Source organism: Emys orbicularis, chromosome 2 (genome assembly GCF_028017835.1).
Source record: "Emys orbicularis isolate rEmyOrb1 chromosome 2, rEmyOrb1.hap1, whole genome shotgun sequence".
Lineage (NCBI taxonomy): Eukaryota > Metazoa > Chordata > Testudines > Emydidae > Emys > Emys orbicularis.
This window is the reverse complement of record NC_088684.1, coordinates 255,821,431-255,892,694: the sequence shown is the minus strand read 5'-3', so window position 1 is coordinate 255,892,694 and position 71,264 is coordinate 255,821,431. Positions and strand designations below refer to the sequence as shown.

Sequence of the window (71,264 nt, the reverse complement as noted above, 5' to 3'; positions counted from 1 at the left end):
GCAGTTTGATTTACTGAATGTAACTCGTACATACTGTATGCATCACAAGAGGATCTGTGTCGAACTAGTTACAGAAAACTAACTGTATATGCAGCACATATTGGTTCTATAACTAAGCTTATCTATGCACTCTATTAAAGACTTTTTTCCTACGTTATTTTTTATTTGAAAATAAGAATCCAGAGCAGTAGTCATGTTCTTGAAAATCTGCTTATATGATCTAATATTGTCTTCTTGTGCAGGGTATGTTTCTGAACATGCCACAATGTAGTGATCACTCTGGTTGCAAATTTCATTTTAGAAAAAGGAGTGACTTTTATAAGTGAAGCTGTTTCTCTTATAAAAATGATAAAATCAATATTTTACATGATTTCAGGAAAACTGGCTATAAGTGTTACCATAGGTGTTATTTGATGCTGAGCTCTTTGGAAAATAAGGTGGTTATTTAGATGCATAACTAGGAGTTAAGACCTTTTGAAAGTCTGGCCCCAACAGTGGGTGTTGAGCAATTGAAAATCTGGCCCTCTGGGCATGAACTGAAGTAGCTGATCATATCATACATAACTGTGCATCTTAAAGGAAGCCAAGCTTTGTTAATTGCATGTCTTTGTTATTCTCTTGTCCCAAGCCAAAAGAAATTGTCATATTGGAGCATTAGTGTAATCTTCAGATTACATGAAATACCTGTGCTATATAATAACAGGAGTACTTGTGGCACCTTAGAGACTAACAAATTTATTAGAGCATAAGCTTTCGTGGGCTACAACCCACTTCTTCGGATGCATATAGAGTGAAACATATATTGAGGAGATATATATATACACACATACAGAGAGCATGAACAGGTGGGAGTTGTCTTACCAAGTCTGAGAGGCCAATTAAGTAAGAGAGGAGGGGAAAAAAAAAAAAAAAAAAAAAAAAAAAAAAAAAAACTTTTGAAGTGATAATCAAGATAGCCCAGTACAGACAGTTTGATAAGAAGCAAGTGTGAGAATACTTACAAGGGGAGATAGATTCAATGTTTGTAATGGCTCAGCCATTCCCAATCCCTATTTAGCCCTGAGTTGATTGTGTCTAGTTTGCATATCAATTCCAGCTCAGCAGTCTCTCGTTGGAGTCTGTTTTTGAAGTTTTTCTGTTTTAAGATAGCCACCCGCAGGTCTGTCAAAGAATGGCCAGACAGGTTAAAGTGTTCTCCCACTGGTTTTTGAGTATTATGGTTCCTGATGTCAGATTTGTGTCCATTAATTCTTTTGCGTAGAGACTGTCCGGTTTGGCCAATGTACATGGCAGAGGGGCATTGCTGGCACATGATGGCATATATCACATTGGTAGATGTGCAGGTGAACGAGCCCCTGATGGTATAGCTGATGTGATTAGGCCCTATGATGGTGTCACTTGAATAGATATGTGGACAGAGTTGGCATCGGGCTTTGTTACAAGGATAGGTTCCTGGGTCAGTGTTTTTGTTCAGTGATGTGTGGTTGCTGGTGAGTATTTGCTTTAGGTTGGGGGGTTGTCTGTAAGCGAGGACAGGTCTGTCTCCCAAGATCTGTGAGAGTAAAGGATCATCTTTCAGGATAGGTTGTAGATCTCTGATGATGCGCTGGAGAGGTTTTAGTTGGGGGCTGAAGGTGACAGCTAGTGGTGTTCTGTTATTTTCTTTGTTGGCCCTGTCTTGTAGGAGGTGACTTCTGGGTACTCGTCTGGCTCTGTCAATCTGTTTTTTCACTTCAGCAGGTGGGTATTGTAGTTTTAAGAATGCTTGATAGAGATCTTGTAGGTGCTTGTCTCTATCTGAGGGATTGGAGCAAATGCGGTTATATCTTAGAGCTTGGCTGTAGACAATGGATCGTGTGGTGTGTCCTGGATGGAAGCTGGAGGCATGTAGGTAAGTGTAGCGGTCAGTAGGTTTCCGGTACAGGGTGGTATTTATGTGACCATCGCTTATTAGCACAGTAGTGTCCAGGAAATGGACCGCTTGTGTGGATTGATCTAGGCTGAGGTTGATGGTGGGATGGAAATTATTGAAATCATGGTGGAATTCCTCAAGGGCTTCTTTTCCATGGGTCCAGATGATGAAGATGTCATCAATGTAGCGCAAGTAGAGTAGGGGCGTTAGGGGACGAGAGCTAAGGAAGCGTTGTTCTAAGTCAGCCATAAAAATGTTGGCATACTGTGGGGCCATGCGGGTACCCATAGCAGTGCCGCTGACTTGAAGCAGATGGACATCATACCAAAAGGACTAAAGGTAAAAAATCCATTACAATCTACATATCACACAGACTATGCTGAGAGACTGTGTCACACACTCTCAAAGAAACTGCGAAACCACCTGATCAGCATCCTATACAACAAACAGGGAAAGATTAAGAATGAGCTCTCAAAACTGGATACTCTCATAAGAAACCAACCTTCCACACAAACTTCCTCATGGATAGACTTTACAAAAACTAGACAAGCCATTTACAAGACAAACTTTGCCTCTCTACAAAGGAAAAAGGACACTAAACTATCTAAACTGCTACATGCCACAGGGAGCCACAACAGTAGTTCCCTTAACCCACCCAGCAATATTGTTAACCTTTCCAGCTATACTCTTAGCCCAGCAGAAGAGTCTGTCCTATCTCGGGGCCTCTCCTTTTGTCCCTCCAGACCCACGAACATGATACAGTTCTGCGGTGACCTAGAATCCTACTTTCGACGTCTCCGACTCAAAGAATATTTCCAACATACCTCTGAACAGCATACTAACCCACAGAATCCCCCCTACCAGCACTACAAACAAAAGGATTCTGCGTGGACTCCTCCGGACGGTGGAAACAACAGACTGGATTTCTACATAGATTGCTTCCGTCAACGTGCAAAGGCTGAAATTGTGGATAAGCAACATCACTTGCCCCATAACCTCAGCCATGCTGAACACAACGCCATCTACAGCCTCAGAAACAACCCTGACATCATTATCAAAAAGGCTGACAAAGGAGGTGCTGTCGTCATCATGAATAAATTGGAATATGACCAAGAGGCTGCTAGACAGCTCTCTAACACCACATTCTACAGGCCATTATCCTCTGATCCCACTGAGGATTACCTAAAGAAACTACACCATCTGCTAAAAAAACTCCCTGACAAAGCACAGGAACAAATCTGTACAGACACATGCCTAGAACCCCGACCAGGGACATTCTATTTGCTACCCAAGATCCATAAACCTGGAAATCCTGGACGCCCCATCATCTCAGGCATTGGCACCCTAACATCAGGCTTGTCTGGTTATGTGGACTCTCTCCTCAGACCCTACGCTACCAGCACTCCTAGCTATCTTCGAGATACTACTGACTTCCTGAGGAAACTAGAATCCATCGGTGATCTCCCAGAAAACACCATCCTGGCCACTATGGACGTAGAAGCCCTCTACACCAATATTCCACACACAGATGGACTACAAGCTATCAGGAACAGTATCCCTGATAATGTCACAGCTAACCTGGTGGCTGAACTCTGTGACTTTGTCCTCACCCACAACTATTTCACATTTGGGGACAATATATACCTTCAAGTCAGCGGCACTGCTATGGGTACCCGCATGGCCCCACAGTATGCCAACATTTTTATGGTTGACTTAGAACAACGCTTCCTTAGCTCTCGTCCCCTAACGCCCCTACTCTACTTGCGCTACATTGATGACATCTTCATCATCTGGACCCATGGAAAAGAAGCCCTTGAGGAATTCCACCATGATTTCAATAATTTCCATCCCACCATCAACCTCAGCCTAGATCAATCCACACAAGCGGTCCATTTCCTGGACACTACTGTGCTAATAAGCGATGGTCACATAAATACCACCCTGTACCGGAAACCTACTGACCGCTACACTTACCTACATGCCTCCAGCTTCCATCCAGGACACACCACACGATCCATTGTCTACAGCCAAGCTCTAAGATATAACCGCATTTGCTCCAATCCCTCAGATAGAGACAAGCACCTACAAGATCTCTATCAAGCATTCTTAAAACTACAATACCCACCTGCTGAAGTGAAAAAACAGATTGACAGAGCCAGACGAGTACCCAGAAGTCACCTCCTACAAGACAGGGCCAACAAAGAAAATAACAGAACACCACTAGCTGTCACCTTCAGCCCCCAACTAAAACCTCTCCAGCGCATCATCAGAGATCTACAACCTATCCTGAAAGATGATCCTTTACTCTCACAGATCTTGGGAGACAGACCTGTCCTCGCTTACAGACAACCCCCCAACCTAAAGCAAATACTCACCAGCAACCACACATCACTGAACAAAAACACTGACCCAGGAACCTATCCTTGTAACAAAGCCCGATGCCAACTCTGTCCACATATCTATTCAAGTGACACCATCATAGGGCCTAATCACATCAGCTATACCATCAGGGGCTCGTTCACCTGCACATCTACCAATGTGATATATGCCATCATGTGCCAGCAATGCCCCTCTGCCATGTACATTGGCCAAACCGGACAGTCTCTACGCAAAAGAATTAATGGACACAAATCTGACATCAGGAACCATAATACTCAAAAACCAGTGGGAGAACACTTTAACCTGTCTGGCCATTCTTTGACAGACCTGCGGGTGGCTATCTTAAAACAGAAAAACTTCAAAAACAGACTCCAACGAGAGACTGCTGAGCTGGAATTGATATGCAAACTAGACACAATCAACTCAGGGCTAAATAGGGATTGGGAATGGCTGAGCCATTACAAACATTGAATCTATCTCCCCTTGTAAGTATTCTCACACTTGCTTCTTATCAAACTGTCTGTACTGGGCTATCTTGATTATCACTTCAAAAGTTTTTTTTTTTTTTTTTTTTTTTTTTTTTTTTTTTCCCTCCTCTCTTACTTAATTGGCCTCTCAGACTTGGTAAGACAACTCCCACCTGTTCATGCTCTCTGTATGTGTGTATATATATCTCCTCAATATATGTTTCACTCTATATGCATCCGAAGAAGTGGGTTGTAGCCCACGAAAGCTTATGCTCTAATAAATTTGTTAGTCTCTAAGGTGCCACAAGTACTCCTGTTATTTTTGAGGATACAGACTAACACGGCTGCTACTCTGAAACCTGTGCTATATAACACACAATTGCTGGGTAAAATGTAGCAGCTGGGGAGAAGACGGCACATGAGGCAGATTTCATGCAAATATTTGTCATCAAATCAAGTGCTTTGAGATCAATGGATGAAAAGTGCTTTTTAGGAATGAAGTTGTATTATGAATAATATAGAGTCACAAATGTGCAGAGTGTTATATAACCAAATAAGAAGATAATGTCCCTGCCCTAAATAGATTACAATCTAAGGGTCTGATCCTGCAAACACTTACTACCAATTGTAACGGGACTACTCCTGGTAATGAACAATATACCCAGTAGTAAATGTTCACAGGATTGCACTCTAATTAGACAATGTATAAGCAAAGGAACTGGGAAGAAGATGTAATGAAGTAATGTAATATCATATGGATTATTTGTCGGGCAGGCATCTTTTAGCTCAAGTGCATTTTGTTTTTATTATAATTTTACATTTATACTGCAGGCCCGAGGGGAGGAGGCAGAGGGCACATGGCTCTGTGTGCTGCCCCTCTCTGCAAGGACCACCCCCGCAGCTCCCATTGGCCACAGCTCCCCGCTCCCGGCCAATGGGAGCTGTGGGGGCGGTGCTTGCAGGCAAGAGCAGCGTGCGGTGGGAGACCCCTGCCCCCACGACCCTGAGGCCACAGGGCCATGCTGGCCGCTTTTGGGAGTGGCGTGGGGCCGGGGCAGGCAGGGAGCAAGCCTTAGCGGCAGCCCTGCTATACCACCGAAGATTGCGATCGACTGGTTGGTGACCACTGCTCTAGTGGAAAGATGGGAGACTAGAAAAGGAGAAGGCCAACAGAGTGGCCCATGTTAGAGAGTTTACTCTGCTTTCTCAAGAGAAGGTTGTCATTAAAATAATTTCTTACCCTGGGAAACAAAACATTATTATTTATTATTTTATAGTACATGAATTTTGCTAGGTTCTTCATGATACATAGGAGAGAAGGATATTAAGAGTAAATTCACTACTAACTTAGAGGAGTCCCCTACCTTAAGAGGGGAAAGTGGGATTCTCTTAAGGCAGGAGGTTTTATACTGGGAAGCACTATTAGCATCAGACAAATCTTTTTACAAGAGATATTAATTTTGCTTACCACGATTGCTCACACTTAACCAACATTATTAGAGTTTAAACATGACATGGGCTCACATGCAAACCTTAAAGTTAAACCCCCTGGATTAAAAGCCTTAAACTGCACTATGTTGGTAACTTACTTGACTGTCCTGGGCTGGTGACTGCATGTTGAGGCCTCTAAGTTAGCTGGCAAATTGGGTGAGGAATTTGCTCTTCCCAGACCTACAATACAAGTGGCTGTGGAGCAAGAATGGAAAGGAAATTAGGGATTAAAGGTCAGATCTGCTGACATGCCTACCTGGCATATTTAAGGCATTGGACAGCAAGCCATAAAATTTTTAATTGAAAAAAGTTTGCAGATTACCTTTACAATTGCTTCAACTGCTCTCCAGCAAACAGATGACTGGTGGCCTGTGGGTGTGTGTCTGTAAATATTTATATAGAAAGGGTTGCCTTGGAGAATAATCTCAAGAGGTGATGTAATGATTCATTTGAAAGATAAATTCAGTAAGAAGGCACTAACATTATAAATAACTACCCACAAAGCTATGTTAAAAGAGTATTATTAAGGTTACAAAGCCAAGCACTCAAAAGTTAGGACACTCCAGAATTAAGTTTGCTTGTGCAGTCTTAATTCGCTTCTGTGTGTGCATGCATTACAATTTAGTCTTTAATTACATGATCTCATACTACTTTTAACACAGTTTTCGGTGTGTAATTTCCTACATTAAAAAAAGCAAACTGAAAAAACAGAAATTCCAGCATGTTGACACTCACATGCTTCATCAGCACTGGTTCCTATTTGGAGTCCTCACGTCCATCCAGTCCCAGTCTCCCCACAACTCCGCATCTGATCTCAGTGTTCCCTGACCAGCCAACCGGCTCCCAGTCTCCCCCATCTGTTTATATAATCGTTCTCCCAGTCTCCTCCATGAGCCCCAGTCTTCTTGCCCAACCAGTCTACCTTCCGCTTCCCACCAGCTCTGAGTCCCACTCTCCTTGCCCCAGCCAGTCCTAGTAATAGTTTCTGTTCCTTGTCCCAATCTACTCCTTTTCTCCCCCTCATTCTATATCAGTTGGTTTCCTCCTCCAAGCTGCCTGAATGCCAGCAGGAGGGTCATTGAGAGCACAGGAGAGAAAGGCTCCTGCTCTCAGTTCCAGTGCCTGGCACCAGCGCAGCCATTACAGTGAAAATCTAGCTTTGCCCCTGTAGCCCTGGACCGGGGCATGCTCAATTGCTCTGTGAGGATAGTGATGCACAGTTTGGTCAAAGTACGAGCTGTGAGGGGGTGGAGCGTACTCATTCGCACAGTGGAGGTGGCACATGAGCAATCTGGTCAGCACTAGGAGCTATAAGAGGCTCAGTAGGGTTGCCAATGTTGGTTGGACACATTCCTGGAGATTTCATAACATGACATAATCTTTTTTTAAAGATTAATCTTTAATTCCTGGAGACTCCAGGACAATCCTGGAGAGTTGGCAACCCTTGACTCAAGCATGCTCAGTGAAGCTGGAATCTTTGGAGTGTTCAGCCGCTAAAACTGAAAGTTTCTACTGAGCTTGTGCAATTTTTCAAAGGCCAATAACTTGTCCAAATGTAAGTGAATTTTCATCAAAACAGCAAAAGAAACTTCCCTTACACAAAGGCCAGGCCCTGCCAAATTTCAAGACCGTGCTCCAAAGCCTGGGATACTGAGGTGTTCAAAGGAAAGGTCTACGGAATTTTTTAACATGGGAAAAACAGCGTATTTTCCCCTAGCCTTCTGTCAGAAATGGCTGAGCCATTTTGGCTCAAATTTAAAAATCACCCTGAGGCAGACAGCAAGCATGTACACCTTCACCCTGAATGGTTGATGTTTGGCAAAGTTATAAGCAACTGAAAACGGGGTCTGATAATGGGAATGATGTGAACCTTAATAATATGAGGCATAGCTAGCCCTGCCTATAATGTGGCATTGTTATCCCTTGTTGACTTAGGAGCCAGCAGGTACAATCAGCTGTTCCTGAAATAATAGCAGTTAGCATGTATCTTGTACTTTACATGTTCAAAGCACTGTACACTCTTTAAATAATTTTTCAAACTCCTCTGGGGTCAGTGTCAACCTTATACAAAGATAACTGAATTAAAGCTAAAGTATTGTGTTTCAGTCACAAGGCAGAAAAGTTAGTTTCTGACTCCCAGTAATTTGCAGGTTAATGGTTCCAAGGGATGTTGTACTGCATCATTAAAAAATAAAGAAGGAAAATGGAGGAGTTATATATTTTGGGCCAAGACAATTTTCCTGTCTACTTATTTTGCACATCATCTATGTATTCCTTCCTGGTTTATTTTCCTATGGGGAAGGGAGAAACCTTCAATTCTTACTGGAAGTTTGGAGGATTTTAAACAGGGCCAAAATTGCAATCATTTACCCAAACTCCCTTACACTTTTGATTAAGTAAAATGGGACCAGGATCCTCACCAACTCTCTGCTTGATTCCGTGGAGGACACCGACCAGACGCAGGTACTGCTAGAGGGGGAGGTAGAAAGTAGCCCGGGGGCAGCCGACCCTAGTCTGGCTGCGGCACACCCAGAGCCGATGTCAGTGTGTTGTGGCCAGGATTCCCACTGACACAGCAGCAGGCTGCCTGCCGCTGTTAGGGCCCCGGGCTGGGACAATGATGTAAAAACTTGGAGACTAGAACTTTATGCAGTTTTTGGTATTAGTCTGACCATTGCTGTATACAGAGGTAAAATCATCTTCTCTCTTTATAGATCCAAGAATTGCATTAGCCCGTTTTTCTATAGCATCTCTTGGAAATCTCATGTTCAGCTGTTGTCTACTATGACCCTGTAGTGAGGCGGCCTGGCTCCCAGCCGCCCCAGAGAGGGACAAGCCTCTCTGGATGCCAAAGTGGGCGGAGCCACTGGAGCCTGTGTCCGCCCCCCCAAAGGTCAAAGTGCAGGACCGGAAGTATAAAAGCCGCATCCCAGGGCTCGGAAGCTGCCTGGCCGCCGGAGAAGCCAGACGCTGGGGGCCTAGCCCCCGCTGGGGAGACTCCTGCCGCCTGTGACCGACCCGAAGACTGTCCATACCAGTCAAGGCCTGATGACAACCAGACCCCGGAGAAGCTGTCAACCCTACTGGAGAGAAGCGACCCAGAGGAGCTGCTAAGCCTACCGCTCGCCGAGTACCCGGAGGAGCCCATGGTGCTTGATTAGGGTTACCATATTTTAAAATAACAAAAGGAGGACACTCCAAGGGGCCCTGCTCCTGCCCCAACTCCGCCCCCTCCCCGCCACGGCCCCACCCCAACTCCGCCCCTTTCCCAAAGTCCCCACCCCAACTCCGCCCCCTCCCCTGAACGCTCCTCCCCCCTGCTCCTCCCCCTCCCCTGCTTCCCGTGAATCAAATTTCGCGGGAAGCCTGAAACAGGCAGGCAGCAGGTAAGCTGGGGCCGGGACCGGGGCTGGGGCTGGGGCTGGGGGGACGCGGCGAGGCTCCGGCCCCAGCGGCTCCGGCCCGGCTCGGCTTGGGCCCCGGGGCACCAGCCCTGGTTCCGGCCAAGCGCGCTGGCCCCGGCCGAGCGGCTCCCGCCCGCCCCGGCCCCGGTGGCTCCAGCTCGGCTCGGGCCCCGGGGCACGGGCACCGGCCCCAGCCGAGTGGCTCCGGCCCCGGCGACTCCAGCTCGGATCGGGCCCCGGGACACCGGCCCGGCCGGCCCCGGCACCGGCCCCGGCCCCGGGCGAGCGGCGCTGGCTGGCGGCCGAGCACCGCCAGCCCTAGCAGCTCCGGCGCCAGCCCCAGCGGCTCCAGCCCGGATCCAAGCCCCACGACCCCTCCCTATTTTCCCGGACATGTCCGGCTTTTTGGATTTTCCCCCCGGACGGGGATTTGAGGACATTAATAGAAGTATTGAATAGCATTGGACCTATAACCAATTGCTATAGAAGCTCATTAGAAACACCCCAGTTTGACGATGATCTCCCTTTGACAATTATTTTTGAGATTATTGTATTAACTACAATAGACTCCCTGTTTTACAAACTAATTGGGGATTGAGGAGTTCCTAAAATTGTATATCTCAAAAGTACAGTAAATACAGTGCATTAGTTGCAGTATGCTGCACTGCATTGCTTTCTTCTTGTCCTTCAAACCACAGCAATTTCCAAATGCACTGAAGAAATTGCAATGTGAAGGGATGCCTTGTTCTTCATCAATATGTTTTTATTTAGCTTTACTCTACTTGAAAATAAAGAGAATGTGATTTGAAGTTGCTTTGATCTAGTTCTCTTCAAAAGGGGACTAGCTCAAAGCACATTAAAGAACTGTTAACATGTTTCAGCAGGGTGCACATGACCAGTTAGACCACAGCAGGTGTTGTCCCACAAACTTATACAGGATCGTTTTAGGGGTCAAGACAAAGATGCCACATTTATTATTAATCTGTAACTATTAGCAAATACCTTAATGCTTATACACATACACTCACACACACACACACACACACACACCAAAATGTTCTGCAGCTGCTGGATAGTTACCAGTCCTGATTGTAGTTTGAGTTCGCAGCTTGGGATCGGAGCTCATGGCAGCTAGCTGGCCAAGAAAGCGGAGCACGAGGAGGAGCTGGGTCTCTGTCGGGCACGCACCGATGCTCCTTGATGTTGATAGCAGAACGTTACCCTCCTCCAAAGTTTTCAATCTCACCCATCCTTTTTGTAGGCTTTAGTTTGAATCCAGAGTCTATAGGTCTTGCTGTGTCACGCTGCCTCTGGGTTTGGTGATTGATCACCCGTCAATTGCAGACATGACTTTCAGCCTGGGACCGGGCTTTGATCTTCCTTCTATTGTACCTTTTCTTTTTAGGGTGGATTCTTCTTACTTTGTTAGGGCTCTTGTCTGCATCTTCAGCTGTTGGTGTTTGAACTCTATTTAATCAGGACAGGCTGGGGCTGGAGGTTGATTCCATCATCCATACATACCTCATTCACACATCTAAACTAAACTAATAAGATTACAGCAGGGTTTGCAAAAATGAAGGTTGCAGCAAGCCCTTACAAAATGGAGTAAGCGTTTTAAAATGGGGTTTGAATTACAATATGGCAAACAGTGAACAGAAGTTACAATATAGACAAGTATAATGGATGGCAAACAGTGAACAGAAGTTACACTGTAGGCAAGTGTAATAAATGGTGAACAGAAATTACAATACTGAAACAGTGCAAGTCTCAGTGATTTAAGCAGGAATTGGATTGATAGTGAAACTTACAAAGGCAGCTGACTGAACAGCTATGGCTCTTAACAAGCATCTTAACTGTTAATTAGCCAGTTATTGGGGTAACCGGTTTTATGAATGAATATTGTTTCATTCATAAAACTTTACTTATGAAGTTACATTAATAAAGTAAACAATTAAAAACAATTTCATTCATGAGTCCTACACGTAGAGTCTCACCCCAGTTTGCTGCAGTGTAATTGTGTAGACAAGCTCTCAGAATTCTTTCCCAGGTGTCTGGCTGGTGGATTTTGCTCAGGATCTAACTGATTGCCATATTGGGGTCAGGAAGGAATTTCCCCCCAGGTCAAATCCTGGGGGTTTTTCGCCTTCATCTGCAGCATGGGGCACGGGGCACTTGCAGGATTAAACTAGAGCAAATGGTGGATTCTCTGTAACTTGAAGTCTTTAAATCATGATTTGAGGACTTCAGTAACTCAGCCAGAGGTTAGGGGGTCTATTACAGGAGTGGGTGGGGGAGGGTCTGCAATGTGCAGGAGGTCAGACTAGATGATCATGATGGTCTCTTCTGGCCTTAAAGTCAATGAGTGTGGCATAAGTGTCCACATGGGGAATTGTGCAGAGTAGGTAGCCTGCACTAGCTACCCCCTCATGTAGACAAGCCCTATGATGTTTGGTAGCTGTAGTTTGCAATTTTCTGAATCATCTGAGTTATTTTTGCATTACTCCAGCTGGAATAAGTCTAAGGAATAGAGCCCCAATATCTGATATGTTCAAACCAATAAAGAACAACATCTTGTTTGGTGTTAGGGATGCTGGAAAGTAATGTGGGTGAGGGCAGCACTAAGGTGTGACTGAATTCACCCCTGTATTCATACCCTCCACTGTAATAATCTTTGTATAAAATATGCCTTGTGAGGTATCATTTGAAAAACAATAACTTGCTGGTCAATAATATCAGGGTGCAATGTGTATAGCAACATTATATGTAAATTTATGAACATAAGTTGGAATTATGACTGAAATGTGTTTACCAGACAAGTGTGGGGAGGGGGTAAACCTGTTTCTCAAAGGCAGAGGACAAGGTGACACCTGTAGCCAAGTGTCAAAGTTGATTGACAATCACCGGTCAAGTGGCCATTCTTTGGCAATGAAGTGGGACAGGAACAGATATAGCTGCCTTTTAACAAACAACAACATGGAACCTCTCATCATGAGACACGATGTCTCCATCCTCACAGTGGAAACGAACTGTATCTATTTATCCAGAGGTAGCCTGCAGGAAAATGCATTTCAAAGAGTGACTGGACTATAAAATTGAGGGGTGAAAATATCCAGGTATTCATTCATATTCTCTCTCTCTCTCTCTCACTCACACACCCCTTTGGACTTTAGGAGGGGTTCTGACCTGAGAATTTGGCCAGCCCAGTTGCTGGAACATGTGGTAAAGATTTTACCTTGAACCAAGTCTAGTTCGTTAAGTTTTAGCTACTAGAAAGCATTTTATCTTTATTTCTCTTGTAACTATTTCTGACTTTAATATATTATACTTGTACTCACTTAAAAAAACCCTCTTTTTGTAGTTAAATACATTTGTTTCATTTTTTAATCGAAACTAATCCAGTGCTGTGTTTAAACTGAATTGTTTGGTAACTCCAGGGAAAGTGACAAACTGTTGTCAATTGAGCCCTTACAGGGGCAATGGACTGCTAATATTTGAACTGTAATGGAGAGGAATGGACAGTGCAGAACACATGTTTTGGGGAAATTTCAGGACTGGGAGTGTGTTGGGGTCATTTCGCAGGTAGTAACGCAGGCTGCTGGAAGCCATAGTGTGGCTGGTGTGTTGCTGACAGTCTGCTGGGGTCAGAGCTGCTGGACCAGGGTTATAGCTATACACAGACACTCAGGGTGTGATCTGCATGCTGTTTGTCTGTTTGTGAGAGGCCTACTTGGGAGCTACAACAGCAAAGCATTGTGAGATACCCAAAGTTGCAGGGCAGGTGGTGACACAATCCCCACTGGTCTGGATTGCACCAGGAATGTGACATAAGGGCTAGATCCAAAGGCCTTTGACTGAGAGAGGAGAGTCCAGGGGTACTACCCTGGCACTACAGAGACACATGTTCAGTTCCTAGCTCTGCCACAGGCTTCCTGTGTGACCTTGGGCACATCACTTGGCTTCTCTGTGCCTCACTTCTCGATCTATAAAATGGGGATAATAGTGCCTCCCTACCTCTTTGAGGAGTTGTGAGGATAAATAAATTAAAATATAGTGAGGTACTCAGATACTAGGGTCATTTAAGTACATGAGAGAGACTCCTGTGTATATGTAAGAGCTTTGCCTTCTTATATGTCAGACAGATTCTCCTTAGATGTTTGGCAGAGTTCCTCAATGTTTTTTCCATTTCTACTTGTCCTTCTCAAGACAGATAGCATGAATGTTCTTCAGGACCGGAAACACAGCTTAGAGCACCACACAGATCTGTTTTTCATCAAGTTTGTATCCATAACAAACACAGACAGTCTGGCCTGTAGTTATGGTATGCCATGTGCTCTAAGAACTGGGTGAAAGATTTCACAGTGTTAATATTGTCAGCTAGACCTGTACTAAATATCATAATACAGTAGAACACACAATGTCAAAAAAAGTTCTTGGAATATGTTGGGGACAACTTCTTTTTTGGAAAGGTGGAGTAAATAACCAGGGGGCAGTCGTTTTAGATCTGATTCTGACTAACAGGGAGGAATTGGTTGCCAGTTCTGAAGGTAGAAGGCAACTTAGTGATTTGAAATGGTAGACTTCATTATTTTAAGGAAAGGAAGGAATGAGAGCAGCAGAATAAGGGCAATGGACTTCAAAAAAGCAGACTTTAACAAACTCAGAGAACTGGTAGGCATGGTCCTTTGGGGAAAAAAATTAAGGGAAAAAGGACTTCAGGACAACTGGCAGTTTCTTAAAGAGACAATATTAAAGGCACAACAGCAAACTATCCTGATTAAAAGGAAAAATAGGAAGAATAGTAAGAGGCTCTTATGGCTGCATAAAGATCTCTTTAATGACCTGAAAATTAAAAAGGAATCCTACAAGAAATGGAAACATGGACAAATTGCTAAGGATGAGAATAGTGCAAAAGAATAGTGCAAACGTGTAGGAACAAAATAAAAAAGGCTAAGGCACAAAATGAGTTACACTTAGCAAGAGACATAAAAGGCAATAAGAAGAGGTTCCATATATACATTAGGATCAAGAGATAGATGAAGGAAAGTGAGGGTCCACTACTTAGTGGGAAAAGACACCTAATCATGAACAACACCAAAAAGTCTGAAGAGTTTAATGACTATTTTATTTTGGTCTTTACCAAAAAGATTAATTGTGACCAGATGCTTAACATAATTAATATTAATAACGAGGGGAAAGAAACACAAGCTTGAATAGGGAAAGAACGGATTAAAGAATATTTAGATAAGTTAGATGTATTCAAGTTGGCAAGGCCTGATGAAATTCCTCCTGGGTTACTTAAGGAACTAGCTAAAGCAATGTTGGAACCACTAGTGATTATCTTCAAGAACTCATAGAGGACAGGTGAGGTGCTGGAGGACAGTAGAAAAGCAAACATAGCATCTATCTTTAAAAAGGGAACAATGAAGATCCAGGGAATTATAGTTCAGTCACCTAACTTTGATACTGGAAAGCTACTGAAACAAATGATTAAACAATCCATTTGTAAACACCTATGGATAATTGGGTGATAAATAAAAGGCAGCATGGTTTTACCAAGAACTAATCATGCCAAACCAAACTAATTTTCTTCTTTGACAGGGTTGTTGTCCTAGTAGATGGGGAGAAGCAGTAGACATGTTGTATCTTAATTTTAGTAAGGCTTCAGGACATTCTCATAAGCAAACTATGGAAATGTGGTCTAGATTAAATTACTAGTAGGTGGGTGCATAACTAGTTGAAAGACAATATTCAAAGAGTAGGTATCAATGGTTCATTGTCAAACTGGTAAAGTATATCTATTGGGGTCATGCAGAGGTCTGTCCTTGGTTTGATAATATTCAATATTTTCCTTAGTGACTTGGATAATGGAGTGGAGAGTACACGAATAAAATTTGTGGCTGACACAAAGGTGAAAGGAGTCCCATGCACTATGGAGGGCAAGATTATAATTTAAAAGGAGTTTGATAAATTGGAAAAGTGGTCTGAAATCAACAAGATGAAATTCAATAAAGACAAGTGCAAAGGACTATACTTAGGAAGGAAAAATCAAATGCACAAATACAAATAATAACTGGCTAGGCAGCAGTACTGCAGAAAAGTATGTGGGAATTATACTGGATTACAAATTGAATATGAGGCAACAATGTGATGCAGTTGTGGAAAAGGTTAATATCATTATGTGGTGAATTAACTGAAGAGTTATATGTAAGCCAGGAGGTAACTGTTCTGCTCTTCTCAGCAGTAGTGAGGCCTCAGTTGAAGTATTGTGTCCAGTTTTGGGCACCACACTTTTTAGAAAGATGTAGAAAAATTGGAGAGAGTCCAGAGGAGAGAAACAAAAAAGATAAAAAATGTAGAAAACGATGTATGAGGAAAGGTTAACATATCTAGTCATGTTTAGTCTTGAGAAAAGAAGACTGGGGGGAAGGAAGACCTGATATCAGCTCTGGGAAGGGGTGTTATAAAGCAGGCTGTGATCAGTTGTTCTCCATGTCCACTGAAGGTAGGACAAGAAGTAATGGGCTTAATCTGCAACAAGGGAGAGTTAGGTTAGATATTAGGAAAAACTTTAACTGTAAGAATATTTCAGTACTGGAATAGGTTACTCAGGGAGGTTGTGGAATCCAAGTCTTGAAGAATTTTAAAAACAGGCTAGACAAACACCTGTCAGGGATGGTCTAAGTATACTTGGTCCTATCTCAGTGCAATGGGAAGGATTAGGTGATCTCTAAAGGTCCCTTGCAGACCTACTTTTCTATGATTCTCTGATAATAAAACATGAAAATGGGAGACATTTGCTTTGTTTCATATTTTATTAGAGACTCTAATATCATGACAGGTTCTCAAATCTGGATCTAGTTTAGGGTACTTTTTATTTAAGGTTTGGTCCATCCACTGTTAGCATGGACCTCTTCTCCTCCAGTCATTCTCCCTTTTCTCCTAAAAATTACCCTCACTTTTCTGTATTTTATGAAGGTGGTGGCTATCCCTTCCTGATGTCTTTGGGAGTAGTCATCTGGTCATTTTCCCATTTGATTCTTTGGGGACTTAGTAAATAGACCTTCTGCCTTCCCTAAATCCATGGATTTTCTTTGGGAAAAGGCAGGATGGCAGAGGAACTACTTGGTGAACTCTCTGACGAGCTGGATAGAGAGAGAGGGGCAGTTTGTCACTCATGAAAACTGTAGGAAAATAAGGGCACTGTAAAATGCTAAAGGGCAATGGTTTGTCTTGCACCAGTTTTACATAGATGTGACTATTGATTTCAGTAGAATTATTCCTGATTTAAATCCATGTAAGTGAGAGGAGACTCAGATATTAAGTTTCAACAAGGTGTGCTTAGAGGGATTGTGTCTGAATGAGCCCCAAGCTAAGCAAACCTGGCAGACTGTGAACACACATGAACTAAAAATGCCAGTTTGGGTTTGCATGCTTCTGATAAGTTACTAAGGCCTGGTCTACACTAACCCCCAAATTCGAACTAAGGTACGCAACTTCAGCTACGTGAATAACGTAGCTGAAGTCGACATACCTTAGTTCGAACTTACCGCGGTTCAGATGCGGTCCACACGCGGCAGGCAGGCTCCCTGTCGACTCCGCGGTACTCCTCTCGCCGAGCTGGAGTACCGCAGTCGACGGCGAGCGCTTCCGGGATCGATTTATCGTGTCCAGACCAGACGCGATAAATCGAACCCGGAACTTCGATTGCCAGCCGTCGAACTACCGCAGTAGTGTAGACCTGGCCTAAGTTCACACAACCCTGTGGTCAGCACAAGTGATTAATTGTATTTTTTCAGGGCTTTGTAGTGCGGTGTTTTATAGGAGTAATATTCCTCCTCAGAAATCAATAGTTCAATGGCCCTAGTCTTGTCTGGGGTATCATTTTATGTGAAGATGTCTATACCACATCTTTAGGGCAATTCCGGGCCCCCAAAATCGAGAACATTGTTAGACAAGCCATAACTGTGAGATATGTGCTATTTGTCTAACTGATGTGATACCCAAGTGCCTCTTGGGAGTTGTAGATTTCCTTTTAATGAAAGAACTGCTCAGTTTATCAGACAGGATTAGAAACAAGTGGCGGATCAGGGCAAAAGCAAATAAAATGGAAAAAAAGTTGAACTAAAGAAAAGCTTTAGGAGTGTGTGAAAAAGGAAATGAACAGAGGCTATTGCTTGCATGTTAAAGACTTAATAACATGCTAATTTAACAAATAGCAGCAGAGAGGGGTTAAAAATAAGATGTTTCTGATCAGGGCAGCATGTTAAGAAAAATTGTTCCATCTACCTATTTATACCACTTATCACTCCAGTATCTGGGTTGGTGGGTCTGAAGAGGTCACTGTATTTGGGACAAGGTACACCTTTCTAATTCACCTTGTCTAATAGATAGTGACAATAATGAGGCCCTGAGAAAACCATGACAAGCAGGAGAAGGGGGTTTTTCACAGAAAGACTCCAGAGAAGTCACAATTTGGATTTGGGATGAGAGATTGAGCCTAGAAGCAAGGGTTAGAAAGCTCTGGCCAAGGAATTCAGATGCTAGGAAGAATTTCAGAGATGTCAATTTATAGCCTGCATAAGATCTTGCTTGAGGGTAAAATAGGGTGCAAACTGTGGGACTGGGGGTGTAATTGTAGTGGAACCAAATGTAACTAGTGATCGACCCAGCCAAATTATCTGTAGTCCCAACAGCACTATTATCCATGTGCCAGCTGCAGTACTGGTTTCTGGTGCATACATGAAACCCCAAAATGTCTCAAGCCTCACATACAGTTGATGCAATTAAAATGTTTTCAGGTCTTGTTACTAATAGGAAAAGTATTATTTTATTGGTTCCAACAGATATTCCCTAAACATTCCCTAACATTTACTGGTAAAAAGGCAAAAGCAAACCTAAGTCACACCTATTGTTCTGTATGTAGATTTTTTAAAAGATCTTATGCTGATCCCTGTTCATCAGATTAAAGCATTCCCATGCTATGAAACCCAAACCTGGCTTGTGGTGCTGATCTCCATGTAGTCTGTAAATTTCACCAGTATCCTATTCTTATATTTTAACGATTGCTTAAAGGGCTGCATTTCACATTTTCTAAAGCACCCATTCATTGATTTGGATTTAACAGTGTAGTCAGAAAGCTAATGTGCTGTTACAGTATGGAGTCGTAAGATGGCAGGAGACACTTATGCACACAAAGGCTTTTCTAGGCTTCTGAGAGATGAACAGCACACATCCAATCCAAAATCTATATGCTCTTAATTTAATAACACTTCTAATGTACGTGGCATATTTAAAACGCATCCAGTAATTATATGTACAATGTACAAGTGCTGTTTTACACAGCTGACCATTATTGTTTTAAAGTTGTTATGGACTAGTTAAAATATGTAAAGATTACTATAGAAAAATAAATATACTTGCACATTACAATTTCTGTTAAAATGTTCTGGTAATAAATAGTTAAAATAATTCTGCCCAAGGACAACAGGATATGAAATCATTCCAGCTCAGACAGGAAAAATATGTCCTGTTGGAGAGCAGTTCCACCACCTGGGGCCATTGCAAAGACTTGAAAAAACTTTTACAGGAAACATCCCTGGACCATTCCCTATCAGTCAAAGGGCTTTGGATCAATCCTTTAGTGCTGCCTGCACCCACATTACTTTTCACCATCCCCAACACTAAACAAGATGTCATTCTTTATTGGGTTGACCACATCAGATTCTGGGGCTTTACTCCTTTAGTCTGATTCCAGCTGGAGTAATGCAAAAGAACTCAGACTAAAGAGAAAATTGCAGACTACAGCTACAAAACATCACAGGACTTGTCTACATGCGGAAAAAGGCCACAGTAGGTAATGTGAGGGAGGTACTCTGCACTAACTCCCCATGTGGACACGCTTACTGACCATTGAGAGTGCCTTTGTGTGCAGTGGTTTAGTGCACTTTGGAAGCACATTAAGTTAAACTACTCAAGCGCACTTGTAGCGTGCCGTAAGAACATTCACAGGACGGGGCAGTAAGTTAGGGTGTGAATTTAAAGCATACTAGCAACTCTGGACTAACTTCCTCATATAGACAAACCCTTAGTAAAAATATGTCTCACTTTAAATAAATGGAATCATTTAAGTTCATATACTAGTCACGAAACAAATTTGATATCAATCTTTACAGAAAGGGCCCTCTACCCTCAGTCTCCCCATGAGGCAAAGTGTATATTACATGGTCTTACTTCATTTGGTGGTACTATTTAGCCCGTGTGATGAAGTGGGAATTTTTTGTAATATTTTAATGAAGCCTATATGTGCCTATATGCTGCATTGTGACCTAGTGGGTGAAAAGGGACTGTTTGTTCCTGGGGCAAGCTAAGACACAGGTGCAAAGGGTGACTCATTTTCTGGAGCCTTAGACCCCATATCAATGGAGCTCTTGAGAAGACAATGTCAAATCCAATTGCCTGGACCTGGACACCTAGGAATCAACAATCCAGAGAGAGATATGGACTTCAAGCTGCATCTCTCCAGCTTGGAGACAAAGAACTGGGGTGAGGTGGAATTTAAGGGTCAGCTTTGGGAAGCAGTCGGGGGCACATCTAGGAGTCTGACATAGGAAATCAGACAGAGGGACAGACAGAGCTTGAATAATGTGGGCTCACTGCAGCTTCACTGGGCTCTGGCTACCCAGAATGGACTGTTCTATAACCTTCATTTCTCTATGCTAACCAAAGTCTTCCTATGCTGTGTTCCAGTCAGCTAATAAACCCTACTGTTTCACAATGCTGGTGGAGTGTGACTGCAGGTGCTTGCGGAGGTGCATTGTTCCTTAAGACTGTACAAGTCGCCCTCAGGGGCCTGCCTCAGTGGGACTTGCTGAACGGCGCTCATGATGTGAAACAGGAGTGCTGAAGGCTCAGAGATCCAGTCTAAGGAGGCAATGAAGCTGCGCAGTTTACCCTGAAGAAAGAGTGGGGTCCTCCCAGAGACTGTTCCAAAGCTGGGGTTATAGCACTGATCCTGTGGATCTGTGACAGCCCTTACTGAGTATAAAGATTGTATGAAATCCTGCAGCTGTAGTTTTGTACTAAGAGGGACTACTTTGCAGTGGGAATTTTGCCTGAGTAAAGACTACAGGATTTGGCCTTGTATTCAGTACCCTGACACAAAGAACCCTGTACATAGAACCCTGCATAGGCGCTGACTACGTGGATGCTTCGGGGCTGGAGCACCCAGGGGGAAAAAATGGTGGGTGCTGAGCACCTACTGGCAGTCGCCCTATCAGGGCTTCCCCCTCCCCCCAGCGCCTCCTGCCCGCCGGTGGCCCCGCCAATCAGTGCTTCTCCCTCCCTCCCTGCACCTCCCACCCACCGCAATCAGCTGTTTTGCAGCATGCAGGAGGCTGGGAGGAAGTGGGGAGGAGTGAGGATGCGGTGCGCTTGAAGGAGGGGGGGCGGAACGGGGCAGGAAGAGGGGGGGCAGGGGTGGAGCGGGGTTGGAAAGAGGTGGGGTGGGGCCTTCAGGGAAAGGGTGGAGGGGGTGCAGGGTCTGGGGCAAAGCCAGAGGTTGAGCACCCTCTGGCACAATGAAAAGTTGGCGTCTGTGGAACCCTGTTCCCTAAAACAAGGGGCAATGAAGTACACACTATATTTGTATTTGATAAATCAGAGCTACTGGACTTTTGTTACTTGGCTCTCATTGATGAAGTTTATACTCTAGCCCAGAGATAATTTCCTAGGAGTTTTGCAGTGACAGGTAGAAAGGGGAATTCCTGAAACTGCACCTATATTTGCAGAGCTCTTAACAGTAATTTCCTGAAGTTACAAGCAACACAAGCAGTTGGTCTATCTTGGAAATATTTCTGTTCTCTGTTAGTCTGAAATAACTCTGTTGACACAGGTGTTACTGAAGGCAGAATTTGCCCCTAGACGGCAAGTTTGTAAGATTTCTACTTATCCATTACTTTTTTATTTTCAGCTTTTCTTCTCCCCACAGCCAGCCACTTTACTCTTGGAGTGTGAGAGGGTTGAATTTTAAGGATAATCTTGTCTGTGTTTTTACTTAGCCGAAAGGACATTGAGCTAGGACTGTGACCTTTGCACTTTCTTCAGTCAATAATTTCTTAACATTAATTTGAAACAACTTTAAATAGACCCTCTATGGACCCTCACCTATCAGTTAAAAGGGGAAAGAAAACTTCTTAATTGCACCAATGGTACATATAGCTTAATACACCTTGAGGTATGAAGTTTGCACCAGTGACTAGTGGCTGTAGTTAGCAGGTGGATAACACTGGTGTTAGACTAGAGATAAGGAATCTGGCTGGGCCAGTCACTAGTACATTTGTCTCGTTTATCATTCCACCATCAGGCCTATACTTTTTTAGGAGTCAAGTACATGCTACCTACTTTTTTCTTTATGGTGGTTGTACTGGAGTAAAATTACTTCCATATTGTGAAGGTTTTAGAAAGTGTCAGATAATGATTGTTTGTTTGTTCTGGCCTGGTTGATAGTACCCATTTGAAATTTCAATTAGTCATTTCATGATTACAATTACCCATTTGTATGTGTTTATCTTGTCACTGAAACAGTGGCGAGAAGACGGAAGAGTTGGTGAGCAAGTCTGTTCCTGTTAAAACCTATTATTCATTCTTTTCTTTCCCCTCCCACTGCAAAGAGGTCTGGTGGTTTCTCTAGTCACCCCAATTCTAGCACAAAGTCATCATTCACCATCTGCTCCCTGTTTATCAGCAGCATGGTCACTCACAGGTGACTTGGTGGCTAAGCATAAATCTATAGAACACTTACAGTCCTTCTGCGTTACAGGATCCCCAAAATGACTCTCGGAAATCAATTATTTTAAGGATTTGCTTCATTGTCACTGCAATATGCACAGCATAACTGCTGCTGAGGAACAGTTGGTCATATTGAATCCCAGGATTTTGGAAAGCAAAAGACCTCGTCTTTATTGAACTTATAACACAATAAAACAGCATATTACATCAGTGATTATAACTCATTACAAGCATAGACTAAACAAATTTGGCCACAAATTCATATTAAGCAAAATGACTAATTGATTTAACTTGAGAATGCAGCATAATCACAATCTCCATCACTGGTCACTCTTCATTTGCACTAGATGGAGAAGCACACATTTGTAACTACCATAACCAAGGTCTGTCTTTTCCTGACACCACTTTCCTTACCAAATGATTTTTGGAAAGTCTCTTTCTTCCCCACTTCCCAGCAGCTTGATGCCTGAGTTTGCAGTAGTCCAGTGGGACCACTGGCCCAACCACTTCCAACAATAAAATTTCTGTACACAAACCAAACAAACCTTGGCCCGTTATCTTTAAGGTATACATAGGATGTAGCTATAGACCTCTACTGAAACAGAGGTTAATGGAGAGCAACAAAGCCATCAAAGAGCTGAGCTCCTCTTTGCCTATGGTCCAGGCAGGGCCAGCCTAACAATTGGTGGTGCCCTATCCAGAGTGGGATTCCATACTAATAAAAGGAGAGAAATCAGGCAGAGTTTCTTCCCCCTGTCTTGATGCCAGGAGAGTGAGAAGGGGCAGACTAGCGGTGAGTTTATAGTATGAATGAGAGGGAGATGAAGCCAGCTCATGGGTCACAGAGCATTCCCAGTGGCTTCTGGCTTTATTTGTGTTTAAGATTGGCCCTGGGTCATTTTTTCTATCGATAAATTGCTCAGGCCTGGCAAAGTTTCCTCCTTTTTGCCTTTTCCTGCACATAAAACTGGGAAAGGACATTACTTTAATATAAAAGTTTAAATTTTTGAGACATTGCAATGATATACAGATTGGGTGTTTACTACGTGATTATACTGCTGACTTGCTATCATTGTAGTATGATTGTTTTGAACCTTTGGAGTTCCTCTCCCAGCCCTGTCGAATTTGTGTGAGTGGTCGGTCTATACACGGGAATATCAGAACAAATTTAATGACCAGGACAATGCAAGGAACAATGAGAGAAAGCATATATGCTGCAGGAAGATACAATCTATACATTGAAGGGTTCAAGAATCTCTTCCCACCGTAGACCAGTGTATGTGCAGTGCACAAAATCAGTGTCACGTATCCCAGTTTGGACTATTGGGAGAGAAAAAAAGAGCATCGGTTAAGATTGTAAAATAAACTTTACAATAAATGCTATTTATAAACTATATAAACTATTGGGATATAACCAAAATTGGGAATGAACTCAGACTGTTTAGGTGAAATTGATTTATATTCTTAACCAAAGCTTTTTACTTCTCAAAATGTTTGCTTGGCAATTCTGATCATTTTTGCCAGGTCACACCTACTTCCATCTGGTTGTAATTTTCATGAAAATTGGTGAAAATTAATCCAGAGGCACTAGCTCTTTAGAGGCCATAGTGATAGTCCAACAAGAGTTTTCATATCATTTGGGTTTCTTCAATACACCAAAGCTTTCTTGACAGTAGACTCCCCAGCCCCTGTAGCCCAGAATGGTGCATTGAAGCCAACCAGTGGCTGCAATGCTTCCTATGAACCAAGTGCTAACAGTTATCAGTGTTGCACTGTCACCAGGGTTGTACTATTTATACCCACATGATATCATGTGCCATGGGTTTACCAGTTTTGCTTGCACATGAGCTGGACCTTAGAACAGGTGACTCACTAGAGGAAAGGCAGGCTCCCTATAGGTGTCCAACATGGAGTGGAGAGGCAGGATTTGTAGCAGCAGGGATGGCTGCTAATGCAGCCAAACAACCTGTGACATGCCCCACTGGCTCTCTGATATCTGGTGAGGTAGGACTAGCAGTGTGGATGGCCCACATCTTTGTAGGTGAGATGAGCAGTGTCAGGAGGAGTGAGCAGTAGGGGCAGATAATGCGGTCAAGTGCCAGATGAGTGCCATTGACAGACTTACAAGAGAATTCAAACACAGAGAGCGGGAAAGGGTCAAAGATGGAGTAGAGTCAGAAAGGGGCTGAAGAGGAGGAAGAGGAGGCAGAAAGAACAAGTGCACATGAGCAGGGGCAATTTCAGCCTGGCTAAGGTTGGCACTTGATGGCATTATACAAAATAAAATGTTGATACTTTGTGCTCAAAAAAGTTCTCCATCGCTGACCACCTCAGTGGACTAACCATTTTACAATTTATATATTGAAACCATTTTGTAGCCTTAAATTCTCTTCCATAAATGGAGCATAAACTTCTCATCTGACTAGGATGCTGTAAAGGTGCAGGCAGTCGATGAGCACCCCCTTGCAGCCCAGCGTGACGCTGCTGGAGTGCCCCTCCTTGATTGCCCCCAGCAGAGCAGCAGTAGATTTCAGTTTAACAGCCCAGGCAAGAAGAAGCAAACATTTTTTTAAACAAAATACCATGTCCCCTTTTAAAAAGGCTTCAGCCCAGGAACCATTACAACAAATAGCTCGTCAGGCCCTGGTTCAAGCTGCCCAAATTCCACACCCCAGGTCTCTGAATCAGTTCCAAGTCTCTCTCCTAGTGCCTATGAGAGCAACTGTCATTCACTTCAGCCTACCTGACACCCTGTGCTTCCTGTTCCTTTTATAAAACTCAGCCCTGCCAGGGCCTCTTTGATTATTCCCAGGCTTTCGGATCCAGCCTGTCCCCTTAAAGGAACAGTATCTTTTAATCACACACTGCATTCTTTTACAGATGTACAATAGCACCAGTACTACTACAAATATGTAAGTCTGGATTTTCAAACCCCGGGACCTATGATGTCCAATTGCTGTGTTTGAAAATGAGGTAAATGCGGCAATGAAATATGAGCTAACTCTCTCATCCCCACCCATATGAACATATTTTTGGCTAATACTTCTGATTTTCAGCCAATCTCTTGTTCTGGGGATGGGGCATGTTTTGCACAATTCCTTTTAAGAGATGCTTATGGTCTCACAAAGATGAGGGACGGCTGTGTTGCTTATATGGAGAGTCTAAAGAAAAGCTACCTCCTGCCAGACAGAGTGCATCATTTTATGACAATCACTTAGAAAATCACCACATTTTTCCAGTGTTGAGAGGGGGAAATGGATTGTTAATATTGACTTTTCATTTACGAAACGTCAAAAAGTGGCAGTATAGTTGCTTGTATGTTGTCTGAATATTGTTGGCACTTCACAGTGACAATAACTGTCAATTTATTTAACACAGTGAATTTCCAGACTAATGCTAACTGAAATTTCAACCTGGAGTAAATACTTTATGAGTCAAATTAATTAGTGAAAGAACATGGGTTTTTAATCAGTGGCTGAATATTTCAGGGGTTTACTCAATGTAAATGATCACTCTGTTTTGTACAACCATCTTCTGAAAGCAACAAATTTGTCATTGCGACTTCTCATTTGTTGTTTGGAAGTTCAGGTTTTTTTTTTTTACTTTATGTAAGTGGTGACTGCAGTGCCACCATCATGAGCTACCAGGGAAACACGAAAGTTGACAGAAGAGTGCAGGGAATATAGCAGAGAGAAAGGACATGAACTTAGTTTTTTAGTTGAAAGAAGGTATATTTTTCACCTGTACAAATCGAAATTCTCTCCAGTTGACGCTGTTGCTGACAGAGGGCAAGGAAGTTATTCCCAGCAAGACAAATAGAAAAAATCCCAGGATGCCTAAAGCCACGTAAGAGTCACTAATCCAGCCGTTAGTGTTGTTAAATGGATCTGTTCTGTTGTCCTTTATCTGAAGAAAAATATCACATATACTTTAATAGTGCAGTAGCTGCATCTCCAATGGACAGAAAAATGCCCTTTAACATGAGGTTTCCTTTAAGGTGAACTGAAAAGGTTTTTGTAAATAGATTAAAACAATCTGAAACAGCAGACCAGCTTGTCTCCTGAACAGAGTGGGGTGTTCTGAACTGCCAGCATGCAGGGCCTTCCATAGCATGTGCCACTCAGAGGCAGCAGATACAGTGTTGCATACAGCCACGGCCAGCGCTTCCATTTAGGCGACCTAGGCGGTCGCCTAGGGCAGCAGGATTTGGGGGGCGGCATTTTGCCGCCCTTGGCTTCAATTCTGCGGTGGGGGGTCCTTCCGCGCTCCGGGTCTTCGGCGGCAATTCTGCGGCGGGTCCTTCACTCACTCCGGGACCCGCCGCTGAAGTGCCCCGAAGACCGGGAGCGCAGAAGGACCCCCCCACCTCAGAATTGCCGCCGAAGACCGGGAGCGCGGAAGGACCCCCGCCTAGGGCGGCAAAAACCCTGGCACCGCTCCTACATACCGCCTTAGTGTAGCATTAATAAAGCTTTGTAACGTAACATACATTTTGATGACTGCGGGAATGTGGTTATTTTTAAAAATAAGGCCTGGCTTTCTGCATGTCAGTAAATGTGCCACTCTCAAAGAGATATGCAGAAATATGGAACATGTACCTCAAAATTATTTATAATTAATATTTTTCTGCACCTGTTGTTAACCACTACACTAGCCAGAAGGAAGATTGAGATCAGAAGTCCCCCATTTAACCACAGCACCAGTGATCTTTGGAAATACAGATGCCTAGAGGAAACACCAACCATACAAAGAAATTCAATAGCATAAAATCAATACAAATATGATTTTTGACATGAAATTCTGAAACTCAACCTACAAAACAGTAGCATACATAAGTGGGGTTGGGGGGAGCAATGAACAGAAACTTACCTGAGATATGACGTAACCATTTAATCTCCATCTTACATAATAGCGAATAGGGATAACAAGCGTATACAAAACATGTAGAAAAGCAAAACCCAAGGCTACTAATCCAAGCTGTTTCCTACAAAGCATCCATTTGTCCAGCCAGTCTGGGAAACGACTGTATTTTGTACCTCTGTGTAACTGGAGAATTGCAGCAATTATGCCGGGAAGGTAAACCAAAGCAAGAAGGATGAGTGCCACTATGGGGCAGACCCGATTTGGAATGCTAATTGCAATAAAAAATGATAAGTCTTTGTTGTCATATATGTAGGGGTAGATTACATCACGAATCAAACTGTAGAAGAAAAAAAATGCGCTTAGGCCAATAGCCAAGTAGATGGGAAACTTCCACATTGGAAAGAGTTGCAGTGGGTAATTTTCTATCTCTTTGGCTGCCAAGAGAGAGCCTTGATCCAATGGTGTAAGACCAAGAGTCCGAACAATATCCATCACCATTTGTTTGGCTTTGTTGTCATCTCCACAGACAAACACCTGCAACAAAAAGAATGGGCTTTATTTTGACAAATCTTTGGGACAGTCTTTACTATTGACCTGTATGGGTATAAAATAAGACCTTAAAGTTGATTGTATTTCCAAACTTTCTAGAAATCATTGGTGTTCTTGCCAGTCTTTGATGCAAGGGTCAAACAATAACATGCTCCGCTACTGAGAATCAGAAATAAAACCTTTTCATTGGGGCGGTGGGAGGTTTAAAGTGAAACAATCATATATATGAAAATAGCAAAATATAATACACTTAACAATGATATTTAGCTCGAACTGTTGGATTTTAGCACACGCTTTGGAAGACAACTCTGTCAAGCAATTTGTAAACACAATTGCATCTTACTGGTAAAGAGTTCTCGGGGATTTTATATAAATGGTCACAATTTTCCATTTTTGCACCACACATATAAAGCAGTGATTCCCAAGGGTCTCAGAGCAATCAGGATACAGGTAATAGGAATATAGATCACCTGTCATTAAAATAAATATTTCTCTTCAAGGATTCTGAGAACAATGTAGAGGGAGCCTCTCTCATATGGGTATGCAGGGTAATAGAAAAGCGTACCCTCACCAGCCAATTATCATGTGCACAGGGCAGCCAGCAGGATGTTGTGGGGAGGAGGGTGTTTTGGGAAAGACGATACTCATCTTGGAGTCTGGAGAGAAAAAAGGCAACCTGCTCTCATTCAGACCCACAATAATGGGGATTTTTGGAGCTTCTGACCATAATGCAGCCTGAAGGGAGCTATATCTGTGCAGAGATCAGTCTGGACAGGAGTACAAGGCACCAGATCCTTGGCTCTGCCCTGGCAGCACAAAGCAGGTTTAATGATGGCTTAAGTGACCAGTTGAGGCAGCACACGGCGTAAGGGAACTCTGATGGTTCCTGGCTGCCAGAGCAGTCCCTTGGGGACAGTTGCACCTGGAGCAGCTTAAAGTAACCCCTGAAGTTGCAATAAGCTGCTTCTCAGGCCTAGCCCAGCACACAGTGGACCAAGGGTCAGAGAACCATGAAGACGGCTAACAAACTTCATAGTTCCTCCAGCCATCCCAAGCTGCCTAAGTATCAGAATCTCCATGCCCTTCTTGCTCCCTGCCCATCCCCACAACACTTCTGAACTCTGTATAAGTCCAATCTTGCTTCTGAACTCTGTGGGAAGGGACATATCTGCTTCTACGCTTATCCACTACCTGAAAGTAGCCAGAATGGAAGTGTGATTTACACAACTTGATATTTCTTCTCCACCCTACATTCCTTTCTGTCTCAGTTCTCCTCCTGCTTTGTCCAAGTTCCCTCATTATGCTTCTTCCTCTCTTCTTTCCCTCTTCTCTTGATTCTTTGGTTCTTTCTTCTCAATTCCTTTCCTTAGTCTTTCCTATCTTCCGCTTCCTACAACCCTCATTTCATCCTGGTGGTCTCCCTCTTTTTGAAGTTGCTCTTGCTTACTTTTGTAACTTACAAACATTTTTAGATGATTTTAAAATCCTCCCAACACTGTAGATAGATAACAGCAGTTCCCTTCTCTGATATCTGTTAACATCTTCCTGCAGTTTGGGGGTGAGGGACATGTGCTTAATGATCAAAAGGCAGGGAAAATCAATGTTTTTTAAATGTTGGGGATAGAGATTTATTTCTAGGCTAAGATCAAACAATCATATTTGAGCATGAAAGGATTTTTTTTAGCTTAGTTATTTGACTGAACACAGGGGATCATAATGAAAGTTGCATCTGAACCTTGTCTGATACTTTTCTCCTTATTTACATGTATTTTGCTGTACTGTTCAGAAATTGCCATATGATATAATTTACAAGAAGCTCTTGTTCTTTCAGCTTACCTGTCTGCTTGCATCCAACGTGCCTGACTGCAAGGCCCATGCTGACACGGTGTTAAATGCTTTCACTACCTTAGCGCCTGGCACCAGTTGAGCAAGGTATTCAGCATTGGATTCAGGATATTGGTTTATTTTGAGGTTGTTGCTTACATCCACCAATACTTTTCCATGGAGAACTTCAGTTAACTCTGTGAGAAAGTTGTAATGTTGTCTCTGAATTGCTACAATAATAATGTCAGCCTTCTGCGCAGCTTCTCCATGGCTCAGCACCTCTGTGCCTTTGGGAATCAGACTGGAAGTCTGTGCATTTCGGCTTCCGAACACTATTGAGTAGCCACACTGGAGCATTTTACACCCCAGAGATCTTCCAAAATCTCCTGTTCCAAAAATACACACAGTCTCTTTTTTATTAGGAGAGTTTTCAGCAAGAGGGATCATGTTGGAAGAATTTTTCTCCATATCTAAAAAACAGTAATAGGGAAAAACAAAACAGGAATACTTTGAAAAGGACAAACTAGCATGGTGCTTTGATTATACCAAAATGTATATTAACGTTCTCTTTGTTTCTTGGACCATTTAGCAGGAAAGTCTAACAATTAACACACATTGTCAGAGGACTTACTGTGCCGTTTTATAAAGAAAAGTGAAGTTAATTTCTCTCCATGGGCTTATAGTGCCCTACCTTTCCCTCAGCTGATAGATGCAGACCCTAGATGCGGAAGAACTGTTTCAGTTCTCTTCTCTGAGGGGAAAAGGGGGAGAAGGGGCAGGATATAGAGAGAAGAAGGAATAGTATTTGCCCCATTTTTCTGGGTCATTTCTGCTTACTTTGTTGACAGAAATAAGTTAAAGGGGAACTTACCAAGAGAAAGCAGAATCTGGAGGCTCTTTGCAGGAAAACTCAAAGAAAAGACAATACAAAAGGAGCAAGCTGGGAGCTCACCTGCCCTACTCAGTGTTTTATTGTTATTGTTCTTCAATGCCAATGTGTTTTATTAGGAAAGAACCGCAGGAGAAGGGACTACTGAGGTACTGGGCTACTAGAGTGTATTTCCTTTACTTATAATGATTCTATTATAAGCAATGTATAACTATTGATCTAGTAGGTACTTATATGACCCACTTCACTGTAATATCTAAGTGCCTCACAATCTTTTTTATCTTTATTTTTTATTTGCATTGTGGTATCACCTAGGATCCCCAGTGACCAGGACCATACTGAGTTAGATGTTGTACAAATACAGGACAAAAAGACAGTCCTTGCCCCAAAGATCTTACAGTCTATGTATCCTCTCAACACCCCTGTGAGATAGGAAAGGATTATTATTCTCATTTTACTGATGGTGGACTGAAGCACAGAGAGTCAAAGTGAATTGCCCAAGGTCATGCAAGAAGTCTATGGCAGTGCAGGGAATTGACGCCAGGTCTCCTAAGTCCCTGGTAGTGTCCTAACACACCACCATCCTTTCTCTATGTATCTATACATACTATACAAAGGAAACCTATTCAAAGGGACCCATAAGTAGAAAGTTCTAAGAAGCTACTATTTGTATGCTCTGTCATGTGATACTACATTGTGCTTCCTTTGGACATGTTTAAAAATCACTCTCTGCTGGGTATGCTGATGTCCTGGGAGACCGTGATGGGGTGTGTACCCCACAGGCCCTGAAAGGATTAATGTGAGCCTGAGAGGTCAGTTATGGTACCTGGCTGCACTTGGAAGGAGAGCCAGGCTTAATGGATCATGAAGCCCAGCTGGGCAGGAGCAGGCTGGTTAGCATAAAGCCAGGAAGATGAGAGCAGAAGAGGGCTAAAGGGGGGGAGTCTTCACCACCTCTCTGTACCCAGAGAGTGACTGAAGAGGACACCCAGGGGGGAGAATAAGCCCTTGATCCTAGCCCTGGAAGAAAGGTCTACCCAGAGAAGTTACGAGGAAGAAAGCCTGAGAGAGGCTGGGTTGGAAGAAGCCCAGGGAAACAGCAGCAAGGAGTGGGACTGCACAGACCATGGCTGCTGGTTATACTGTTCCTGCGCTGGAACCCAGTGTAGAAGGAGGGCCTAGGTTCCCCTACCAGCCACTGGGAACATGGCACAGGACCTGGCGATGTGAAACGGAAGACTGTCTGAGGTGGCATCTGGACAGCTTGTCTGATGGGACTTCGTTACCTTGAAAGGGGAGGACTATATAGTGACCGGCTGGAGGGACAAGTCACAAAGAGGGAGTACCCTGAGTCACAGAGAGAAAGAGGGGCCACAATATGAGCAACTGACAGAAGGGCTTACAAGACACGGTGAAAGCTAATTCCCAGATACCGCTAAGGAGGTGCAACTGTGATGAGTGAACCCCTTTACATAGACGCAAATGGGAGGAAGGCTGTAGAATTCAAAGCAGAATAGCAGCATGTGTAATACTGTTTAATTTCTCTGAGCCACTACATAGTAAGATGCAACATTCCTTTTTTTAACATATTCTGTACTATAAACTGGAGGATTGACTTTGTTTGAAATATGGCAGTATCCCGCTCAAATCTTCCAGGGCCTCCAACCTTAAGAAGTCAGAAAGCTGGCACTGAGTGAACTGTGTGGCAGTCATGTCCTCTCCTAACTGAGATTTGAATGGAAATCAAATGGCGGTTTCTATGTGACGTGCAGAATTAATTAATATTATAAACATTTTATTCATGAAAGCTACAGCAATAAGAACCAAATCTACAAAGTGTCTCCAGTGTTCTTTAAAATAGAACACCAAACATTTAATTCGCCAATGATTGTTTGGGGCTAAGCACTTGCCCAAATGATCCAGCAAGCAATGTTCTGACCTCTAGAGACCTTAAATATTGTTTTCTGTTTATATGCCTCCAATTACAGGCCAAGCACTCACAAAACTAAATGTTCCTCATGTAGGCCTTGCCATATGATTCTTGAGAACTGGAGAAGGAGAGATTACATAACTGAATTCACCCACATCTGAAACACAGGACAGGTAACATAGTCTTTTACAACTCTTCAGGGTGACAGTAATCACACTTGGGCTGGCTATGGCATAGTATAGTGGTAATAAACTGTTTTGTAGGAGCCGAAAGTATAAGAGGTATTTATAGGCTTATAAACATTGCACTGGCTTGTGTCAGAGAGCAATGATGATTAAATGACTGTATTTCTGGGCACATCCTGTTCCTAATGAAGTCAATGGGAATTCTGTCTTTCACTTCAGTGGCGGCAAGCTCAGGTCCCAAAAATGCCTTTAAGGAAGGCTGTCTGTATGCCTTTTGCTCTATAGCACACTGGGCTCTTCTCTCTTTCATCCCTTTCTAGAACTCTCCATTCCTCTTCCCCTAGAGAGAAGTCTGCAGAAGAATTTTTTTTTCTTTGCTCTACTATTTAGGGCCCTATCCAACAAGGTGCTGACAGCCTCCTATAGGGTTCTGAGCATCTTCAGTTCCTAGCTAAGCTGAAGTTGAGGTTGCTCAGTACCTTGTAGGATTGGGCCCTTAGAGCTGATAGGCCAAACTTTGCTGGCCTCACTCTCACAACTAGTCCCATGTCATGCAGTGAGGCCACTTGCATGAATAAAGTAAGGAGAATTCAGCGTTGTTTGTTAGGAAATACTGGGTGTCAGACATAATGAAAGATGATGGTGCTTATTATCATCACCGTAGTGATTTGATGGCACACAAATACCAGAGATAAATTAGTCAGTAGTTAATGTCTTCATAGATATCGTACATTGTTAAATCTTATTTGATAACTTTGTGTAGTTTAACATTTGTTCCTGCAACACATAATCCAAGAATACAGCACTGTACTAAGTGATATGGAAAAAGTTGGCTTTGAAGCTACAAGCCATCTGTAACTTGCCTAGTTACAAGAACAAATATGGAAATGAAATGAGTTGACTTCCATCTGACCCCTTTCCAATCCTATTATTCCCCCAAACTTTTGGGCAAAATTTAGTAAAATTTCCAGCTGTTGCTGAATTGGCTTGATTTTTTTTTTCTAGACGGAGGTTTATGCAGGGGTGAAAGTAAGATAAATTACTTACCAGTACAGGGGCCCGGCTCTGGGCCCCTGGAAGGGGTGGGGCCTTGGGTGAAAGGGGCGGGGCTGAGGGTCAGACTCCCCCAGCCAGCCCTTCCATGCTGCCCGGCCCGTGCCGCCCGGAGCTCTGGTGACGATTTAAAGGGCCTGGGGCTCTGGCTGCTGCCACGGTAGAGGTGGCTGGGAGCCCCAGGCCCTTTTAAATCACCGGGCTCTGGGGCAGCTGCCCCTTTTGCCCCCCTCACTCCCTGTCAGTGGCCCTGCCGGTAGGGTGCCTACCCGTCGGCGCCCCTGGATGGGGGGCGGGGAGGAAGGAAGAGCAATGTTAAAGCGCTGCCGCAGGCCGATACCGGTGGCCACTTCTTACCGGTATGCCGGACAGGCCTGTACTGGCCTACTTTCACCTCTGGGTTTATGATTTGTAATGAATCTTCTGTGATAAGTTCACAGGGTAAGTCATCTGGGTGTCTCAAAACCTCAGAAACCTACAGGCAATGATGATTTTGTTCTGAGTTTTGGCTTTCCTATGTGCATTTGGTTCAAAATTAAAACTCAGGCTGCAACTCAATGGGTATGAATGTGTGAAAATCAAAACTAACAAGTGTCTGACAGAATCCATGACAAAAAGACCTAGTGAGTTTCCCACAGCTCTAGCTGTAATTCCCACTAATATACTTTACTACATCAGCTGATGTATTTTAATACAACATCAATATAAAGGACTGTACATGAAGAATAACATCTATATCATCTTGCGGCTCAGGGTTCAATCCCATGAGGTGTTTGAAAACACTGGTTTGATAAAGCACAGCTTTAGGCATATGCTTTGCTTTAAGCATGACTTAATGGGACAATTCACATGATTAAAGTTGAGCACATAGTATCATAGAATTATCAGACTGGAAGGGACCTCGAGAGGTCATCTAGTCCAGTCCCCTGCACTCATGGCAGGACTAAGTATTATCTAGACCAGTGGTTCCCAAACTTTTCGGCATCACGCCCCCTTTTTAATTTTTGAGAAACCCTCACGCCCCCCACCTCTCCTTTACCATCATCCAACCCCCCCGATCCTTGTCCCCTGACTGTCCCCTGACTGCCCCCTCCCAGGACCCCCCGTCCCTAACCGCTCCCCGGGACCCCGCTCCCTATCCAACCCCCCCGGTCCCTGTCTCTTGACCACCACTCCCAGAACCTCTGCCCCATCCAACTGCTCCCTCTCCCCTTACTTCCCCCCGGGACCTCCTGCCCCTTATCCAACCTCCCTCCCCCCGCTTCCCGCCCCCTTACCAGGCTGCTCAGAGCAGCAGGACTGGCTTATTGGAAAGCCTGGGAGGTGGGCGGGCGCAAGTCATGTTGCTTGTGCGGCGGCGTGCCTGCAGGGGAGGGAGGACAGGAGGGGAGGGAACAGGGGCTAGCCTCCCCGACTGGGAGCTCAAGGGCCAGGCAGCCTCGCGCCTCCCTTGGAATTTCTTCATGCCCCCCCAGGGGGGCACACCCCCCAGTTTGGGAACCAGATTCTAGACCATTCCTGACAGGTGTTTGTGTAACCTGCTCTTAAAAATCTCCAATGATGGAGATTCCACAATCTCCGTAGGCAATTTATTCCAGTGCTTAACGGCCCTGAAAGTTAGGAAGTTTTTCCTAATAGCCAACCTAAACCTCCCTTGCTGCAATTTAAGCCCATTGCTTCTTGTCCTATCCTCAGAAGTTAAGAAAAACAATTCTTCTCCCTCCTCCTTGTAACAACCTTTTATGTACCTTGAAAACTGTTATCATGTCCCCTCTTAGTCTTCTCTTTTCCAGACTAAGCAAACCCAGTTTTTTCAATCTTCCCTCATAAGTCATGTTTTCTAGACCTTTAATCATGTTTGTTGCTCTTCTCTGGACTTTCTCCAATTTGTCCACATCTTTCCTGAAATGTGGTGCTCAGAACTGGCCACAATACTCCAGCTGAAGCCTAATCAGCATGGAGTAAAGTGGAAGAAGTACTTCTTGTGTCTTGCTTACAACTCTTCTCTAATACATCCCGGAATGATGTTTGCTTTTTTCTCAACAGTGTTACACTGTTGACTCATATTTAGCTTGTGGTCCACTATGACCCCCAGTTCCCTTTCTGCAGTACTCCTTCCTAGGCAGTCATTTCCCATTTTGTATATGTGTAACTGATTGTTCCTTGCTTAAGTGCCTTGCTGGATGAGGGCCGGAATGCTCAGCACCTTCCAGGACCAAGCCCCAGGACTTTGGACTGGGTTCAATTCTCACCTCTGTCACAGACTTCCTATGTGATCATGGCCAAGTCACTTAAACTCTCTATGCCTCAATTCCCAGGCTGTCATATGGGAATAATACTTCCTTTGTCTGTCTTGTCTATTAGACTGTAAGTTTTTAAAGGCAGAGTCTGTGTCATGCTGCATGTGTGCACAGCACCTGGCACAATGTGATGCTGATCTTTGTTGGAGCTTGTAGATGCTGTTGTAATTAGCTAAAAAAACAAAACAAAAAAAAACTAAGTGCTGATGAACATAAAGTCTTACACTAGTGTTTAAGGGAATATTAATGCTGAGTGTGCTGAAATAGCACATTATTGAATCTTTCAAAATATCCACAATTAACATCCAGTTAATGACACAGGTTTCATCCTACCACTTATTCCAAAAATGGATAGAAAAAAATAATATGCACTTTAAATTTAGCCTTCTTTTGAACAACTCTGGAGTTGTGTGGTTTGGAAATATGCATATTTGATTACTCTTTCAATTAAAATGAGTTGCAGCCTTATGAAATAGCTTCAGCAAAGTGGGAAGCTATGAAAAATAAATCACATGGAAAGAGATTTAGTTACTTCCCTCTAAATGTTATTCATTAAGATATATTACAAATATATAAATATACAAATAAATAAATAAATAAAAATGGGCACTAAATTACAGATATTTTATCAGAGATTTCTGTTACACTGTGACCTAATGCTAAATAGCTCATGCTACAAAGTAGTTATCATGCTGTTCTGGTTCTATAGCAGTGATACTCAGATCTCAGTGGTTCAGGAGCCAAATTAGCAATCAACATTACCCAAAAGAGCCACAGGAGTGCAAAGTCATTGTTTCATTTATTCTCACAGCAAAATGACTGACCAAGTATTATTATTTTATCAACTACAATGGTTAACAACATAGTAAAAGCATCCTGATTGGTTAATAACGTAGACTGGTTAATAATGAAATCACACAGTATTTTAATATCACATGCTGCCAAGAACTGCAGGAGACACATTAAAGAGCCACTTGCAGCTCGCGAGCCTCAGTCTGAGTATCACTGTTCTACAGTCTGCGTTTGATGCAAAATCACTGAAGAGATTTTAAAGTGGTTCTCATGCTGTTAGCCAGGACCTGATCCTCTGAGATGCTCAGTATCTTTGGAAAGGTGGAAGCTTGTGTACTACCTACTATTTTAAAATAGTCAGCATTTCATGTCTGTTAATATTCATTTAGCAAGAAGAACATGAATATAATGAACTTGTCTCCCAATCACTGCTCTGGGAGTTGAGGATGTTTAGTACTTTGCAGGATTGTGCCCTATATTGGGCTGCTTCTCACTCTCTTATAACTATTTGTCCAATGAATGTGGAGATGTAATTCGCTTGTTCTAAAAACACTCTTCTTATGTTTACATGGGCTGGAGCTTCTACAGGTGTTTGAGGAATCTAATCTTTTGTTTCCTGGAATCTAGACACATATATATCCCCCTATTCCAATTCAATCATTCAATAACTTGTCTGCTCACCCCTCCTCTGAGAAACTTCAGAGGAAAATAATTTGTAAAACACCAGGGAAAGTAGTTTAATGTGAAATATCCCTTGGTGTCTTTCCTTAAAATGTTTGGGAAAGAGAAAAAAAGAGAACGTAGTTAAAGTTTCAAAATAATTGTTCAGAAAATTTCAGTCTCTCGATTCCCCCCCAAAACCAAACAAACTAGAAAATGAAAAGTAAGTGTGTGTGTGTGTGGGGGGGGAAGGTGTTCAGTTTTTTTTTTTCCTTTCCACCCTTTGTCTCCTACACATCCCTTTTTCAGTGGCCAAAGGGAATGAAGGGAGAGAGGGGTAAAAGAAAAGCATGAAGAACCCCTCCCCCCCCAAAATTGAAAACAGAATTTTTCCGAACAAAATCTTTTAGAAATTTTAAAAAATTCTTTCTAAACCTGCAGAATGCAAGTGACTTCAATTTTTATTTTTTTTCCCCACTAAAAATGGTTTTCCATTTTCAACCTGCTCTAAAATTGAATCAGTTTGACTTAAACAATATTAATCAGATTCTCATAAGACAGTGAACGAAACCTATGATGTTATACAGTCCAATTCTCTACCAATATAGGATTGTTTCCAGCATTTGAGACAGATTTTCTACCCCAGTCTGCTTCTGGTGCAAAGGGAGTGGAAACCTCCAAGTCCCTAGTACAGAGAATCAGGGAGCCACACCCAGTTCCCTGACATCCACAGCAGCAAATGGAATCTTTATGCACGTCTAATTCTCAGTGGTCCAAAGGCAAAGGCTTCCATCACTTTCTTTGGGAGACCGAGAACAGATGTTGTGAGAGGAAGTGATTGTAAGCCACTGACTTTCCCTCACCCAGCGATAGCTAAAAGCAAGTGGACCTGAGTCCTGCTACAGGACAGGGAGGGGGGAAAATACAGTTGATTCCTCTTCAGGTTCTTATGGATCTGTAGCCTTTGTTTGTGAGCCTTTCTTGGAGAATTTGCCTTTTGTAATGAAACTCCAAACCATGGTCACTTTGCATTATTTTTGGATTTGGGTTTGTAAATTTTACTTAGAGAGCCACTATATTTCTGTTCAGCCAGTAGATGGCAACATAACCTAGCTTTGTTCTGTGATAGTCTTACAGTACGTACATAATGCTTGACAGAAAACATATAAGAATTATTTTTAGTTCTTTTATTTAGGTGTTCAGATACTATAGGGATGAATGCCAAAGAAATGCTTATCAATACATGGCATCTGGCTTTTCTACCATAATATTTTCTTGCTTTCTTTTTTTTGGTAAAGATTGACTTCTTTGGAAAAGAATCCTTATATAAGTTCTATAACAATTTGCTTATCTGCTTTTTGCTCTGCAGTGTTGTTGTTGGTTGCTTCCTAATATAGAGTCCTAGCCAGCTGAAGATCTGGGCTATGCATCCACACCCTTTCTGAAAACCAGCTTGCTCTTTTCTGAGAATGCTATCAACTGCCTCTGATATACGCTGGACTATGATCTTACACAATACTTTGCTTAGCACAGATAAAAGTGTGGTACCATGCCAGTTATTACAATCACTGAGTTCCTTTCTTTGGTATCTTCACTGTAACCCCATTGGTCCACTCATCTGGCACTTTTTCCCTTTCACAGACTGATGTAAATGGAGGGGCCAGGATAGATGCTGCTAATTTAAGATTTACCTTGAACAATTCTGCATTCAAGTTATCCTTGCCATGAGCTTTCCCATTATTTAAGGATTTGATGGTTTGAATGATCTCTTCCTTAGTTGGGGTGTCTGTGTTGATATCAAGATCTTCTTCTGCCTCCTGGATGTTTGCTTCCTCTTTAGGTGGCTCCCTGTTCAGCAATTCTTTGAAATGCTCTGTCCAGCGCATTTCTTGTTCTTTTTTGGTTGTTAGTAGGTGTCCTTGTTTGTTCCTGATGAGTGTTTGTTGGTGTCTGCCGTTTACCACTGATAAGCCGCGTCATTTTATACGGTTCCTTGTTCACCACGAGCAGCTGCATCCTCTGCTTGTGTTGCCAGATTATCAATGTAATGCTGTTTGTCCACTCTCACAAGGCGTTTGATCTCCCGTTGTGCCTTGCTATACTGCTTGTTGTATTTGTCCTTTAGCTTCCGGGACTTTGTGTCTAAAACCTTTTTCTTCAGGGCTCGTCTGGTTTCTATGGCGTTCCAAGTGCTGGATGTAATCCACTCCTTCCTTCTCTTCTGCCTGTAGCCTAGACAGGCTTCACTGCTCTGTTTATAAATTGCTGTTACTTTGTCCCATTTCTTGTTGATCTCCTCATCTGCAGTCCCCTCCCCTTCATCAAGGTCTGCAAGTGCTTGAAACCTGTTCTTTAACTGCAGAATGAAGGCTTTCAGTATTTCAAGGGACTTTAGCTTGTCAATATCAAAACATCTATGTCCCTTGTTTGGTGAACCCACATTTCTCAGTTTTAGCTTGATGGAGGCTGTCACAAGGTGGTGGTCGCTGCCAACATCTGCACCCCTTCTCACTTTCACATCTGTCAGTGAGTGTCGCCATTTGCCACTGATCATGATATGGTCAATCTGGTTCTTATCTCTGCCATTTGGAGAACACCATGTCAGTTTGTGAATTTCACAATGTTCAAATACGGTTCCGCCGATGATTAGGTCATTCATATTACAGAAATCAACAAGCCTCTCTCCGTTTTCATTCATGGTGCCACACCCATGTCTTCCCATTGCTCTGTCATTGTTTGTGTTGTCCTTACCGACTTTGGCATTCAGGTTTCCCATGATGATAGTTAGGCTGTGCTGTGGTACTTTCTCTAACTCCGCCTGTAGTGTAAGGTAGAATTTGTCCTTTACTTCTTCATCACTGTAATTTGTCGGAGCACAACACTGAATCAAGGGGATATTATTGTGTTTCCCTTTCAGTCTGGCTCTCATAAGTCTGCTGCTGATGGATTTCCATTCAAGCAGGGAATGTTCCACTCCCTTCTTCAAAAGTATGGCAACACCCTCATGGTGTTGTCCATCATCCCGTCCAGAAAACAGCAAAGTTTCTCCCGAGGCTGTTGTTAATCTTCCTGATCCCACCCATCTGCTCTTGCTGACAACCAGGATGTGTAAGTTGTGGCGTCTCATCTCTGCTGTGACCTGAGCTAGCTTCCCTGCTTCGTACATTGTCCGTACGTTCCAAAAAACAAGTTTGGTTTTTGACTTGGTGTTGAGCACTTCAGTCTTCATGCCAGTGGCTTCCACTACTGGCAGTCATACGGGTCATTGACTCCTGAAGGCCATCACACACAGTAATGGTTAATTTCTCTGTCGCTGTTTCCGTAACATATTTTGTTTTTTACGGGACAGGGTTGTTAGCCATGTACCTAACCCCCAACCTGGAGGACCAGGGTGTCTGTTTTGCCTGGCCCCTCCCCCCAGACCAATCCAGCATGGTTGAACCTACCAGAAGCAAAAAGCCCCCGCCGACACAGACTCTGGGGATCGTTAGAGCACGCAAACTGTCCCGCCACGACAAGGCACAGACACCAGAGAACAGACACTCCTGCTGACGTAACTGCCCTGCTACACTGACTTAACACCACCTCTGCAGGCGGCGTAGACTCAGGGTCGATGTAGTTAGGTCAACACAGTGTCACTGTGAGCGCTGCATTAATTATGTCCCATAATGCCCCATACTGATCGCTTTGGTCACCATTGTGAACTCCTCTGCCCAGGGGTCAGCTGCCATTCCCCTTTAAAGCCCCATGAATTTTTGAAATTCCTTTTCCTGGGTGCCTGGCGAGGTGAGCACACCTAGCAGCTCTCCATTGATGAGTGTAACTGCCTAGCTGACCATGCCGGCGACACGCTGCAGATACACAAGAGGTATATGGATCTCCTGGGCCTGTGGGGAGAAGAGGCTGTGCAGGAACAGCTCTGATCCAGCCGTAGAAATGTGGACATCTACGAGCAGATTGCTCAGCGGATGCAGGAGAAGGGCTACAACAGGAACACACAACAGTGCTTCGTGAAAGCCAAGGAGCTGTGGCAGGCATACCAGAAGGGAAGAGAGGTCAACAATCAATCTGATGTGGAGTTGGAGACCTGCTGCTTTTACAAAAAGCTGCATGCCAGCCATCCTTGGTGGAGACTCCCTCCCCCAGAGCACCATGGATACTTCGGAGGAGCCCAAGTCACAGACCCCCACTGTGAACAGGGAGGCGGAGGAGGACAAAGAAGGAGGAGTGTGGGGGATGGGCGACCAGGGGGATCCAGTTGCACAGTGAGCCAGGACGCGTAAGAACAGTAGGACGATGGAACAGATGCCTCGGGAGGTTGTGGAAGCTTCTTCACTGGAGGTTTTCAACAGGAGGCTGGATAGCCATCTGTCCTGGATGGTTTAGACATAACAAATCCTGCATCTTGGTTGGGGGTTACTCTAGATGACCTTTGCAGTCCCTCTAACCCTGTGGTTCTATGTTTTTGACTCCACTGCAGTCCAGACAATCCCGATTGTTGAGCACAGGTGAGCCTGATGTTGGGGAAGGAACCTCTGGTGAGTAGGTAGTTTGCTTTGAAATTACAGGGTATGGAACCTCCAAAGTAGCAGGACACATCTGTTGATTTACTCTTGTTTACTTGTGCTAGAAGAGGTAGTGAAACAACCAAGAGAGATAGAGTTGCTACCTGGTTTTAATTCCTCTCTAGAGTGCAGCAAAAATGGTCATGCGGAGCAGTTTATGTGCACCAGGATGTCTTGTGAATCCTCCGTAGAGATCTTGATGAAACTTTCATGGAGGTACTCTGCAATCCTCTGCCGAAGGTTTCTGGGGAAGGCTGCTGTATTTCTTCCACTGCGATAGGACACTTTCCCATGCCAGTCAGCAAGTACTTCAGCAAGCACCATTGCAGTACAAGGCTAGCAGCATATGGGTCCAGATGGCATCAGGACACCAGCTGCACTCTCTCTACCTATGTTTCCATCAGGAGTGAGATAGCCACTAAAATCACCATTGCCTGTGGAAAACAGTGCCAGTATTCAGTTCCATTGCCCTATACCAATATACTCATGCCTGTGAGCTATTTCCCCAACCTTAAACCCTGCCCCCACCCCCAAAGAGCCATACTCAACATGGCTGGTGCGGTGACTGACACCGTGCTGTATCAGTCCCGTGGAGAAGTGAGAATGTAATGCTTACCCTTTTGGGGGATCAAAGTTTAAAATGGCTTTTTTAAATTGCCTGGTTCATGTTACCGAATACAATTCTATTTTTTTAATCAAGATTCATCGTTATTAGTTCACAACACACGCTGTCTGACGCTGAGCAGGTCTGACACACACCAATTTCCTGGTACTTCATTTTGTCACAAACCCATGAAATCATTCACAAACACTGTTCTATTCCTACAGGCACAGCAATCACTACAAGAATCATACTAGGCTGCAAGAGAGCAAGGCCAGGTAGAGCACACTACAGCATCACACCTTACTCTGGCTCACTATTAAAATGTTCTCTCAAAGCCTCCCTGAGCTGTATAGCTCTGCACTGAGCTCTTCTAATTGAGCTCCACCTCCTCTGTTCATCCTGGCAGAAACTTTCCTCCTTTGCTTCACAGATATTTTGCAGGACACAGCAGGTGCTATTACCATTGGGATGCTTTTCTCACCGAGGTCCAATCTCCTATGTAAACAATGCCAGCAACCCTTCCTACGACCAAAGGCACATTCAACTGCCATTCTGCACCTGCTGAGCTGTAGTTGAAGCACTCTTTGGTGCTGTTGAGGTGGCCAGTGTATGGCATCATGAGCCATGGGAGCAAGGGGTACCAACATTGCCAGTGGTAATCAGCCATCAGGAAAGAAAGTCCCTGCTTGCAGCTTTTTGAACAGTCCTGTTGTTCTTAAAGATGGAAGCATCATGCATCTTCCCTGACCAGCCCACACTGATATTGGTAAAGTGACCCCAGTGATCCACCAGCACTTGCATTACTATGGAAAAGTAGACCTTTCTGTTGATGTACTCTGTGGCAAGGTGGTCTGGTGCTAAAATAAGGATATGTGTGCCATCTTTTGCCCCACTGCAGTTCAGGAAGCTCATTGTTGCAAAGCCATTCACTGTGTCCTGCACATTGCCCAGAGTCACAGCCCTGCGTAGCAGGAGGCAATTAATAGCCCTACACACTTGCATGACAACGGCCCCTGCGGTGGATTTCCCAACTCCAAATTGATTCCTGACTGACTGACATAGAAATCTAGCATTGGCAGTTTCCACAGTGCAATCACCACTCACTTCTCAACTGTCAGTGTGGCTTTAATTCTGATGTCCCTGCACTGGAGGGCTGGGGCAAATTCGGCACACAGATCCAGGAATGTAGCCTTGCACATCTGAAAGTTCTGCAGCAACTGCTTGTCATCCCAAACCTACATGATAATGCAATCCCACCAGTCAGTGCTGGTTTCTTGGGCCAAGAAGCGGTGCTGCACCATCTCCACCTGATCCACAAATGCCAACAACCACCTTGAATTCTTTCTGTCTGTCCCACAGCAATCTAGCCTCCAAGGAATCGTCGTATTGTCCAATTCTCTGTAAATACAGCTGGATCAGGCGCCCTATGCTTGCAATGCTCATGACAATAGCGCAGAGCTGTGCAGGCTTCATGCTCTGTCAGAGATGTCAGATGGTGAGAAGGGACATGCAGATTTGTGGGAATTTTGAAAAGAGGTGTGAAATATTATGGGCTGCCGAGGAAATTATGGGATGGGGAACATTTCATTATGGGAAGTTGACCCCATGGCCCCAGTCACTCCCGTGTGACTCATTTCAGCCCCATGAGGCATTGCAAAAACTTCCCAAAACACCCTGTGCAGGATGGTGGTAAGTTGCACAGTGGGATACCTAACCTCGGTATACTGCACTCTGCATCAATACAAGCAGTCCTGGTGAGGACACACATCGCTGACACAAGGAGAGTAGCATGCACACCGCACAAGTGCTGTAAAAACAGTGGTGGCTGTACGCCGATATAACTTAGGTAGACATAATTTTGTAGTGTAGACATGGCCTGAGGTTTGTCAGAGTAAATTTACAGAAAGTCATAGAAGAGACAAGATAAAAATGTCATATCAAACCTGCTTTCTAGATTCACCTTTGTGAACCAAATCTACCCCTTCACATTTAAAAAGGGTTGTTTATAGTTACCTAACAGCATGGGGAGAAACTCATGACACCTTGGAACTAAGCACTCTCACTGACCGGCCAGTAATTTAGTCCATTGTGTTGCTCCTGTGTTGACTCTCAGCTGCTGATCTCTATTAGCTTCACAAGGAGTCCAGTGTTTAACTCGTGCTCTCAGTCAGATTGGTTCAGCTGTTACCATTACATCCATTGTCCTCTCATTCATATCGACCTACATACATTTCACCCCCCACCACACCTATATGTGAGGACTGTGCCCTTCCTTGCAAATCAACACCTTCACTCTGCCTGCGTCTCCTGAATGGTTATAGCTGTTATTTCATCCAGTGTAGCTCTGGAAGAGAACAGTCTGCAGGTCCAGGGAGAGCAGAGGTTTTGATTATGCCTGGCCTCTGTGTGGAGGATACTTCCTTGCACATCTGTGTAGTGGCAGGGCACAATTGGGCTCAGTCTTTTCTGAGTAAACAAGTACACATTTTTGTTGAGGAATTCACCTGTCTTGGTTGGCAGTCTTTCCTCTCTCCAGGCCCTACGGCAGGGATCGGCAACCTTTGGCACGCGGCCTGCCAGGGAAGCGGCGTGGGCTGAGGGATGTGCTGGCCGCTGCTTCCCGCAGCCCCCACTGGCCTGGAGCGGCGAACCGCGGCCAGTGGGAGCCACGATCGGTCGAACCTGTGGACGCGGCAGGTAAACAGACCGGCCCGGCCCACCAGGGTGCTTACCCTGATGGGCAGCATGCCAAAGGTTGCCAATCCCTGCCCTACGGAGTCAGACAAAATGCTCTTTCCCTAGAAGTAAATCCTGCCTCATCAGTTCCTGGACAGATTCCTGCATATGCTCACAAGCAGAAGTAATCCCTGTCTGCTCCTTGTAATGAGATGCTTGGTTTGTGATGGAATGTCTGAGGCCAGAATAATTTTATCAAAGGGAAAAAGATATCCATGAATATGCAAGTTGGACAAACTGTCTGACCAAATGCACTTACACTAAATTCTCTACCAGCAACTTGATAAAGAGACTGAGTAATTTTATATGACATGTATATTGAATGGTACTGTCATATTGAATGTATTTTTCTTTAAGTATTTTGCCGTGTGTTTTAATCAACTACCTTCATGCATTTTGGAGAACAACGGAATAATGCGGTTTAAAAAGCAACCTAAAATATATATGCGATACCCACAGTTAGTTTAAATTATATAAAAAAAATCATTTTACTATTTTGAAATATATATGGCTTTGTCACAAATAAAAATACAATATGCTCAGTTTTTTATTAGTGCACAATTGTAAAAACAGTTCCTTCCCTCCTCATTTATACATTATATAATCTGTCTTCTAATTCACGTACAACTGGGAGATTTATATGTGACTAAACTGGATTATTATGCTATAAATTACACTGTTTCTCATATAAAACCCCACAGAAGAGAACAAAACAATGTGAGGGATCAAATGCTTAAAAACATATTACAACCAATTATTGGCCAATTTACTTTTAAGTAAATGAGGTTCTTTCCTGGGCAGTTACACTCAGCAAAAGGTCCAGAGCTCTGAGTTTGACAAAGCTGATAAAACAAATTGTTGGAGATGATAAATCCTACTACAGACAACACACAGGTATTCTGTTTCCCACATCTGCTTTTTATTAGGAGAACACTAAAGCTGTCTGGAGGTTCTTTAAATATATGAAGTATAGGTCTTAACAGGTGTGCTTAATGTTGTCTAAATCATAACACCCTACTGAAAAAGCTGCAAATCTCACTGCCTCAGACTGTTCCCATAAATACACAAGACCCAGCTAAAAGTCAAGTTATTTTCTCTGCACTTTCAGAGTTGTCAAACTGTTCAGAGTTTTAAAAATATCAAGCACTAATTTAATCCAGTGAACTGCGCACTGAATAGAAAATGATTCCACCAGAAGTCTGAGGCCTAGTTAAAGCACTGGACTGAGAGGCGAGAGATCTATTACAACTAGACCAATGACTTGCTCTGGGATCTTGGCTAAGTCACCTAAACCCACATTTTCAAATCCCCTGTGCACCCCATAACAATTCCTCTGGGAGTTCCTGCTTGGACTGTGAGCAGGCTCCCTCAATGTGGGGCTATGCCAATAAGGCAACCTGTGCTTAATATTCAGTAATATTATAATGAGGGGTATCCTAAAAGTGCCTAAGGTGTACATATAGCTCTATATACTTCTACCCCAATATAACGCTACCCGATATAACACGAATTCGGATATAACGCGGTAAAGCAGTGCTCTGGGGGGGCGGGGCTGCGCGCTCCGGCGGATCAAAGCAAGTTCAATATAACGCGGTTTCACCTATAATGCGGCAAGATTTTTTGGCTCCCGAGGACAGTGTTATATCGGGGTAGAGGTGTATATGTATATAATATTCTCTATTTGTCAAAAGACAAGGAGGTTAGTGAGAGCAAGTGAGCAAACATGTTTGAATTATGATCCTCTTATATTATTTTGGTCTCTAGAGAGACTTAGAACTTTGAGGTGGTAGAATATTTGGAATGTCCATCAGTAGGACACTGCTAGACACATCCATGAACTAACTAGCTGGCTGTGCTCTTGCATCCAGATGATTACTCACACAGCTGGTTCAAAACCAGTCACTTTGAACAATACACAGAAAACAAGCTATTCAGCTATGGAAACATACTATGGGCTTGATTCTCTTCGCACCTACATGAGGGTAACTCAGGAGTGGCGCCAGGGTTTTTGCCACCCTAAGCGGCAGCGCTCCTCCTCAGAGCATTCGGCAGTGGGGGTCCTTCCACTCCGCGTCTTCGGGGCACTTCGGCGGTGGGTCCTGGAGCAAGTGAAGGACCCGCCGCCGAAGCGCCCCGAAGACGTGGAGCGGAAGGACCCCCGCCACCGAATTGCTGCCGAGGACGGCAAAATGCCGCCCCCCAAATCCTGCCGTCCTAGGCGACCGCCTAGGGTCGCCTAGTGGAAGCGCCGGCCCTGGGGTAACTGTTGACTTCAGTGGAGTTACTCTTGCTTCTGTGTTGGTGCAATTGAGAGGAAAATCAGGCCCATTCCGCTTTGTTACCTACCGCTTCTGGAATGCAGATGAATAGACTAAATTAAACTGCAGGCTACCTACTGTTGTGGAAAGGCTTCAGTAGGGTTTCTTGGCTCTCCATCACTAAATATAAAGTTGCAGGGTGGGAGAAAGAGGGAGAACAAGTTGGAATTATTAAAAGAGAAATAGCTCAAGCAAGAGTTTTGCCTGCCAAAACAAACAGAACACATGATCAGGATCAAAGACACATTGGATATGGTCCAGAACTGATTTTACAGTACATTCATTTTATCTGCATTCTTGCTTGCACAATGCTGTGGACTGCCATATTTTGATAAAATACTATTTTAAAGAAAGAAAGAATCCTTTCTTTCCCTTTTGCTTATTTTCTATGTCCTTGACAGAATCTTGAAGAATTCATCCACTTTCTCTCTCATTAGAGCCTGCATCACAATCACGTTGCACCCACAAAACATGTGCTTAGATTCAGGGTACTTTGGAGTCAAGGTAAATTGAGGGGCAAAGACCCAGTTCTGCTGTAATTTCTGTAAGAAGTGATCACTACTTTGAAAATATTACCAAGACTGTTCTGAAACTGATCATTCCTCTTTCCAGAGTCTTAAGGAAGGACTGGTACCAGCACTTACATGTAAACCTTGCCAGATTAATAACAAAGTAAACTTGAAACTGGTCACCCAATATAAATAATTGAACTGGGGCCTGAGGCACCATCTAGCCATCTCCTCCTATCCAAGACAACTGAGATCCTCTGGGCTGTCCTTGTTTTCCATCCATTTTAAGGTTCTGTCTTGAATGGACTAAGAGCAGCACCTTCTCAATTCAGCATTCCCTCCTATGATCCCCCTTCCCTGTTTACGTCCACCAGAGTCCTTCTGTAGTTTTCAAAGCTTGATATGAAGCCTCCCTATGCAGCTCTGTTCAGCATTGCCCATTTTGGCCTTCCTTTATCACCTTTTCCTTTCTGGATTTCCTTTTCTCCTGTTTGTCAGATTGGCTCGGTTTTCTCTTTTTCTTCCCCCGCCCCGAGCTGCTGGCTTCCATTCTTTCTAACTTATTGTTGCAACTTGTGTAGTGTCCCAGATGCCTTGTGATGGGTGGCACTCCTGAGTAAGTACCAGTTATACTTGTGCTACTTGCAAACAGAAGAGTTGGGGAAATAACTGCCGATGAAGACAATCCCCAAGCAATGGCTAGCAGTCAACCTTGCAGTAGTTTCTGAAAAGCTTGCGTGAACAAATGCTGCTATACCTATGAAATCAAAAAGTGATGAGATGTTTTATATATCCCCTGGCCTTGTAGCAATTTGATGTGTCCACGTGGCAACATCATTCTTGACAATCCATTTTGGTATGTACACACACGGCTTACCTGACAACTGTGATTATATCAGTGCATTTTGGGACACCTTGTAAACCATGTTTTCCAGGTACTATTGTTGAAAGCAGGGATTTTGGAATCATTTGCAAATGTGAGGTACCTCACAAAGGGACAAAGTGAGGGAGACAGTTTGAACAGCTGCAATACTTCCGGCTTACTATCCCCACTGGGGAGAATCATTAGAGAATGCAGTGGTTCAACAGACCTGACTAAAGATCTGTCAACAGATGTTGCAATCAGATCACACTATAAGAGTCATTTCTTGTAAAGTTCCCCAGACAGCGTAGACTGTAACTTTTTGGTATTGCTTAATGTAATGTATATTTACAACACCTTTTAACCTAATGTAGGCAGTGCCCATAAAGGAAACTCTTGATTGTGTAATATGAACATAAATGTTATGCTAATTTTAAAGAATGTGGAAGAGGGAGACTATTCCCGTGTGTAACTACTCAATATTTTGTTACAGAAATGAAATGTTTAACAAACTAACCTGTAAAAATTTCTGCTACCAGTGTGATAGTATGACTGTACTCTTCAGTATGTCTGAAGAGTTCATAGTGTCAGTGCAAAGGTGGCTAGTGTAAGCTATTTTTATCTTCCCTGAGTTCCTGGGTGTCAGACCGCAGATAGTCTGTTTACCTGCTAGCTTAACCCCCAGGCAGTTTAAGAGCCCAGCCACCTGACTGGTTAAACAGCACAACTGGTGGAGGGGATCAGCAGATATGTTCTTAAAACCAGCAGCAGGCCGTACTGGTTGCTCAAAGCATTTGACTGTGGATGCATTAGTCTCTGCTCCTGCCTTTTCCCAGCCCTGCTCCTATCTTCCCTGATTCCAGGTAACCCGGTTCTGACCTTTGCCTTGGATTTCTGGCTCTGACTCTACCTTGACCGTTGGCTTTGGCATCTGGTTTCTGACTCTGATGCTGACCCTTGCTTCTGTTTCCCTGCTCTGGATGTCTGCTCCTATCATTAAGCCTGAGTCCTGCTCTGACAACTAGGCAGGACTGTCCATGTCCAGGTTTCTAACACTGTGTACTGGTCTGGTCAGCTGAAGGCTGCTCTAAATTATGGCAGTTGCCAATGGCTCTGAGGGGTCAATGCTGCAGGGAAATCTTGGTCACACCCATTTCCCAACCCTTTATATTTCTATGCAGGCTCAATGTCATTTGGCTGCTCCTTCAGTCACTGACCGTGCTGGTTTTCAGATTACTTTGCACTGGAGGCGCAACACAAAGTGGAGTGGATAATCTGGGCCTCTTACTCTGTATCTCTGGAATTGCAGAACTCCGGAATTACTTTGGAATTTAGGAAGTGGCAGGGTTAAATCAATTCTTATTTGAAATTCTTGACATTTTCCCAAATATATTTTCTAAAACAGAACAGCAGTGCTTGCAAATATTTTGCATGTATAGAAAAGCTATTTAAAGTGTGCAATTTCCAAAAATAGTGTAATATCCTCAAGAAGAGAAATGAATAATAATAAATACTTTTGGACCCCTCACAGCCCAAACCATGCCAGAGTTTCATATAAATATGGCAGCAATTATAATACACTGGATCCAATGAGATCACCTGCTAAAAACTGATTGATAAATGGTGTAAACAGTTCCCTAAGTATTTTATTACAATCTATCTTCTTCTGTCCATTATGTCAACACTATGAACAAGTTTCTTAGAGGTCTGGCTATATGACACTACACATTGGAGAGGTTGTCTGCTGGACAGCAAAACAGTTGCTGGCATCACTGGAACTAGGATATTCTAAAGGTGTTGTCCCCACAATATAGGAACAAGAATTGCTGAAGACAGGGCTATTCAGACCTAGTTGGTAATTAAGCAGTAACATAATGTTAACAACATGTTTATGATAACAACCCAGTTCTTTACTTCCTCCTGCATCTCCTTGTTAAAACAGCAGCAGAGCATGACTCAGTTCTGTGTCCAGGTGGACATTCCCAAAGCAATGTGGTACACTGTTTTCTACCTCCTGGCAGCTGGATTAAGCTCAGTTCTGCTCAGATTTACACCCAATGGATCTCAATTGACTTCAGGAAGGCAAAACAGTTTGGGCAGAATTTGGGTCAATGCCTTGGAATTGCTCTCAGTCCCTGACTGCTCAGATATTTAGGGGACAATTCTCCTAAAATACACTCAGCAAATCTAAATTCTGATATTCTCCTTTCCCGTTAACATTAATGGAAGGTCTGTACCAGCAGGGACAACAGAATATCAGTCTACTTCCATCACTTAAATCTGAAAAGAGAATTTTGCTCTTAAATACCATTGTTAGATACTGAAGTCAGGTCTTTGACACAATAGTGTAAAGCACTACCACTCAAGCTGTTTTATTAAGAGAAATGCCCCAATCAATGGTCATTTTGATTGATAAAATGCAGATTGAGGCGAGTGTTTAGAAAAAGAATAATCTCTTAAAATATGCCATTGTTTAATTTAAAACCAAATTATTCTGATCTAAATTGCCTATCAAAATAACAACCAATTACTTCCTGCAGCACGGCTTGTGGGGTTTTTTTCTTCTTAATCTGTTGTGAAACAGAAGGACTGGAGGTATCAGAAAGAAATCTTTTTGTTCTTACTCCTTTCCTGATCAAATAAAGTCAGTCACAAAGGTGTCTGTGCACGTAAACCAAGGCTTTTCAGCCACCCTGTCATTCTCTAATATCATTCATTGTTTCTTCGTTACAACTGTACTCATAGCCCCTAAAGCCCCCTGTTAGTGTGGTTTAAACTAACTTCAACCTTCTAAGACCCAAAACATCTCCTCTGCCATGATCTCTCACATTTCAGGTGGAAAGAAATAACGAATTAAACCAGGGATGAGCCTGACTCAGAGACCATGAGTTACTTAAATTCTATAATAGAAACTATGGTGGCTTCTCTCTGAAGACTGCTGCCACCCAATAATGGTGCTAAAGCAATAGAGATTTATAGAAACACCACATGATATTTCCTATATCCGTGTACTTTAGAACGTGATACATAAGACATAATGCTGATTTGGGTTTGTTCTGCTCTTAGCAATTTGATGGCCGCTCTAAGCCCTGCAGGAGTTCTGGAGGTACAGTACTCTGAAAGTTAGGTCTCCATAGTAACATGATGAATGTCTAGCCAACCTCATGGACTGGTATCAGGTGCAATGCCCTTATTATTCCAATTCACCCTTATTTGCAATGCGAAGTAAAAAACAGTAATGTCCCAGTCCTGTAGTCAGTACATGTGTGAAACTTGTGTTGAAGTCAATGGGAGTTTTGTGTGTAAAATGACTGACTGTTCAGACACTTTATTATGGCAGGTGTGGATAAACGGACAGTGAGTCTCCCATGCTGGAATTGATCTTGGGCTGTTCCTTACATGCCCTCTATCACAAAACAGATTTTCAAGTCTAGCTACAACTAGCCGTAAGTGTATGTATGTGTGCGCACACACACATTTTAAATCCAGTCTTATAGTTAATTTTGAGTTGGATTTTGTTGTATAAAGAACCCTGGCCTCACTTGAGAACAGGATTTTCCTGGGTGTTTAATGAATACAGCTTGACATTTTTTGGCTGAAACCTTTCCTGTTGAAAAATGAGGTTTCACTGAAAACAATGTGTTTCTGTAGGAAAATATCACTTTTGATGATTTTTTTTTTATTTTTGATGGGGAAATTTTGAAATGACATTTCAAATTGAAAATTTGTTTTAGCTTTGAAAGATGAAAAGAATTTGAAAGTTTTGGCCCCCATCTCCCTTGCCCCTCCTTTTTAGTGACTGAATACAATAACATGAATAATGTCCAAAGCTGCCCTCCCATACTTTTTCATTTCCCCCCTTTCCCTTCTCTCCTCTCTACCCCCTCCCGCCCCTTCTACCTTTTCAGAGCTTCTCCAACTTGGTAACTTTTGCAAAGTTTGAATTTCACTTTTCTGCTTGACACTTGGTAACTCTTCCAAAGTTGGAGAAGTTTTGAAAAGTTAGAGTGGAAAAAGGGAGTGTGGGTGGGAGTTGGGTAGGATGGTTCCTGGACATTATTTGTTTTATTGCACTCAGTGACAAACAAGAATAAAGGAAGACAAAGTGAGTGTGAGGAGGGATACCCTAAAACTGGAATAAAATCTAGTCTTCAAAAATAAAAATGAAATTAAAATTTGATTTCAAATTGAAATAAAAATCATGTCATCCAGACAATTTCTTGAAAATCAAATGAAAAAATCACATGAAATAATGTTTTTTTTCTACCATTTCTGTTAGTGAGTATGTTTTGGAGCTGCTCTCTCCTTCCATTTTGTCCTAAGACAATCTCAAAATGAACTAAGAAAAGGGATTTGGATACAAAAGAGTAGGCTGAGAATGTACAGATCCTCAATATCATGCTTTAAAGTGTTTGTAATCTTCCTGTGTAGCACTAAGTGAGGCTACTTTAGCCAGCTACGTGTCTTCTGTGTTCTAAGAAGGGAAGTAATTGGAACATGCTGTCTGGCCCACAGCTATACAAACATGTTAAGTACTTTTCACTCTGGAAGAAGAAAGTACTAGTAAACGTGATTTCGCATAGACTACTGAAATATTTTGGTGCAGTAAGAGTACTTTCTTAGTTATTACAATTTCATGCTATTCTGAATCATTACTATCAACAAATCCGGGAACTTTGGAAAGGCCATATCTCAAAAAAATAAATTACAGCCTCAACTGAATGCATCGTTTTATAAAAGAACAAGAATCTGAAAAAAATGTGCTGTACTTTGAGTGACATTTTATATGATTGCAGGTTTACAGGGAATATGAAATTTTCATATATCAAAGATAAGAATAGTTCTGACAGCCTCAAGTGGCCTCTGAATTAACAGTCTGGTACAAGTCATTGTTAAGGAAAAATCTTTTCCCTTCTGTAACAATGGAGACATTTGCTTATCAACCTATAAAATACAAATTTTAAACAATAATACATTATTATTGAAACACTGATTTCTGACCATAGCAACAATGAAGTCCATATCGGAATCTGCAAAAGGAAAAAGAAATTTACAGTATCTAGCTATCCTTTCAACTACAGGATCAGGAAACTCAAATACCATGGGAATGTCTTTGCTTTGATTGCTAAAATCCAAAACAAAATTTCTGGTATTGTAGTTACCAAGAAACTCTGCTTTTCAGTCTAGTTAGTACTTTTATTTTATTTTATTTTTAACAAAAGCGGTATTTCTGGGTGCTTTGCTTACTTCCTATGACAAATACCTTTAAAAGACTGAATAAACTTGGGATCAGATTTTGTGTTTTTATGAACTGTGTAACAGACAGACCTGATTTCCAGTCCACCGTTAATTTTTATCTTACAAAAAAGTCCCAATAAATCTCTGGTGGTGCCCCTTTCCATCACCTCTTCGCGGGGAACATTTTGTGAAAGGTGATTAACAGAGAAGAAAGAGACAGGAAACAAGCCATCCCTATGTATGTCACGGGGGAAAGTCAGGGTAAACTCATACGGGACACTTTAGAAGTTTGAGTTCATGGCCATCTGAGTAGTGCAGACTTGGCAAAAATATAACCTGCCTCGGCTCAGGAAGGGCAGGGAGCAATTTTGCGAGCAGTCCCGCTCCGCTGGAGCTGCGGAAGGCGAGGGACACCTGAGAAACTTACTTACCTCCCGCTCCCGCGACTCTCGGTGAGGGATGATGCCTGTAGTGAGCAAACCAGCGCCTCGCCAGCCGGGATCGGGTCGCTGCAAAGCCGCGTCTCACAACTTGGAGCGGAGTGGAAGAGCTCTGGGACTCGCGAGCCTCCCAGGCATTTATCAACCAGCGGGGAGGGGAGGAGGGGGGAGAGAGAGAGATTTTGCAAGTCTGACCACTGTGCAGGGTGAGAATTTCCCGGCAGCGCCCCAGGGAAAGCCCCACAGCTGTGCAGGGCGAGAGAGGTCACGCTGGCACCGCCACGCGCCTGGCGCCCGGCCAGGTCTGGCTGAGCTCCTGCGGGCGCAGCAGCTGCACGAGGCGGGCATGGCTGGGGACACAGCACTGCAGGAGCGGGTGGGACATGGGGCCAGAGCCTTCCAGCCCCCGCGGTGGGGCCCTAGGCACGGGGCTGGCTCTGTGCCCAGGCCGGGAGGGGCAGCGTGTTGCTCTGGCTGATTGCGGCTGCCCGGCAGCGCTGGGGCAGGAGAACGGCCCTGAAACTGGCCTAACTGATGCCAAGGCGGGGCGGGGCTGGGCTCTGCCTGGGTCAGAACAGGGCAAGTGAGGGGGGCGGCTTCAAAACGGCCTGTGCCCTGCCCCTACCACCACCCAGCGCCAGGCACAGCCCCGGTGGGAACCTGAGCCCTTAAAAGTAGGGGTGGGCCTAAGGTGGGCCCCTTGAGATGGGGCCTTGCACCCTCCCCAAACTCAGCGGAGCTACTCTTGTTTAAGCCCTTCAGTGGCAGGATCTGCAGGTGTCTATGGCCCTCCCTGGCTGGAAGGCAGCAGCAGTCATCTGTCACGCCCCTTGCTCGGGAGCCTCACCATGGAGCCAGGAAGAGAACAGCTAGTCGACTGGATTTGAGCAACAGGTTGTTTTCTGGGGGACATTAGCTCATAATTCCCCCATGTAGGGGACAAGCCTTCCAAATCTTCTCTGTAGCTGCCTCTGTGCTTTCTAACAAGGCATTATATCAGAATAGAGGCTTTGGGCTGGGAACACATGCAGTGATTTTGACATTGTTGGAATTTCCCAATTATTACTATATGCAAACACCAGAAAGTTGGCTGGCTTTGGTCTGTTTCCTGCCCAGTGATTCATTTGTAAAAGTCCTAGATGGGAACTGTTTGGAGTGGCTGTGTTACGCAAATGTCCTGAAGCTGCAGATCCAGGGAAACAACATTTTGTAATGTATCTAACAAATGATAATGCAGGCTAAAGACAAATATACAGAGAGTGGGGAGCTATCAAGTGTTAAAAAGGGAACAGCTCATTCTTTTGGAGAGAGGGGATGACTTTTCTAGCTACCTTCATCTAAATAAATCACTGGTCTTGCCCAACCTGATCACTACCCGAGAATATAAAGGGTGTCACTGTTCTCTTTGGAGAAAGTACAGCATTTAAGAGGTAAGGGGGAGAGGAGAGGGACACAATTATTATTTTTTTGGGTCAGAATCACACTGACACAGTAAGGGAATGGACACCAATGATATTTGAGTACTTTCCTGTTTGCTATAATAAGTACTTTGAAGCAACATGCTATGCCAAACTAGCTCCCTTGGGATTCATGCCAATCACAAGACAATGAATTAGAGAGCTGGGAAGGGGAACAAGGCACAGTCTAAACAGTGCAGACTGTGGGCAAAGGAACTAGAGAGACAAGGTGGGTGAGGTAATACCTTTACTGGACCAACTTTAATAACAGAAGTTGTTCCAGTAAAAGATATTACCTCATCCACCTTGTCTATCTAATATCCTGGGACCAACAGGACTACAACACTGATAAGCCGCCCTTGCTGATGATTAGATGATCTTTCAAGAGCCATTGACACTGTCTGTCTGAGGCTTCAGAGTAGAAGCCGTGTTAGTCTGTATCCGCAAAAATAACAGGAGTACTTGTGGCACCTTAGAGACTAACTTAGAGACTTGTTAGTCTCTAAGGTGCCACAAGTACTCCTGTTATTTTTGTCTGAGGCTGTGGTTCTTGGTGGGAATGGGTAGGGTTGTTCTTGAATGGCTTTGATAATTCCTGGAAAGGAGGAGTGTTCATAGGCACTTGTTCATCGGTACCTATAGGGTGCCATAGTATCCTCCTACTCTTAAACATACATAAAGGCTAGTGGGGGAGATCATATGAAACTATGATCTGAGATAACATCAGTATATGGATGGCAAAATGCACCACTATATGCAGCACTTTCAGTTCTATCATTATTGCCTGTTTCTTGGCTAGTAGACTGTTTTTTTGCCAGCCAACTTTTTTTCATTGGGATTAAAGACAATTGGTTAAAACTCAATGCAGCAAAGACTAAATAATGCCCATTGGGGCATTATATAGTCTTTGCTGTATTGTGAGATGCTGCATTGTGAGGTGCTGATTGGTAGTGGTTGCCCCTTATTCATAAGTCAGGCTCTCAGTGGTGAAATGGCTGTGAAATTTGCCATCATCCTTGATTGCTCTTTCAGCATATATGACTATGTTGTGACCATAGGCAATAGTCATGCTTCATAAGTCTGTCTTACCTGGAAAATCCAATAGTTTTTCTTGGGATGTAGATCTTGCCATAATCATACATACCTTTGTCACATCCAGTCTGGACTGCAGTTCTCCTGATTAGTCTTTCCTTGAAATTTATTCCAAGGCTACAACACTGGAGAACACAGGTGTTCACTTGCTTCTTGGAATATGCCCTCTGCAGACTACATTGGTTGCCAATATGCTAAAGCATCCTCAGCAAAATAACTGACACCCTAGACAAAAGTGATCTCTAAGTTTTACACAACCCCCTGAAATTACATTTCATGGTGGTTCTGTATCTTGTCTGATGGGTAGTTTTAAAGTTGTGTGTGTGTTTTTTAATCTCAGGTGGAAACCAAAATACCTGTAACTGAAGTTTCACTAGAATAGCATCATCACCAACAGGTCAAATGAAAGAAAATAATTGGCATAAAATATTGATAAAAATTCTTAAAATAACACTGCTCTACAGCCAAAATGCTTCTGAAATAAATGTAGTCAAACTTTACTAAGTCTGGGTCACTGAGAACGAAAATGATGCTTAAAATTGTTGATTGGCTCTAGTTTTCAAGATATGCTATTGGGTCAGTATATACGACCCTTGACTTGGGAATGGCGGAGGATAAGTGAGTTATAAACGGAAGGGATCTCAATTTAAACCAGAAATGACTAAAATACATCTTTGACTGGATCTATGAATAAATCTATGACTGGGTTTGGACAGTACTTGCTTTTTAGGCAAAACAATGAATGATGCAATCTGAAGCTGGTATTGCGTCATACATGATATGAATTGCATCATGTTATTCCTAGAAGTCATGAATGATGCAATCATAACGAAGCTTACATCACTCTGCTGAACAAATTGCCCTATATCAGCTCTAGAAATCATAAAGTGTCGTGCTCTCTTATTTGTCAGTGTTTGATTTTGCAAAGGGACACATTTCTGTTTAGCCAAAGTGAGCAGAGATGCCTCGTACTTGTGTGAACAGTGCAGATAACTTCTGCTATGTTTGTGGTGAAGTGACTTTTGCATCACAAAAGCGCAGTATAACCACTATGGTTAAGAAAGCCTATCACCTTTATTTTGGCTGCAAAATTGGAGATCAGGACAAGAGGTGGGCCCCACACATATGCTGCAACACTTGTGCAACAAATCTTCGCCAGTGGTTGAACAGGAAAAGGAAATCTATGCCTTTTGCCGTGCCAATGATTTGGAGAGAGCCAACAGATCACACCAGCAATTGTTACTTCTGCATGGTGCCTCCAGTTGGGAAAGGTGTGTCAAAGAAGAAAAAGTGGACTGTGCATTATCCAAACATTCCATCAGCTATACGCCCAGTACCCCACGGAGAAGGACTGCCGGTTCCTGATGCACCAGAATCATTCTCACTTGAGTCAGACGAGGAAGAGAAAGAGGATGAAACTTCTGGTCCTGAACCATTAATGTCACTGGACCCACATTTTCTCCCATCCTCCTCTTCTGAACCACACCTCATAACACAAGGTGAACTGAATGACCTTGTCAGGGATTTGGAACTAGCCAAGAGTAAGGCAGAGCTGTTGGGCTCCAGACTACAGCAGTGGAATCTCCTGGCAGGTGATGTTAGGGTTTCCATGTTCCGTGACCGTCAAAAGGATCTTGTCCCATTCTTCTTCATGGAAGGTGATCTTGTAGCCTGCAACAACATCGATGGTGTGATGGCAGCCCTCAACATCGTTCACGATCCAGATGAGTGGAGACTGTTCATTGATTCATCGAAGACGAGTCTTAAAGCTGTTTTACTGCATAATGGCAATGTTTTGCCATCAATTCCAGTTGGTCATGCAGTCCATATGAAGGAAACCTATGACAACATGAAACAACTTTTGAGGTGCATCAACTATGACCAACATCAGTGGCAGCTTTGTGGCGATTTGAAGGTTGTTGCTCTCTTGCTTGGTCTGCAGACTGGATACACAAAGTACTGCTGTTTTCTCTGCGAATGGGATAGTCGTGCAAGAGATTCCCACTACATCAAGAAAGATTGGCCACTCCGACAGTCATTGGAGCCTGGGAGGAAAAGTGTTCAGCATCCACCACTTGTTGAATCAAGGAAGATTTTGTTACCACCCTTACACATCAAGCTGGGTCTGATGAAGAACTTTGTCAAGGCCATTGACAAAACACAAGCAGCTTTCAAGTACCTCCATGGAAAATTTCCAAGGTTAAGTGAAGCTAAGATAAAGGAAGGTGTCTTTGTTGGTCCTCAGATTCGTGAACTTCTTCGAGATGATGCATTTGACCATGCACTGCGTGGCAAGGAAAAGACGGCATGGAAAGCCTTCCAGTTAGTGGCAATAAATTTTCTCGGAAACAATAAGGCAGACAACTACAGGTTGTTGGTGGAAAACCTCCTCAAGGCATACAAAAGCCTTGGTTGCAACATATCACTAAAGATACATTTTTTACACTCTCATCTAGATTTTTTTCCACCGAACTGCGGAGCAGTGAGCGACGAGCACGGCGAGCGATTTCACCAGGACATTACAACAATGGAGAAACGCTATCAGGGCAAATGGAGCCCATCAATGCTTGCAGACTATTGCTGGACAGTGACAAGAGATGCTCCATTTAATGAATACAAGAGACAAGCCAAGAAGCGCCGAGTAGACACTGAATAGGACTAAACTATGTACATAATAGTTTTTTGCCTTTTGTTTCATAATACATTTTATTTATATAACCCTTTTGCTGATTTTTAAAGTGTTACATAAACAGGACAGGTGAAATATTATCATGTAAAGCAACCATAAACACATGAAAAGACCTAGGTTTACAATTTATGATTCAAACTCTACTATCTACACAATATACATAGACATAAAATGTAAAAACTTAAATATCTTAGAAACAGTAGCCAATCAGTTGTTTTAATTGTCATATTTGAATTCAGCACATCAAAATACATAATAAATAGCACATTTGATCTCTGAAGCAGACGACTTCTCAAAAATTGTAGACCAGTGTAATTGGTGGGGCAGAGTTAGGCTGTGACGGTTTGCCCTACCCTTGCTGGTGCAGAAAGGTACATTTTTGCAATAGGATGTAAGCTATTGTGTAGTTGTGATGGTGTCTGATACTGTAAGTGCTTTGTTCTGGAAGTTGCTGAGCATCATCATCAAGCAATGGCAGCAATGGGTGCAGAGCACCTCACAGGATTGGACACATTATTTTTGTTTTGTGACTGCAAGTCCAACAGATTAGAGAGACTGAAATGAGAATGGCTGTTTGACTGACTTATTTCATAAAGACCTCTGAACAGATAGTAAAGTCTGTCAGCTCCTGTCAGCCTAGGCCAGACTTGAATAGTTGCTTAGAGGTGTCCCAAAAACCAGGGGTTCTCAACCTTTTTCTTTCCGAGCCCCCCCCCCCCCACCGTGCTATAAAAACTCCAGGGCCCAGCAGGGGAGGGGGGGAACTCGAGGCTCTGGGCCGGGGGGGGGGGGGGGGGGAGGGCGCTCAGGCAAAGGTGTAGTTTGACTTCTATTCTGGGTGGACAGGAACCTGCGTGGGTCGAGCCAGCTCCGCACAGCGGGGTCCAGGGAGGGAGCATCACCTCCACCCCCTGACTCACCTCAGCTCTTGCACTGTAGTTTCGGGGGGGGGGGGCAACACCACTATGTCCCCCCAACTCTGCCCATGGGCTCAGGGCTTCTGCTCTGCGGGGGGCACCAGGGATCAGGGCTTCAATCCCACAGCTCCTGGCTTCAGCCCCATGGGAGGTTCTAGGGCTTGGCCTCTGAGTTTTAGCCACGAAGCCCCATGGCCCACCTGAAAGGGTTCATGGACGCCCAGGGGCTGTGGACCCCCTGTTGTGAACCGCTGCCATAAACTCCTAACACATCTGTCAGTCTGGTCTTTTCCTAAAGTTTATTCAGCAAGGTCCATGAGCCTGGGCTGGTGTTTTCTCCTCCTCTTTATACCTTTATTTGGATTTATGTCAATTCCACAAAGCAATACTGTTGTGCTTGGATGGGGTTACCATGGGATGTCTTGTGGAAAGCCAACCATCTCACCCTGGATTTGATGCTTGCCCTGTAGTTTCCTTCATAATAATTTTCTGAAACCAGCTCACTTGGTAGGACTCAGATATTGGAGAGAAATTTTTAATGTATTATGACTTAATTATATTTGAGCAGGAGGCTACTTGGCAGCTTTCCCCCCTCAATATCTGTGCTTTGTAAGTTCTCACAAATGTGTATTTCTGCTGCTGTAACCACAGTTGGTATTTTATGTTGTATATTTAGCAGCTTTGAAACTAAAATGTAATGAATGAACTTAAGCTATAGTAAAAAAATATTAATGACATTGAACAAGATATATAATGAAAACCAGACCAGGCAATCAAATTAGAGATCTACTGATTATGTACAGTACAGTATTTAGCTCACTGTTTGTAATCCATCCTGCTATCAACTCCTGGAAAATTCATTTTCAGTACTAGCCTTCTTGCTGGGAACTTCTGAAACTAAGGAGTTAAAGGCTGAAGTTTCATGGAGTACATTGAAAAACATCCTATTCAGAGGCAAATTCTTCAGGACCACATATGTTTTACATTTCCCTTTCTTTTGTTTACTGTTCTAAACACGAACATTATTTTCAACTGAGGAACAAGCAGTAGGAGCAGATGAAGATATAGGGTCAAATTCAATGCTAGTGTAATTCCTTTGATGTAATTAGAGTTGTGCCAATTTCAATAGGACTGGTATATGATGTTATGTTCGTGATAGTACAATTAATTGCAGAGACAGATTGTAATGCATAGGTAACTATGCATATTAAGACCATGCCATAATGAACTATACTTAGATGGGTAAATAACTTCTGATGACAGCATGATAAGCTCCAGGATGGAGCTTGAGTGGTTTCTAATCTCATCAGACTATTGAGATGTGTCAAGCCTTTTTCAGGGTCTTTATGTGTTTAGTGTGCAGTGTAATTGAATTATGTCACAGATACATGTTTATTAAAATGGTTATGCAAAACTGTCCTTTAACTTGCTTTTTTAAATTACATTCAGGATATTAAAGGAATATTACCTATTCTCTTTTAAGTTTACAGTTCAATTTCAAGACCGATACTTACTGTTATGCTTGTGCCATTGGAGGTGATTCAACTAATTATCATACAAATGACAAGTTCATTTAATACTGCAACCCTATTGTTAAATACTGTAAAAGTTGTTCTGGGTTTTCTTTTAAAAATAATGTTTGACCTTTCAGACATGAAATATAGTAATCAAGTTACCAGAGCAGTGAAATAAATAATATCTAGCTCTTATTGAGATTTACTAATGAAAAGCACTCAATATGTTTTATCTGCTAGTTGATTTAGGGATTACAAATTTCGCTCTCAAAATATATACAGTGGAACCCTCCTTTAGTGATATGGTTTTTGTCACAAAATGACTTGCTATAAGCTGAGTTTCTCTATGATAGGAAAGGACCTGTCTGACAAAAGATCCCCTTCTCTACTACACCCCAAGTGTGGTGTCAAGGCCTCTCTCCAGGACCTGCAGTTTCAGGACATTGGCAAGCAGGGTTATGAACACATTCTTTGGAAGGGCACATCTTTTCTCACAGCAGGGGAGTAGCTTTAGCAAGGCAGGAACTAGGGATCCCTCCTTGCCCCCTCCTCCAGTGGGGGAAGTGCCAACTTCTCTGCTATGACTGAAAGGGAGAAGATAATTAGGTGATAATTCCAGTGAAATGCATCAATTATCCCCTGACTGGTAGACCACAGTTGCTGCATCCCAAAGGGATTAGTACAATTAAACCCAAATATGGTACTTCTTCACTGCAGAGTTCATAGATTTCAAGGTCAGAAGGGTCCATTATCATCATCATGTATAATACACAAGAACTCCCCCAAAATAATTCCTAGAGCAGATCTCTTAGAAAAACATCCATTCCCAATTTTAAAAATGGTCAGTGATGGAGAATCCACCATGTCCCTTTGTAAACTGTTTCAAACAGTTTGTAAACTGTTAATTACCCTCACTGTTAAGAATTTACACCTTATTTCCCTGTCTGAATTTGTCTAGCTTCAGCTTCTAGCCATTCGATCATGTTAAATCTTTCTCTGCTAGGTTGAAGAGCCCATTATTAAATATTTGTTCCCCATGTAGATACTTACAGACTATTATCAAGTCTCCCCTTAACCTTCTCTTTGTTAGACCCAAAGAGCTCAATTTAGCTTGCCTATCACTATAAGGCATAATTTCTAATCCTTTAATTATTCTTGTGGTTCTTCTCTGAACCTTTTCCAATTTAATTGTGGGCACCAGAACTGGACACAGTATTCCAGTAGTGATTGCACCAGTGCCAAATAGAGGTAAAATAGGTGTTTGTTAGACCAGGTGATTGGTACCCATATCTGAGCAATTGGGTTAGCCCAGCCTGGGTGTGAGCAGCAATACTGCAAAGCCATACCCGCCCGAGTTACAGCAACCTCACTGGTGCTGCACTCACCCAGGTGTGTTGCTGTGATGTCTGGGAACCCATCCCATGGTTCTTTGTGCTGCTCTGTGATTCTTTCCCAGTGAATTGTGGGAGAGTTTGTCCTTCAGGACACATGGAGGGGGGGGGAGGGGTTTGTGGGGAGGCCTTGGAGGACAATCAGCACTGGAGTGATTTACCCTGCATTTTCACTGCAAAGTAGGCAGGTTACCAACCCAAGTGAAAGCCTCAGGCCTGATTATAGAATCATAGAAGATTAGGGTTGGAAGAGACCTCAGGAGGTCATCTAGTCCAACCCCAACTAAATCATCCCAGCCAGGGCTTTGTCAAGCTGGGCCTTAAAAACCTCTAAGGATGGAGATTCCACTGCCTCCCTAGGTAAGCCATTCCAGTGCTTCACCAACCTCCAAGTGAAATAGTTTTTCCTAATATCCAACCTAGACTTCCCCCACTGCAACTTGAGACCATTACTCCTTGTTCTGTCATCTGCCACCACTGAGAAGAGCCTAGCTCCATCCTCTTTGGAACCCCTCTTCAGGTAGTTAAAGGCTGATATCAAATTCCCCTTCACTCTTCTCTTCTGCAGACTAAACAAGCCCTGTTCCCTCAGCCTTTCCTCATAAGTCATGTGCCTCACTCAGCCCCCTAATCATTTTTGTTGCCCTTCGCTGGACTCTCTCCAATTTGTCCACACTGATCTACACTTGAACATTAGATCAACCTAACTGCATCACTCAGGGCTGTGAAAAATTTTGGGCCCTGAATGGCGGAGTTAAGGCAACCTAACCCCAGCATAGATGCATCTAGCTAACACCTCTCAGAGAGGTTGATTAACTACATAGACAGAACCCCCCCTTCTGTTGGTATAGGAAGCGCCATGGCTGTGTCACTGTAACGTAGACATGGCCTCACTCAGCTTTTGGCCCATAGCTCCAGACAAACCAGTTAGACTGGGTGGAAAACACCACTAAACTCGGGAGAGAAGGTATTGTGTGTGGATGGGAGGGGACTTAAGGGCAACCCCTTAATCACAGGGCTTGTCTTCACCGGAGAATTAACTAAGGCTCAGTCGTGTGTTTTTCTCCTGACATGCTCTGCATTCACACATCCACATGCCTCTATCAGTGCTACGTGGTGAGGTAGACGCCACTTCCTGAGCTCTAATGGGGCAGAGCCCAAGGTAACTGCAGTGAAGGTGTGCCGCCACAGGTAGTCACAACTATGGTGACAACATGCTCGTCCAATCCCTTTCCATAAGCCCCCTGACTGGAAGTGGACTAAAAGTGGCTTCTAGAGTTGAGATGGCTTACCAGGCTTTCCCCTTCCCTCCCCCTCAACAGAGCTGTGAGCACAGGAATGAGAATGGGGGAGAGGCAGGGACATTCCGGGGCTTGGAATCATTGACCTGCGATTTCCCAGGTCGCATTGTCCAGAAATGAAGGGGCTAGGCAAAGCACCCCACTGCCGCCATGTGGGCAGCAGTCAACGGAGTGTGGGTCCTCAGCAGGCAGAACATTATAGATCACACACCTTTGATTCAACTCAGAGAAGAATGTAGGGACAGGGGCCAAGGGCCATTGAGAAAGCTCCTGCTGAATGGAGGGAGGCATATAATGTGGTGAGTGCCCTCACAGGTAATAGTCTGTCTTCAGTTAGACAGGGATAAACAGGCATGGCTGCTTCATTCAGAAGATTCTTTGGGAGGAGGTGGGAAAAAGTCTAACCAAATCCCCATGGAGATGAGCTAACTGCCTTCCCTTAATGGGAAAACTGAGGCACAGTTCAGTGTTGTTGTGGCTCAGACCCCAGCCAAATGCAGGGAAACTAAGGCAGCTAAGGAATACTGCAAATTATGTGATTTCCATTCAGTTTCATGCCATTGGTGTTGACCTTGAGATGGGTATTTTGCACTTGGCTGCCTCTTCAGTTGTGGCCAGACCCAATTTATTATTAAGGGTAAATTTAGAGATGGAGGTTTTCTTGAGTGTTGGACAATCCCTTAATCAGTGCATTAGGACTTCCTTGAAAGGCAGTTTCCAGAATCAGACCTGAAAGCTGATTTGAGTGCTCTGTGTGTGTGTGTGTGTGCGCACAAATGGTCTGGCACAAAAATGAAACTTTGCCTCCATTAGAAGCAGCATCTGTCAGTCCCAGTTATCAGGGAGAGCAGGATCCATACCACCAGCCTGTAACAGCACATCACCACAACTTGGGTCTGCCAGGAAATGCACAGCACTGGCTGAGTCCCAGAGAGGGCAGACAAGCTGTCCCACAACACCCTACAGAGTGTACCTATTACATCCCTTTGGCCTTTTAAAATGACAGAAATATAAAAAACACAAGACATGGTAGTAATGAGGGATTTTAACTACCCAAACATCTGTTGAAAAAGTAATACAGCAAAACACTAAATGTCCAGTAAGTTCTTGGCATGTACCGGGGACAATTTCTTGGTTCAGAAGGTGTAGTAAGTAACCAGGAAGAGGAGGGGAAGCCATTTTAGGCTTGATCCTGCCTAACAGGGATGAATTGGTTGTGAATCTGCAGGTGGAAGGTAACTTGGATGAAAGTGATCATGAAATGATAGACTTCATGATTCTAAAGAAAGAGATGAGTGACAGCAGCAAAATAAGGACAATAGATGTGAAAAAAGCAGACTTTATGTATGTCTACACCCAGCCGCTAGTTCGGCGGCTGGCAATCGAAGTTCTGGGTTCGACTTATCGCGTCTTGTCTGGACGCGATAAGTCGAACCAGGAAGTGCTCGCCGTCGACTGCGGTACTCCAGCTAGACGAGAGGAGTACCGCGGAGTCGACGGGGGAGCCTGCCTGCCGCGTGTGGACCGAGGTAAGATCGAACTAAGGTACTTCGAACTTCAGCTACGTTATTCACGATTTGGGGGGTGAGTGTAGACCAAGCCTAACAGAGTCAGAACTGATAGGCAAGGTCCCATGGGAAGAATATCTAAGGGAAAACAGAGTTCAGGAGAGCTGGCAGTTTCTCAGAGAGACAATGTTAAAAACACAACAGCAAACTATCCCAATGCAAAGGAAAGATAGGAAGAATATTAAAAGGCCAGTATGGCTGCATCAGGAGCTCTTTCATGACTCAAAATAAAAAGGAATCCTTCAGAAAGAGGAAACATGGACAAATTGCTAAAGGTGAGAACAAAAGAATAGCACAAGCATGTAGGGGCAAAACCAGAAAGATTAAGGCACAAAATGAGTTACACCTAGCAAGGGACATAGAAGGCTTAGATATTGGCATAGAAAGTACGCTTATTAAGTTTGCAGATGATACCAAACTGGGAGGGATTGCAACTGCTTTGGAGGACAGGGTCATAATTCAAAATGATCTGGACAAATTGGAGAAATGGTCTGAGGTAAACAGGATGAAGTTTAACAAAGACAAATGCAAAGTGCTCCACTTAGGAAGGAAAAATCAGTTTCACACATACAGAATGGGAAGAGACTGTTTAGGAAGGAGTACAGCAGAAAGGGATCTAGGGGTTATAGTGGACCACAAGCTAAATATGAGTCAACAGTGTGATGCTGTTGCAAAAAAAAGCAAACGTGATTCTGGGATGTATTAACAGGTGTGTTGTGAGCAAGACACCAGAAGTCATTCTTCCGCTCTACTCTGCTCTGGTTAGGCCTCAGCTGGAGTATTGTGTCCAGTTCTGGGCACCGCATTTCAAGAAAGATGTGGAGAAATTGGAGAGGGTCCAGAGAAGAGCAACAAGAATGATTAAAGGACTTGAGAACATGACCTATGAAGGAAGGCTGAAAGAATTGGGTTTGTTTAGTTTGGAAAAGAGAAGACTGAGAGGGGACATGATAGCAGTTTTCAGGTATCTAAAAGGGTGTCATAAGGAGGAGGGAGAAAACTTGTTCACCTTAGCCTCTAAGGATAGAACAAGAAGCAATGGGCTTAAACTGCAGCAAGGGAGGTTTAGGTTGGACATTAGGAAAAAGTTCCTAACTATCAGGGTGGTTAAACACTGGAATAAATTGCCTAGGGAAGTTGTGGAATCTCCATCTCTGGAGATATTTAAGAGTAGGTTAGATAAATGTCTATCAGGGATGGTCTAGACAGTATTTGGTCCTGCCATGCGGGCAGGGGACTGGACTCGATGACCTCTCGAGGTCCCTTCCAGTCCTAGAATCTATGAATCTATGAATCTATAAGGCAATAAGAATAGGTTCTTTAAATAGATTAAGGGCAGGAGAAAGACAAAGAAAATGGGAGAAATAATTAGTGGGGAAGGAGAGCTAGTAATGGATGACTGAGGACTGGGGTGTGTAATGCCTATTTTGCTACAGTCTTCACTAAAATGTTTATTGTGAACAGGTACTTAACACAATTAATATTACCATCAAGGGGGAAGAAACACAAGAATAGGGAAAGAACAAGTTAAAGAATATTTAATTCAATTAGCTGTATTCAAGATGGCAGGTCCTGATGAAATTCCTCCTAGAATACTTAAGGAACTAGCTGAAGCAATCTTGGAACCATTGGTGATGATCTTTGGGAGCTCATGGAATCAGGTGAGGTCCCAGAAGGCTGGAGAAGGGCAAACATAGTACCTATCTTTAAAAAGGGGAAAAACAGGACCGGGGGAATTATAGACCAGTCAGCCCAACTTTGATACTTGGAAAGAGATGAACAAATTACACCTCTACCTCGATATAACGCTGTCCTCGGGAGCCAAAAAATCTTACTGCGTTATAGGTGAAACCGCATTATATTGAACTTGCTTTGATCCACCGGAGTGCGCAGCCCTGCCCCCCCCCCCGAGCACTGCTTTACCGTGTTATATCCGAATTCGTGTTATATCGGGTCGCGTTATATCGAGGTAGTGGTGTAGTAAAAAATCAATTTGTAAGCATCTACAGGATAATGGGGTTTTAAAGAATAACATGGACTTGTCAAGAACAAATTATGCCAAACAAACTTAATTTCCTTCTTTGATGGGGTTACTAGCTTAGTGGATGAGGGGAAGCAGTAGATGTGATATATCTTAATTTTAGTAAGGCTTTTGACACAGTCCCACATGACAATCCCATCAGCAAATGAGGGAAATGTTCTCTACACTAAACTATTATAAAGTAGTTGCACAACTGGTTAAAAGATTGTACCCAGAATGTAATTATCAATGGTTTGCTGTCAAACTGGGAGGACATATCTGGTGGGGTCCCACAGGAGTCAGTCCTTGGTCTGATAGCATTCACTATTTTCCTTAATGACTTGGATAAGGGACTGTAGAGTATGCTCATAAAATTTGCAGATGACACAAACTGGGAGTGGGGGGGGGGGGGTCACAAGCACTTTGGGGGACAAGATTAGAATTCAAAATGACCCTGAGAAATTTTAGAACTGGTCTGAAATCAATAAACTTAAATTCAATTAAGATAAGTGCAAAGTACTACATTTAGTAATGAAAAATCAAATGCACAACTACAAAATGGGGAATAACTGGCTAGGTGGTGGTACTGCTGAAAAGGATCAGGAGGTTATAGCAGATCTCAAATTGAATATGAGACAACAATGTGATACAATTGCAAAAAAGACTAATATTCTGGGATGTGTTGTATATAAGACATGGACGGTAATTGTCTCACTGTATTTGGCACTGGTGAGACCTCAGAGGTAGTACTGTGTCCAATTCTGGGCGCCACACTTTATAAAAGATGTGGACAAATTGGAAAGAATCCAGAGGAGAGCAACAAGAATGATACAAGGTTTAGAAAACTTGATGCATAAGCAAAGGTTAAAATAATTGGCCATGTTTAGTTTTGAGAAAAGACTAAGGGGGAACCTGATAACAATTTTCAACTATATTAAGGGCTGTTATAAAGAGGACGGTGATCAATTGTTCTCCATATCCATTTGAAGGTGGGACAAGTAATTGGCTTAATCTACAGCAATGGAGATTTAGGTTAGATACACCTCTACCTCGATATAACGCTGTCCTCGGGAGCCAAAAAATCTTACCACGTTATAGGTGAAACTGCGTTATATTGAACTTGCTTTGATCCGCCGGAGTGTGCAGCCACCCCCCCCCCCTCCGGAGCACCGCTTTACCGCGTTATATCAGAATTTGTGTTATATCGGGTCGCGTTATATCGGGGTAGAGGTGTATTAGGAAAAACTTTTGAACTGTATGGATAGGTAAGCACTGGAATAGGCTTTCAAGGAAGGTTATGGAATCCCCATCATTGGAGTATTTTAAGAACAGGTTAGACAAACACCTGTCAGGAATAGAATCATAGAATATCAGGATTGGAAGGGACCTCAGGAGGTCATCTAGTCCAACCCCCTGCTCACAGCAGGACCAATCCTCAGACAGATTTTTGCCCCAGATCCCTAAATTGCCCCCTCAAGGATTGAACTCACAACCCTGAGTTTAGCAGGCCAATGCTCAAACCACTGAGCTATCCCTCCGGTCTAGGTATACTTGCTCCTGCCTAAGTGTGGGGGCTACACTAGATGACCTCTTAAGATCCCCTTCCAGCCCTACATTTCTATGATTCTATAGTGCCACCTGTCCCTGCCAGCAGGTATATGGGATCTTGGGGAGCAATTACCACACAGGTGGGGTGCCAGTTATAAGAATGTCGTCGTAATAGATAATGTGAATGTTGGGGAGGGATGGTACCTTCTCTAATGTGCGGGTTAGGGCTTCGCTGGCACAGGCAGGTGAGTTTTTGTACCCTTAGGGACACGCTTGCCATTGATACTGGGCTCCCTGGTAAGTGAAGTTTAACAGTCCCTTGGGGTCATAGAGGGGGATCTGGTAAAACATATCTTTTAGGTCTATTGTACAGGCCCATTGGTTAGTGTCATCCAGTAGGATGCGTTCTATAGTGGGGATATCCCATTTGGCAGCGAATGCTACTGACCATATGTGTTTGTTAGCAGCGCGATAATCTATAACCATCCTATACTCATTGGTTTTGTGTGGTTTTGGGATTCCCCATGCACTGGACAAGTATTTGCTCGCTGACACACGCCGAATCTTATTATCTTTAAGCAGTGTCTCAATGAGCTGGGCAATGTGTGGTTGACCTTCTGGGGCTGTGGGTATGGGTCTGTATTTCCAGGGTGTGGGGTTGAGCAGTTCAGGCTCGTGGGGGGCACTGGCACCCGATAGGGTGACTGGTAGTGCATCGAGCACGGCTTTGGCCAGTTTAAAACACCGTAGCTCCTGAACCCCAAGGAGTGGCATGGGTCCCACTAGGGCCCGGAATGTTACTGGTGTGCGGCCTATGGATGCGTGTACCTTTACTTCTGGGCGGGGTTCTGTGCTGTTGAGGCCTTGCACATAAATGGTGTGTCCTGTGGGAGTGTGAGGGACGTGAGGAGGAACAATGGACACCTGTGCCCCCGTGTCCAGCAAAAAGGGGATGACGAGATCCTTGTCAAAAACTAGCGGATAATAGGGGCGGGGGTCCCCTTGCCGGGT

The 71,264-nt window shown here is 43.5% G+C and overlaps 1 protein-coding gene across 1 annotated transcript; it reads right to left on the bottom strand.

Annotated features, from left to right (window-relative positions):
• Positions 1-23,488: 23,488 nt before the first annotated feature.
• Positions 23,489-54,832, bottom strand: STEAP4 (STEAP4 metalloreductase). The gene is made up of 5 exons (XM_065399223.1): positions 54,748-54,832; positions 29,688-30,145; positions 27,309-27,836; positions 26,181-26,345; positions 23,489-23,759 (listed from the first exon to the last, which is right to left on the bottom strand). The coding sequence occupies exons 2-5, from the start codon at positions 30,141-30,143 to the stop codon at positions 23,490-23,492; spliced, it is 1,419 nt and encodes a 472-aa protein (XP_065255295.1). The 5' UTR covers positions 30,144-30,145; positions 54,748-54,832; the 3' UTR covers position 23,489.
• Between the last annotated feature and the right edge of the window lie 16,432 nt (positions 54,833-71,264).

Coding starts and splice junctions, on each gene's coding strand:
- STEAP4 (XM_065399223.1), bottom strand. CDS start 30,143: ATGGAGAAAAATTCTTCCAACATGATCCCTCTTGCTGAAAACTCTCCT. Junction 26,346..27,308: donor ATGGTTACGTCATATCTCAG/GTAAGTTTCTGT, acceptor ATTTTTCTTCAG/ATAAAGGACAACAGAACAGA. Junction 23,760..26,180: donor GAGAATTTCGATTTGTACAG/GTGAAAAATATA, acceptor CTCTCCCAATAG/TCCAAACTGGGATACGTGAC.